This window comes from Ictalurus furcatus, chromosome 5 (genome assembly GCF_023375685.1).
Source record: "Ictalurus furcatus strain D&B chromosome 5, Billie_1.0, whole genome shotgun sequence".
NCBI lineage: Eukaryota > Metazoa > Chordata > Actinopteri > Siluriformes > Ictaluridae > Ictalurus > Ictalurus furcatus.
The window spans coordinates 28252414-28313361 of record NC_071259.1 but is presented as its reverse complement, the minus strand read 5'-3'; the positions used below and the strand labels follow the sequence as shown (position 1 = coordinate 28313361).

General features: G+C 37.8%; 1 protein-coding gene across 5 annotated transcripts; it reads left to right on the top strand.

The window, feature by feature from the left end:
• Positions 1–1356: 1356 nt before the first annotated feature.
• LOC128608125 (solute carrier family 2, facilitated glucose transporter member 6-like) lies at positions 1357–11905 on the top strand. 5 transcript variants are annotated; one of them, XM_053625588.1, is made up of 11 exons: positions 1537–1602; positions 2852–2926; positions 3275–3428; positions 3668–3874; positions 4700–4799; positions 5132–5343; positions 6080–6229; positions 6386–6494; positions 6637–6816; positions 11043–11188; positions 11398–11905. In XM_053625588.1, exons 2-11 carry the CDS (start codon positions 2910–2912, stop codon positions 11557–11559), a joined length of 1437 nt encoding a protein of 478 aa, XP_053481563.1. In that variant the 5' UTR covers positions 1537–1602; positions 2852–2909; the 3' UTR covers positions 11560–11905. The 5 variants fall into 5 exon arrangements, with proteins under 5 accessions (XP_053481564.1, XP_053481559.1, XP_053481562.1 ...); XM_053625584.1 differs by lacking the exon at positions 2852–2926 and having other exon boundaries at positions 1358–1602; XM_053625587.1 differs by having other exon boundaries at positions 1513–2926.
• Positions 11906–60948: the final 49043 nt, after the last annotated feature.

The following is a 60948-nucleotide window of genomic DNA, read 5'->3' as shown; positions in this document are numbered from 1 at the left end:
CCGTTAGGTAGATGGGCCAGTGCATCCACCATTTGTCCCAAGAACATCTGTATGAATTGTGTGACAAAGTAAGTATGTATTTCCACAGTAAATATCACGTACATTGATGAGAGAGGAAACGTCAAAATACTATCATATGCAAGGAGAATAAAACCGCAGACACATCTGATGACTGATAAAAAAGAAACAGAAGCTTATCTTATGGTCTGAATTGCTGTACACCTAGGTGATATTAACAACAACAACAACAAAGGCAGTGCATCTTATTGTATAATTATTCTCTTTCTGGCCAGTTTTCTCTATCATTAAAAAAATATATACATATTCCTTATATATATTTTCATATACAATATATATTTTACACATTTATCTGCAACACTTTTCTCCATCTGTTTTTCCACCCAAATGTTATAGTAATTATTTGCTATGCAATATTTTGTTTCTCTCTCTCTCTCTCTCTCTCTCTCTCTAGACTTTTATCTTCTACTCTTTTCCAACCTCTTTTTCCAGTGTTTTTGTTCTTTGTTTTTATTCTTCTGAACATTTATTGCCTTGAGTATTTAGCTTCCTGTGTATTTATCGTCCTGAGTATCTATCCTCAGTATTTTTTGTTCTACATTTTTATTTACATTACATTTACAGCATTTATCAGATGTTATTATTAGGAGTGACTTACAGAAGTGCTATGAAGTCTCTATCAAAAACACATCCTCATGCTAGTTCACTAACTACAAGCTAAAAAACCCTGTTGGAGGAGTTAAATACAACATGTTTTATATTAATAAAACAATTTACAATACAAAGGAGATTAATACAAAACGTATTTTGAGAGATAGTGGGTACAGTTGAGCTGTGCTAGACGCTCAAAAGGAGCATGGTGCAGAGCTGGTATGATCAGAGCATTAAGGTATGTGGGTGCTGGTCTGTTTTTGGCTTTGGTGGCAAGCATCAGTGTTTTAAATGTTTAAGTGTGTGAGCATGTTTACTGTCTTGTGTATTAATTGTCCTAAGTATTTATTCTCCTGAGCATTAATGGTCCTGTGTATGTTTTGTCATGAACATTTATTGTCCTGAGTATTTACTGTCCTGTGCGTATTATCCTGTGCATTTTTTGTCCTGTGTATATTTTATCCTGAGTATTTATTGTTAAGTGTTGCACTATGCTCCAGAAGAACCTAACTTGCTTGTCTTTTAACTAGATCTGTCCTCGTGAATTTTCAACTGCCCATGTGCTCTGTATCAACACGCAGTCGACTCTTAAACCATAAACAGTTGCTAATAAATAATCGTGTTTCCTGACGTTGCACCACATGGACTGCTGAACATAAAAAAAAAACCCACACACATTCCAGTGCAACTTTGTGCAACTGTATTTACTGTATAGCCCGTGCTTCCTCAATTCCTCTCCTACTTGTTCTGTTGATGTACATGATGTCACACACAGACACATAGTCTCAGTTTCACTTTAGGTTATTCTGTAGCATTAAGCTGCCATATAGACTGAAAGTCAGAGATTGAGGGCACACAAGAAGCAATGGCATCTGTAGAGAATGAAGCAACTCCATTATTACTGAATAATCAAAATACACAGGGACGAATAAGGTAAATTTTAAATGATGTTGTATTTTTATACTCTTTACTGTTATTCTCTTACTGGCCAGTTTGATCTATCATTAAAACTATATACATATATTTTAGATAACTTTTCATATACAATATATATTTTACACATTTATTTGCTACACTTTTCTCCATCTGTTTTTCCACCCAAATGTTATAGTAATTATTTGCTATGCTATATTTTGTTATTCTCTCTCTCTCTCTCTCTCTCTCTCTCTCTCTCTCTCCGTCTCTCTAGACTCCATCTGTTTTTCCACCCAAAGGTTATAGTAATTATTTGTTGTGCTATTTTTTGTTATTCTTCCTCCCTCTCTCTCTCTCTCACTCTTGCTCTCTAGACTTTTATCTTCGAATCTTTTCCCACCTCTTTTTCCAGTTGCATGATAGTGTGTTTATAGACAATTATAGATGTTTGCAGTGGTTTCTCCTGACAAGTTAGTGTGCATAGGAGCATTTAATATCCTGAGTGTTTTTGTTCTTTGTTTTTATTCTTCTGAACATTTATTGCCTTGAGTATTTAGCTTCCTGTGTAATTATTGTCCTGAGTATTTTTTCCTGAGCCTTTATTGTTCTGTGTATTTGCTGTCCTGAGTATTTATTCTGAGTATTTTATGTTCTACATATTTATTTACATTACATTTACAGCATTTAGCAGATGTTATTATTACGAGTAACTTACAGAAGTGCTATGTAGTCTCTATCAAAAACACATCCTCATGCTAGTTCACTAACTAAAAGCTAAAATCCTGTTGGAGGAGGTTAATACAACATGAAAGAAAACCCACAAGTCAAGGGATTAAAATTTTTTTTATAGCATTAAGATTAAAGTCAAACTAAGATGTCTGTATTTGATAACATGTATATCAAGTGGAACAGAAGCGAGAGGAATTGAGGAAGCAATGGGCCAAAAATACAGATCAAGTTGAACTGGTCTTGGTTTTTTACGTTAAGCATCTTTATCTGTGTGTGAAGACACAATTATTTATTCTTTAAAAGTTTACACATTCATAATCAATCAGCACCTCTTCAAGCTAAAACCCTGGTTCTATTAAAAAATGATCTATTAAAAACAGAAATGTTAATTCAAGTGCTTGGTGAAGAGGTATGTCTTTAGATTTCGTTTGAAGACCTCCAGTGACTGTTCCCTGGACAGCCATGGGAAGGCCATTTCACTACCTGGATGCCAAGACAGAGAAGAGTTTTGATGCGTGTTCTTCTTGTATTTTGAGAGATAGTGGGTACAGTTGAGCTGTGCTAGAGGCTCAAAAGGAGCATGGTGCAGAGCCGGTATGATCAGAGCATTAAGGTATGTGGGTGCTGGTCTGTTTTTGGCTTTGGTGGCAAGTATCAGTGTTTTAAATGTTTAAGTATGTGAGCATGTTTACTGTCTTGTGTATTAATTGTCCTAAGAATTTATTCTCCTGAGCATTAATGGTCCTGTATATGTTTAGTCATGAACATTTATTGTCCTGAGTATTTACTGTCCTGTGTGTATTATCATGTGCATTTTTTTGTCTTGAATATTTATTGTTCTGTTTATATTTTGTCCTCGGTGACTTTTCACATTGTCTGATTCACTGAATACCTCTCAATTTTATAGCTGGGATATGCTATTGAATATTTTAATTCGTATTGTAAATTGTTTTTCCAATAGAAATGGCTGGCTCTTTGTCGTGGCCTTTTCGGCTGTTTTGGGCAGTTTTATTTTTGGATACGCCATGGTATTTCCCTCTGCGGTGATTCCACAGCTTCAGGAGGATGACGATCCACGTCTGCTCATGGACATTGATCAGATTTCCTGGTTTGGAGTAAGAGCAGCTTGTTTGTTCCTCACTGAATATCACATTGACTTAAATTGCATTGAGAATAAATTTATAAGCAATATAACTAACTCAATGGATGTGACATGAATCTACCTGATATAGCTGTTTATCTTTTCTCATTGTGTTTTTCCTGATATAAGCACCAGCTCTACAGTAACCAAAACAAAACATGTGTATACTTATCCAATCAATTTGACTCTATTTGTTCTATTTGTTGAATATAGTCTATTTTTGCGATTGGAGTTATAGCCGGAGGGTTGAGTGCCATGCTGATGAATGACAAATTGGGAAGGAAACACAGCATCATGATCTCTGTAATTCCCTTCACGGTGGGGTTTCTCATGATGGCTGCAGCGAGGGAATGGTTAATGCTTCTCCTGGGCAGATTGCTCACAGGCATTGCTTCTGGGATTACAGCCAGCTCCATTCCTGTAGGTACACTTCTGGGCATGATGTTTCATGTATCACATTTCTGTCGTTTTCCTTTTATCACAAGGAAAAAAAGAAATTTCACTTTCAAACATTAGACATATTGTAAACGACAAAAAACGAATTCAATTTTGTTAGTCAATTTCAAAACCCTACAAAATGTAGAAAAGTTCAAGGGGTAAACTCTTATGCAAGGCACTGTAGCCAGTTGCATGGTAGAATAAAGCAAGAAACCATGTGATGGTGTGTGTTACACTGATTTTATCAAGGGTAAGGGCAGGTTTAGGCATGATGCTGAGCAGAGTGCCTTAAACCCCCTTGCACAAACTGGAGAATTTTAGTGTCACAGTATATTAAGTCAGAGAAACTTAAGAGACAGCGGTTTCTCAGTAAAAAATAGGGGAAAATAGTACTGCATCATGTTTTGTAAGTTTGTAGTTAATGATCATGAGGCTGACATGAAATTAGGTAGTGATGAACGTATGCGTTGGTTTTTGACTCTTTAAGCATCCAGTAAAATAGTTTTTTGGCTGAACAGTTTAACAAGCTGCAGTGCAATGCACATACTCAGTCCTTGCATTAGAGTTCTTAGTAGAGTTCTTACAGTTGTGAAAAAATTGGGCTACTGGGAAAAAAAAGGTTGGGAACTGCTGAAGTACAATTAGAGTGCTTATAACTTGATACCCTTACATCCTCTATAGGTGTAATTACCTCATAATTGCAAAAATGACATGACACATAAACTCTGATTAAACCATTTATTCTGGGAGTTTTTAATTTGTTTTTATTTTTTAAACATAAGCCATCATCATGCTTTATTCTTGCAGGTCTATGTGTCAGAGATTTCACATCCAGGTGTCAGAGGAGCCCTGGGAGCCAGTCCTCAAATCATGATGGTCATTGGAGGTCTGGCACTCTACGCTCTTGGTAAGTGACACACTTTCTGCCTTTTCTGTGTCATTTTATGTCAGTTATTTTTGTTGTCTGCTACCTATTTGAATGGTTGGTTCTAAAAATATTCTCACATTCATAAGAAATGCATGGCATGCAAACAAGCTACAGTGTGCAAATACACCGTCATAGAAGTTCTGTGTGAAAGGTGCAGCAATCTTAGGTATTTACATATGCATATAATGTTCTAGGTCATGCTTTGTCAGTTAATCAGTTATAGAAAGTGTTCAAAATTATACTCTAATCTGATTGATAAGGATAGTCTAATCTTTTTGTGAGACCTATGCCTTTCCTGTCTTGCTACACAGGTTTGGTTCTGCCGTGGCGGTGGCTGGCTATAGCTGGCGAAGTTCCAGGTCTGATTATGCTAATCCTTCTGTGCTTCATGCCGAACTCTCCACGTTACCTCATCACCAAAGGCAAATGGGACGAGGCTGCCAGAGCCCTCCAATGGCTCAGGGGCCCTGATTCAAACTATATCACTGAACTCAATCAAATTCAACAGAGTGTCAATTCCCAGGTAAAAACAAGCAGCAGGGTTACAGAGATGAATAATGTATGGAATGAGATCTTTTGTATTATTAAGCCCCAAATAAACACTACTCTGGCCTGACCCAATGCATCAAAAGGTAAACATTTTCTGCATGAATTTTAATTTATATTATAAACCTACTGCATGGGTAGCATGTCACCTCACAGCTCCAGAGCCACTGGTTTGATCCTGATCCAGGTTACTGTCTGTGCAGAGTTTCTCATGTTCTCTCATGTGCACATACATCGAAATATTTCAGTGGCTCTAACCAGGTATTCAAAAAATACTGTAGCAGAGACGATCAATGTAAGAAAAAACAACAACTGGACATAACAACATCAATAAACATTATTTAGCTGAAGAGTAAGCTTGCACAGATTTGCATAGTTTTTTTTTTTTTTTTTTAACCATCATTTTGTTTACCCTCTGATCTGAGTACCAAATATGGCTTGCTAAAAAAAGTCAACAGTGAAATCAGAAAGTAAACGTCAAAAGTGGTAACATAAACCACTGGTGTGAGAAAAAAACAAACATAACCACTTCATGCTGATGTCTTGTTTCTAGTAATAAACTAATCACTGATGCTTTAATCATTGAAAGCCAACTGTTGATGGCATTTAGTGATGTTAGTTGCTTATTAATTAGTTGCGTATTTTCACAAATTTTATTTGAATACCCCTGGTATAATGTAACTGAAAAAGCTCCAATTTAACCTTTCCAATAGGACAGAATGACGTGTTCAGATCTTAGAAGTCCATTCTACTACAAGCCAATCTTGATCTCTGTGTTTATGAGACTCCTGCAGCAGATGACAGGTATTACACCCATCTTGATTTATTTGGAGCCAATCTTTGAGAAAACAGCTGTTTCACTGGTGAGTCCCTTCAAAGAACTATCATCTATCAAAGTGTTCAGATTACATGACATAGAAGTGTGAAAAACTATTTTTATGTATATTGATATGAATTAGCCAGTTCAACTTGTCTAAGCCTATCATGTTATTTTTTCCCAATACTATGTCTTTATCTAGGAACCTAAGTACGATGCAGCCATAGTGGGACTTGTTAGACTGGTTACTATTATAATTGCAGCCTGTTTAATGGACAAAGCTGGCAGGAAATCTTTTCTCTACGCATCAGGTCTGTGCTGCGCAAAAGTTTTGTTCTGCTGAGATATGACTTGTGTGAACCAGATTAACCTTCACCATAGTCAAGATGTTTTTCCTTTCTTCAATATCATGAGTGCTATCCAAATAATAAAATATGCACTACACCATTTCAGCATTTATAATGTTTCTGGCCATGCTGACAATGACCGTGTACACCCACAAAACATCATGTGATTCTGGGAACATAACTGTTGCGTTGCAGTGTGCAACAGAGTCATTTGGAGTCATGACTGGTTTTGATTTCAAATCCGGCACAGTTATCCCCCTCATCAGCATCATCTTTATTGCACTTGGTGAGTACTTGGTTTTCACACCAGAAACGAAATTTCTCACTACACCTTGATAACCATAAAACCCACAATCAAGGTTTTGTATATAAAGCAATAAACACAATGTCCTGAAGTGTTTTACAGTACAGTAATTTATAGTACAGTTAACTGAAATTCAGCAGTGGAGATGCTTTAGATAATGTAATTGGACATAATTAAAAACTTAAAACTGTCAAAACACGTCTTATTTATAACATGGAAAGTTAAAGCACTGAAATTATTAGGCAGTTTTCTGCATTAAGAAACATTTACAAATGATTAGCTTTATTAATCCATAATAATAAAAGTAACAAAATAATTCAATGTCCTACTAACAGACATTTCTTTTTAATGTTATTAAAATACACTTGCCCTGACTAATATGCATTATTAGTAATAAAAAATAACTTGCTTTTCAGCCTCAATTCTCAATTCTTTTCAATCCTCAATTTCATTCCAACCAAGCAGAAGCCTCAGCACACAGACTAATGAAAGCCCAGATTAGCTGATTAAACAGGTGGAATCAGGTGTGGCTCCTACTCGATTGGAATGAAAACCTGCACCCACACCAGCCCTGAGCAGATAAGATTGGACATCCCTGGTATACAAGTGGTTTGGAAATCAATTAAGTGAGTGTGAAACCAAAGAAAAGAACAATCATGTCTGTTCCCTTTCAAAGGGAACTTCTACGTTGCGTTTAGCATAACACTATGGGGAGCGCCTCTCACGCGTGACCGGCATCTGAAGCTTGTGTAAAATCATGCCTATTTATAGGCCTGCCATGATCAGGTGACGATTAAGCGCGTCGCGTGATATAAATATGGCACCTGTGACCCGCACCATCAGCCTTTATTATCTTCAGTGAAAGACTGCATGTCAGTTGTTTGTGTAAAAAAACAAAAAGACGCTTCATTTCCTTGCTATCTTTTCTCAAAATCTCAGAACTTTTCTATCCTTTAAAAAAAAAAAAAAAAAGGAATGAGCAAGAGAGAAAAATATGAGTGAGAGAATTGTGTTACGGCTTGCTCCCGTTTCGTCACAGGGAATAGTGCACACTTTCTGGGTGAAGTGTCTAGGGATGTAGCATGTGATGGCAGCCTTGAGAGGTTGCGCATGGTAATGCCTACATTAAGCAGCACGGCTCGTGACTCGGGTTCTTCCCTGAAGCCGAAGCGCGTTGGATTTTGGAGCCTCGTGGATTTGGGCCGGCCGCTGCTGAGGCAGCTAGCCATCTCAGGTTCGGGGGATCTCTTACGGATCAGGAAAAGGAGCCGGAGACGAGCGCTGCTCTATCTCTTGCTCTGTCTTCCGGGTTCGGCTCTCTGCTGGATTTTGGAGTTCGCATCGTGACTCCTCCTTCCACTATGGAAAGCCAAAAAGGAAAAAAAAAGTGGAAAAAAACACACACACAAAAATAATAGTAATAATTCCTCTCTGACTCCTATGAGCCAGAAGGATGTACTAAAAACTGAGAGCAGCATTTAAAGAGCTGCTTGAAGTGATTACTAAGGCTGGATGAGCCTTTTTCTCCCTAGTGAAAGTAAATCCCTCACACTGCAGAAACTCCCCTTTCTTCCAGAAGTGCATGACAAAATAACAGGCTTCTGGGGGAAAACCATGCATAAGCCATATTTATAACGTCACGATGTTGGATTATTCGGCCATTATGGGGAATGAACGGCATGGCTATTTAGCTATGCTGAAGGTGGAGGAGGTGCTTGTGAGCTACGGCAGGTAATTAAGGGGGACGGCTTTGCCATCCAAACCACTGTGTAAGGCCACCGTGGCATTGGTGGGCAAAGCTTATGTGGTAGTAGTCTTGCTTGTGTGTCACTGCAGTCAATGACAATGTTGCAGGCCTACCAAACAGACCTGCTGAGTGAGCTTGACATATGGCGGCATTCAGCCAGTTCCTTCCCTGTTGTCTTGAGTTCACCCGGGTATCCACGAGTGGAGCCCGGGCCAGCACTAATGCGAGGGAGACCTAGAAAGTGAGTATGGCAGCCCGCCAACCTTTGCAGACAGCCAGGGGAACCGGGCGGCCACAGTCGCGGCCTGCTACTAGGCCTGACCTGAGAATGGTCATAAAGGCCAAGCAGGCAAAAAAGAGCAGTCCTGAGGTGCCATGGAGGGACGTATCAGGGGACATGAGGTTGTTAGGGCAGTTAGCCCCAGTGCTACTGTAGGGCCTCTCCTAGCCAAGGTGGTCCCAAGATTCTGGTCTCACAACTGAGATTGTAGAGACCATATGAAATACTAGAGCACCATCCACAAGGAAATTGTATGTACTCAAGTGGCAGCTTTTTGTCTTGTGGTGTGAGGAACATCAGCTAGACCCAGTGAACTGTGCAATAGCTACAGTCCTGGAGTTCTTACAAGAATGTTTCTCATCGGGGTGGGCTCCTTCTACAATCAGGGTTTACGTGGCCGCCATTTCGGCCAGCCATGCCCCTGTTGATGGAGCCTCTGTGGGGCAACATCCTCTAACTTCAAGGTTCATGCATGGTGTTAAGCGGCTGAGGCCCATCTGCAGGCCGCGGAAACCTTCCTGGGACCTTTCTGTGGTCCTGGAAGGTCTGTCAGGGACTCCATGTGAGCCCTTAGAGTCAGCCTCTGAGAAGCTTCTGACTCTAAAGGTAGCTCTTCTGCTGGCCCTGACATCTCTCAAGCGAGTAGGAGATCTACAAACTCTCTCTGTTGCCCCTTCCTGCCTTGACTTTGCCCCTGGATTAGCCAAGGCCTTCCTCTATCCTATGCCGGATTATATTCCTAAGGTGCCTACATCGGCTGCCCACCCTGTGGTGTTGCAGGCTTTCTGCCCTCCTCCATTCCCCACACCGGAACAAGAGAGAATGCACCTGCTGTGTCCAGTAAGGGATCTCTGTACTTACATCCACCGCTCTGGCCAGTGTCATAAGTTGGAGCAGCTGCTGGTCTGCTTTGGTGGCGACAGTAGAGGTGATGCTGTGTCAAAGCAGCGCATCTCTAATTGGATAGTGGAAGCAATCTCTATTGCTTATGAGGCGCGCGGTCTCGCTACGCCTCTGGGCATAAGGGCTCATTCCACTAGGGTGGTCGCCGCTGCAAAGGCTTTATCCAAAGGGGTATCCTTACAGGATGTGTGTGCTGCTGCAGGTTGGTCTACGCCACACACATTCATTCGTTAGTACAGCCTGGATATTCATTCCACCCCGAGCTCGAGTGTCTTGCAGTGACCCTCGGGCTTGGGTCTTTTTGAACAGGCCCTACCCTCGGTATGACAGAGTGGGTATTCTCATTCCCATAGTGTTATGCTAAACGCAACGTTCCCTTTGAAACTGAACGTCTGGGTTACGCATGTAACCCTGTTCCCTGAGAAAGGAATGAGACGTTGCGTAGCTTTGTCATATCAGGGCAGGCCTGTGAATTGCATCTTCGCTTCAGATAATAGAGGCTGATGGCGTGGTTCACAGGTGCCATATTTATATCACGCGACACACTTAATTGCCACGTCACCTGATCATGGCAGGCCTATAAATAGGTATGATTTTACACAAGCTTCAGATGCCGGTCACGCACGAGAGGCGCTCCCCATAGTGTTATGCTAAATGTAACGTCTCGTTCCCTTCTCAGGGAACAGGGTTACATACGTAACCCAGACGTTTCTGGATGGTTTAACGCAGCTCCTGTTTCTGAATTTCAAGTACTGTTTAGTACCTACACTGCTATGTATTCCACAAGGTGTTGGAAACATACCTTTGAGATGGTAGTCTTCTGGTCAGCTCGAACCGGTCTGGCCATTCTCCTTATACCTCTCTCAGCAACAAGCTGTTTCCACTTGCAGAACTGCTCTTCACTGGATGTTTTTTTATTTTTTGCACCATGCTGTATAAACTCTGCAGACATGTTACTGAGAAACCTCCATCCTTAAGACTTTCCAACAGCTTTACATGGGACACTAGCAACTCTTTCCATAAATGCTAAATATGTTTCATGATATCAACAATTACACACAATTACATTGTAAAAATCAGTTTATGTGGAGTGTCCACCGTACATGATTATGTAAGTTACTGATTGATAACCTAGGTGAGTGCATTAAAATAAACCTAAAACTACTGTCTAAGTTATGCAATATTATAGATAATTAATCACAATGTTTGCAATCAGATTCCAGAATTCCACTGTGGTGTGAGTGAAGTTATTACTTTTATTAAATTTCTTTTGAGCAGGTTATGTAATAGGCTGGGGTCCGATCACATGGCTGCTGATGTCAGAGCTCCTGCCGATGAAAGTGCGCGGCTTTGTTTCAGGCGTGTGTGTGGTGGTCAGCTATATCACTACTTTTTTGCTGACACAGTTCTTCATGCAGGCAGTGGTAAATTCAATGACATTATGATTAATTAAGCAAACAGGAAATGAAAACTAATGATTTAAAAATTATATATATTTTTAAAATGTTTAGAAAAGATGATCATTTGTGCTGTTAAATAACGTGTCACAGGCTGTGCTTTCTTGTAGTTTGCAAAGAATAGGATACAGTTCCCACTTTACCTTAAATTAAGTTTTTTTTTTTCTCCCTCACAGGAGGCATTTGGACTCTTTGCACTGTTTCTGTTCTTCTGTGTAATCTGTGTGGTGAACATCATATTCACAGCCAAGTGTGTCCCTGAAACAAAAGGGCGAACACTGGAGGAAATTGAGAACTATTTCAGAACTGGACGCACCTTCACCATTGTTGAGAGTTAATACTGCAATCAGGGAAACTCTGAAATGACTACATAACTACATTACTCTTTTCAACCTGTCTTAGTATATTTTGGTGATTCCATTTGTAAAGCTATTTTTTGCTGTTAATATTATATGTAACTAACTAAGTACTGTAAGGTGATGACATAAAGTACTGTAGAAATACACTATACTCTACGAATACACTGTAAAAAATACAATATGTTTGTGCCAAATTTTGCTCTGACATTTTTTACTTTAATGGGTGAAACTGGTGCCAGTCTAGTGACTTTGTGACATCTGAACAAAGATTAGTCTGTTGTGAGCATAGAGCATTGTGAGCACTTGCGGTTCGCATGAGAGGAAATGTAACCGTATCGTAAAGTATCTACTGGCTTTGACAAGCCTGTGAATTTAGGTTGATTAAGCTTCTCATTTAGTCTACAATATAATATTTTAGCTGTATAAATAATTATGTAAAATAATTTTAGTATTCATATTGTTACAACCCGCTATCTTTGGGATGGGAAGTTTTTTTTTGTGGTGCCATATTTTTGTGTGCAGGTCCGAACTCCCTCCCAGAGTTTCCAGCTTGCCCTACCCTGCCTTGCTCCCGCCTCCCCGGATGACATTGGGGGAAGAGGCTTTGGGGGAAGAGGCTTTGGGGGAAGAGGCTTTGGGGGAAGAGGCTTTGGGGGAAGAGGCTTTGGGGGAAGAGGCTTGCCTGAGTTGGTTGTCCCTGTTTGTCTATTCTAGACACCACTGTATATATTTTGCTCTCAGTTCACTGGCAGTCGGGGTGTGGCTGGCATCTCTTTTGGGAGAGGGGTCCTTTTGTCTCTGTTTTTGGCTTGGGTATTTAGGGAAGTACTTGTATTTTCTTTATTTTCCTTTTAGATAAGCTAGCTACCAAACCAAGAATCCTTTTGTTTATTAATTTGGCCTTGGCCCACCCTGAAGGTATGTCTGGTGTTTGGTTCTTTTGTGCAATTGTATGTGTATAACTGTTACAATATACCAACTTTTTAACACAAACCTGGTTGTGTTGTTCCTGGCTTCCCTTATTTAAAGGTCAAATTCCATTGAATTGTGAGCTGGTTACTGTGTGGCCTAACCTAGACTGGACTGTAACAATACTTGAATATGTTGATTCTAAAGCCAGCTAATTATACCCAGCCAGCACATAGTTTTCAATAAACTACAAAGACATCAAGAGATCCAGCTAATGTAGTTAGCTATAATTGTTGCTTGGCTAACAGGATTTCTGTTTTTAAGGACACTTTATTCTAAGCATCACATCCTCTTGATCATCTGATTACAGCAGGCCTGAGTTTGCACAACATAATTATATTCATCAACTGAACATGCAGTCTACAGCTGACTACAATTTTTCTACATCTGTTCGTTATAGATTTCTTATCTAGGCCAGTAAGAGTTCTGAGGTAGTTTTGGCTGAACAAGTTACTTAAAGTTTACACAAAAAATAAGACTAGCAGAATGTATTAGTAAAAACTTTTTTTTTTGTAAGAAGTACTACTTTAATCAGACACTTTAATTGTTTTTTTTGGAGTAGGTAATGTATATTTTAATGTGCATACATGATCTACATTATAAAGATTACACATGAGAACTTGTGGTTCTCAGAAGAAATCTACATTCTAGTGTTTAAATACTATCTATATAGTTCATTTTAGCTAAGAAAAGAGGGCATTCCTTGTGCATTGTCTTCTGACTGAAGCCTAACAGACCCAAAACACTTGGAAGTTTGCTTGGGGAGCCCTGTTTGCCTTGAATAAACCACAAATGCTACCACAAGACAGTTGAAGACAAGGTAATTTGTGACCATAGCCAGTAAGACTACATTATTGGCGTTAACTTCTCACTAAAACAGTATTCAGTAGTTTATGTAGAGTAATTATGAATCGCTCAGAACTTATATGGCTATCATATGGAGAAGGCAGAAAAAAGTACTGGCAGCTTGTGAGAACTGCCGTTACACAAGAAAGTCATGCTATGCCAAAGAGTAAAATGTAGAAGTGCCGGTACTGCGTACCGGTGAGTTCTGGCACTGGTGACAACTACCTATTTGCATTCAGCCAGTTTGTATGATCAGAGTTATCATGCTAGATAACATTTGAGTGATGAGGAATAAAGTTGTTAGTTAGACTTAGCTAATGTATTGACACATTCCTTGGTGAAAGAGGCTGGTAGAGCTTTCTTTCAGAGGGGAGGTTACTGGCCTTTCATTCTCTTCAAAAACTACACTCACTAACCTTTCACTTATTGCCCGTTTCTTCTCACAGTTTGTGGTGTGTGACCTCGACCCTCCTGTTACAGTAACTACAGCCTAAGAGTAACCATTTGGTGAAGAGCTCATCTCAAATAACAGTTCAGTGCCAAAATCGAGGACTTCTAAAGTGGCAGCTTCACCACACTATTTTCTAAATAACTGTAGAAAGAGGTTGGTAGCAATTTCCCCCTCTATTTCACAGACAGAGCACTGGGCAGGAGAATCAAGTGGCTTATTGTTTTGCATGTCAACATAACCACACACCACATAATATTAATGTCTCTAGATCCATCACAACTATGAACATGATAAAGCCCTTATTAACTTTATTTTGTGTCACTTCAAACTTATAAGGTGAAGGCAGCCTAACCACTAATTCAGATCTATTTTCAATTCAAATTGTTTTTTTTTTAATTGCAGTTTATTTCCATGTTTAACCCCCATTTGTGAGTTTAATATTTTTTCTCTGCAGTTAATTTTTTTTTTTTTAATCATATGTCTATCATGGTTACACCAAAATCTGCACCTGACAACGTTTCACCATCAGCCAATGCACCTCACTGGATCACTTCACATGACTGTTTGCACCTGTGTCACATTTGGTTAATGAGCAGAAGTATTAAAGTCAAGTCTTGTAACTCATTTAGTGCCAAGCTTTTGTCTTTCATTGTTTGTTGTCACATTGTGCTCTCTAGTCCATGTAGGTCTTTTTGCCTTGAAATCATAGTTCATGTTTTGGTGTCTAAGTTTATGCTGTCTGTATCGTTCGCGTTTTCATTAAAATAGAAATCTGCACATGCATCTGACTCTGCTACAAAATCCCTGACATTATCATTATGATATTAGATCTGATTCTTCTTGATACATCTGGAATGCTATGGCCTTTCTGTGCTGATGGCAATTACACTATGCATTATTTTAGAGTTATTTAGTTTATAGAAAAGACTTCTAGTCAAGATTGAATGGTTAATTTCAATTGTGCTACCATTTTAGAGTAATACCGAGTAATATAGTTTTGTTTAAATGTAGCAGCAGTAACCTCTAGATGGCTCTGTTTACTCACTGAATGTTACCAGGTTCAGCTATGAAATGGTTCTTGGAAAGATTTGATGAGTCACTCCATCTTTAATGCTGATGATCAGCTGCTTTTTCGATGTTAAAATGACTCGTAAATCTCAAGTAACTCCTGACATCGTATTTTCAATCCTGAAAGACACATAGGTACACACTAATAATGTAATAATTCAAAGCATTTTTTTTTTTTTGGAAAGAGCAAAAGACTCGAAAGGAATCATATCCCATCATCCAAAGGACTGTTGAAAAGAGCAGAGCATAATTGGAGTTTTTGCTAGGGATGATAAATAATGTAATCAGTGAAATGGCTTTTAGCAGCAATCACACAACATCTGTGGGGTCAGAATCTCAAAACCCATATTGCTTTAAGGCTGATCAGAGCTTCATTAAAGATGTGATAGGTCCCAGGGCTATAAAACTGGAGAAGTATCCCAAAATTACAACCCACACATACAACACATTTACACTTGCTCTGCTCAAAACAGAATCTTTTCTCAATACACACTCATACCTAAAAAATTTCCTGACACATCCATAGTGTTATCAACTGTTATCAAATACATTCATGCACCTTTGGAGGAAAAACTAGTAGATATACTTAGCACATATTTACTATTCAGAGGAAACATAGCATGAAGCCTGTAGGGCATTATGTATTTAAACACTTATAAAAACACTAATTGCACTGCCAATCTGTCTTTAAATGTGCGTGTAATAGTTTGCCCCACATCATTCTTAATATACCATCAATAAGAACTCACAACATATTAGATTTTCACCCTCCTAATACAACCGCTTCATTTTTTATGTATTCCTTAAACTGCGCAAGTGTGTCAACAATGTCTTGTCTAAATCACTGTTAGATTTGATTTCTAGCAAAGCAGCAGGTGAGCAGCCATAATTCCTCAGTTTTGTTCATATGTGTTCAATTCAAATGTGGCACTTTCATATGATTTACAACCTCAATTTACTGCAGCTCCGCAAAACATTTATGGCAACTGCTAATATATTCCTGCATGACGCTGCTGCAAAGTGACAATTAGGCTCTGATGATTCATCTTGTTGAATGTCCTTTCTGTGTCCTCTTCAATGGTATGTAATACAATGTGCCATTTTCTGTCGCAGCTTCGTCAATGCGTTGAATGGATGATGCAGATGCCTGATCTCTCAGGTTCAAAAATCTATTCAGAGCAAATCAGAACAAAAACTAAGTGGCCAAATAAGTTTTCACTTAAAAGGGCTAAAATAATAAAAATAATAATATCTATCAATAGCTCTTCAATTAAACTCTTAGTAGACATGCATGGCATTATATCACAAGGTCTCCATAGTTCCAGAGAAGGAAAACTGTAATGCTGAAACATACACAGACATCCTAGACAGTTGTGTGCTTCCAACTTTGTGGCAGAAGTTTGAGGAACCACATATGTGTGTGATGGTCAGGTGTCCAAAAACCTTTGGCCATATAGTGTATTTTATATGCACACCTGAACAGAATTAATACTTCATTATCTTGGATAACTGAAAACCAGTTTAATAAACAATAAAAAAAAACAACAACTGAACAAGGTACTACATATTAGCTAACTTTATATACTAGCTAGCTAGGTAGTTAGCCACCTTTTCCATTTCAATTATATGAACAAGCATTTTTCTGCCCTAGATAGATATGAATGCAAGTTACATAACGTAAATAGCTGACTGTGACTGTCAGATACATCAACCTTTTCAATAAATGATAAACGTGTGATTTATGCACATGTATTTTAAAAATCACTGGTGGTCTGGGTAGCCTGGACGACCACTTATACAGCTTATAGCAAGAAACAAGCTTGCCCCTACAGCCTGTAAGGTGAGTTTGAGAACAGTTGCAAAAAAAAAAACAAACCTGTCAAGTTTGTCTCCTTCCTTCCAACTGCCACATTCCTCTTTAATGAATCTACTCGTGTCCAAGATGGTGAAACTTCCGAGTATAAACAATGAAGTGTGCACTTATGAAACTTTATGAAACTGACAAGTGCTAAAATGAAGTCTGTCATCTAAAATGTCAAATAGCATAGAGGTTAAAAAAAGAAAAGAAATTCCAAGCACAGCTGTGGACCAGCTCAGCTGTTGAATGATCTGTTGTGGTGCAGATGTGGAAACTGCAGAGAGGTGAAAACCGACAGGAAGAGGAAGCACTGCAGACAAAACCACATTGAGCATCAGCCAATTAGAGTACTTCAGACAGTTCTGCCTGGATGATGGGTTTCTTCTTATATAGAGCACATGTACTTTTCTTCATCCAAGCAAGAGAATCAGGCGATAACAAGAGAAAGTGGTGTGCTGTCTAGCAATGGATTGGCTAACCTTAGTTCAATGTGGAGGATTTAGGACCGTTATCTTGATCCATTCGGCCAAAATACTTGACTACTGAATGTTTTATTAATTAAACATTTCCCTGATATTTTCACATGTATTAACCATGCTTTAATATTTCAATGTCAAGGTGGACCTCAAATATACAGATACAGGTGCATTGTGTAAAAGTAAATATACATATTAAAATGTGTATATATATATATATATATATATATATATATATATATATATATATATATATATATATATATATCTCGGAAGACAGTATTTTAAAGATAATTTTGTAAAATCCAAGTAAGCTTTATAGATCTTTATTGGAAATGGTTTAAACAATGTTTTTCATGCTTGTTCATTGAACCATAAATAATTATTACACATGCACCTGTGGAACTGTCCTTAAGACTCTAACAGTTTACAGTTTTATGTCTCAGATGTTGAATGTTAATATGTTAATACAAATATTTACACGTGTTAAGAAATAAAAGAAGCTGAATGTGAGATTATGCAACTGTCCCCATTTTCTTGGCTTGGGACCGTCTCTGGTGTTGCACTGGCTCGTTCAACCCTTCAGTGGCTGGGATTAGTTCCCTGACTGGGAATCAAACCTGGGCCACAGCAGTTAGAGCACTGCATGCTTGCGATTAGCAAAGTGTTTATAGTGTAAATGGAGCCTGATTAATAACTAATGTCTTCCAGATCTTTGATGCATAAAAACAAAATGCTCTTTTTAAGGTAAATATTCTAAAGCATGACTTTCTTGACATTCTGTAGGTCATCCTGGCAAACTTGTAATAATCATTGACAACCAGAGTCTGACTTGGTCATAATGGACAAATGATTGGAGAAACCAACATAAAGTGTCTTAGTAAGATGTTGGACCACTACAAGATGCCAGAACAGCTTCAATGCATTTTCTTGGCATAAATTGAGCTAGTCTCTGGAACTGTATTGCAGGTATGAATACTCTTCTTTCAAAAAATATTCCCTAAATTGTTGATTTGTAGATAGTAGTGGAAAGCGGTTGAGATCTGGTGAATGTGAAGGCCTTAACATATTATTTGCATTATTTTCATTCTCATCAAACTGTTCAGTGACCCTCATGCTCCATGGTTGGGGGCAGGGTCATCCTGGAAGAGCTCACTCCCATCAGCATAGAAACATTTCATCCTAGAGTAAGGGTTATCAGTCAGAAGAACTTTGGATTGATGTGCAATGATGCTTGCCTCTAAGGGGAAAAGTGGACCGAAACCAACAAAATGCCTTTGATACCACATAGAAATGAAGGTATGAGCGCACAGTACAGAGTCAACTCCATGAATTACCCTGCTAAAGATAGTTTGTTAGCTAAAAGAAAACACTTTACTCATTTGCTTAAAGACAAAAGGCAAGAGGGGTTGCTCCTTTACCGAGTACTCAGTAACTCAGTGACAGGCGAATGTGTGCAGATTTTTTAAAATACTGATTAGAAAATAAAGGTAAATATTTACATCATCGAAATCTTGAAAAAAACATACCACTAAATAATACTAAATAGTATCTCAGTACATTAATGAGTCTCATTACTATCTCCAGTATTTTACTGCTTTTTGGAATGCAGATAACATTTACAAGGTCTTCAAGTTTGAAGTTTGTCAGTTCCAGGAAGTTGTATTTGGATAGCTTTATCTGCAATAAATATAACTTCAAAACAGTACTAAACCCCCTATGAGTAAGACCAAGGTAACAATAACAAGGAAAATATTCTTCCTAACTGTAAGAAACCTTGAAAAAAAACCTGACTCTACATAGAGGAAGCCCACATGCCTTAGGCCAGACCAAGGGAATTGAAGAATGAAGGAGGATGAGGAGAATTTAGAGGAGAAAAGGGAGGAATAGCAGCAAAGGGTGCAGGTTGAGTATAAGAATACTGACCCAACACACAATGGTTCTTGGTCCAGGGATGTGTTTTCATGGATGTTAGTTGATGGTTCAATCTTGTCCAGTCCTGGTCCAGTACTGCACAAACAACAGCTACCAGTATTATTCAAGGACTTTATAATGATGTCAGACTTGATTAAAATTCTACAATTTAACAATTTTTATCCAGACTTCTTGTGATATAAGCTTACTGAGGCTGTTTGCCATGTGGTGCAGGGTAAGGGTAATCTATCAAGTTCTCCTGGGTTGCTCAAATGAAGAGGTGCTCTTTCAAGGCATCTCTTTGCCACTTCACAGCCTTCTTATATCTCTCGCTATGTATTTCTTTGAGCTGTATTCAGAGTTGGTGACTTTTATCCAAAGGTTACATCAGAATTTATATGGGGAAATTCAGGCTTCAGCTATGCGAAATGAGGACCGAAGGAGGAAATACTTAAAAAGAAAAAGACAATTTAAAATATGAAAAATAAAAATGACTAATATATTGATATATACAAAAAATGTATACATGGACATGTACAAACATTTAAAAGGAATCTCATATATTGGCAGTGTAGTGCTGCATGAAGAGTCATAGTTGTAATGACCACATTAATCACAGCAAATTTAGTTTAAATATGGCTTCCATTATTTGCTTGTAAAATACCACTTGATCCAGCACATCCAATTATTTACTATTTTATGTTTTCACAGCTACAAGGCTCCATAAGTTACACAAGATACTGGAAATATCTCAATTTTAAGTATTTATTTTTGTATAATCTCCACTGATTTGCATTTTTCCCATAGACATTGTGACCACAACAAGCCTTGTGCCAATGACATCTTCCTTGCAACGGAGAAAACCAAGGTTTTTTTTTTAGATGCTGTAGGACGGTCAGTGTCATTTTGGAGGATATTATGTCACATTCTTCCCTATTTGTGTCAGTTTGTCAAAGTGTGGCACTAGCACTTCTGCTAGTCACACTGTTTTCAATTTTCAGTTTCAATTACTGCTAGAGCAGAACTCTGATGACCTCCTGATTACATACCACAGACAAAAAAGAAAGTACGTAGCCTTCATTTCAGCTCTCCTTCCTCCAGTCTTAGTTCCCTTATTGCTTCTACAAATCAGTTTTGTTAGAGAGCAGGAATATATTTTATGAGGTCATGATTTATTAAGCGAATATACTTGTCGGGAATATGGTGATGGATGATTCATTTAACCTTTTTTTTTTTTTTTTTACATCACAGTACACCTGTGCCTATACCAGGGATATTCAATCAAAAGTCCAGTTACATACAATTCCTTGCTTACAATTTAATTCAATTCAGATTTATTTGTATAGTGCTTTTAACAGTGCACATTGTCATAAAGCAGATTCACAGAACTCCGGATATAAGATTTTATTTAAAATTTATCCATAATGAGCAAACAAGAGGCGAACCAGAGGCGATCTAGAGGCAAGCCAAAGGCTCGGATAATCAAAATGACTGAATGGTGACAAGAGTTACCATTTTCACTTTCATCTTTAACCATTAAGTATTAGTTTATAGCAATTAATAACACGATTTGAAGTGGTTGTGTTTTGTTTCATAGTAGTGCTTCATTTTACCACTCTTAACTACCACCAGAGGCTCTGAACACATCAGATCCATTGGTTTTTAATTTGACTAAATGTGTACCTCTTTATCTATTTGTATTTAAACATTAGATTTTTATTTGCCACTTTAAAAAAAAAAAAAAAAGATACTAGGTCACTAATCAGGTAAATATAATGAAAAATCGACGAAAATCCTAAAACTGTCTGTAAGAATCTACACCACACGTGTCTAAATCTTTTTAGGTAACAGGCCACATTAGATTTAGTCTGATATGGATTGGGCAAGACTGAAAAAAATCCAGTTTAGTGACCAATAACACATCAACACTTCCTCTTAAATGAGTTCATTTATCTGAACAGTACAAATAAAACTAAAAAAAAAATAGTTATGGTTGCGTACGTATTCACCACATCTCTGCGAAAGACTTAAATTAGTTGTTTTGAAACAAGATGTGGTTACAGTTACACGTTTAGATTGCTAATGAAGAATTCCATATCACTAACACGTCAGTAGGTTAGTTCATGACTCTGAGTTTATTGCATTTTTTTTTTTTTTTTGGAATAATAGAGACTTTTTTCTACATCTTTCAATTTAATGACTGTCCACAAGGTTTTTATTTAGAATCTATCACAAAATCTTGATGTCTGGTAATTTGACACCCCTAATCTACACTCAGAATGTTTCTCTGCTCCTTTATTCAAGTTTTTTTTATTGACACGTTTTTTTTTTTTTTTGTTATGTCACATTTGAGTTTACTCTGTATGCATCTACTGTAATCAGCAACATTCTGGCAATAGACTGAACGTGTGAAACTGTCAGCAAATCCTGAACTGTTCTAGGTTTGATATCTGAACAGGGCTCAAAGCATTAAACTTCCCCAAAAGGTGGCTTTGTCCCACCGACAGATGTGATTATATAACGCAATATGAGCTACACAGCAAGTAAGCCGAACAAAACCTGTACAATACGTCTCTGTAGTTCTGTATGACTGTACTGTGCGTATTATCACATCACAGGCTGCTCACTTTCCTTGACTCAACATCGAATACCAGGCCGCTCTTTTTCATTCTCACCAAATGGCTCATCTTCTGGCAGCCACTCTTGAGAGAAATATTGCTTTTTTCCCAAAGGCAACCAGGCCTGAGAATGAGTCTGGGGCAAGGGAAGTATGAAGAATAGAGTATTTATGGAGACAGGAGATGAGTGGCTGTCATTTACCTTTAGGTCCGACAGAAAGGTCCTCCAGAGGGGCGAGCAGTAATAACATCTTGTGATATTTAGCTCATTTATTTGAAATGGTGTGCAAAAACCAGCACTGCTGCTGTAATCATGCTTTGAGGGGAATGAATCACATGTTGACACTACAGTATCTGTGTCAGAATAAGAATAAGATATGTGTAAGAAAAAAATCTTGTTTCACAGCTTGCAGTTATTAAAATTCTTCATAAAAGGTTGTGTTGACTGTGAATCTCAATCAAATCCAGCAATCAAAACGAGTGCTTTCCTTTCAGACACTTGTAACCCACACATCTCACCTGTCTCTTAACTGGAATTAAGCTTTAAAGTTGTGAAAACTTTGCCTGCAGAGTTTAAGGGTTCACTCTCTCTTTTCACTATTTCATGCCTCATTGTTCTTTTATTAATAACATGCTAGGCTCCTTAAGTAGTCAGGCTCTTTAGAAGGCCTTCAGAGTCTCTACTCTCATCAAGGAAACTTTTTTTAGCTTTTTAAATAAAAGCTGTAGCTTTTCTAAAAAAATAAAATAAAAAATAAATCAATAGAGAAGTGTATTTCGTGTATTTATATGTGTGTGTTACTGCAGAACATTCAACCTCTTGCCAAATAACACTTAGTTTGTGCTTTTGTTTTTCTTTTTCTTTAAATTTTTATTTATTTATTTATTTATTTATTTATTTTTAGCATTTTTAATATAGGGATTTAATCTCTGCTTTAAAGCATGTGGACAATCAGTTGCTTTTTTGTTTTCACAATTTTCGAAAAAATTGGCCTTTTAATCCAACTGATCGATTGATCGAGGAAATAATCAACAGATTAATTGATCATCAAAATAATTTTTAGTTGTAGCCCTAGTAATAAATGCTTCTTGGTTTGGAAGTGTGACAGACATGCAAGCAGAACAGATTTCCACAGCAAAGAAGGTATTAATCACCTGCTCATTTGGCACCTGTCCACACTCATAGGCTGGATTTCTCCCTTCTGAATAACAGCCATTTGTATTTGTCTGATGAACTCTTATGCGCAGCATGTAATTTTGCACAACCACATGAGGCATGGTGCCACTGCCAAATTACTTTTAAAAAAATTTATTATTTTCTTCCCATACAACCAATAAGTGTAAAAACATGGCATCTAATCTCAATGCATTTTGTGTCCGTGTGTTCAACAAAACACCAAAAATACACCATATGGCCAAAAGTATGGGCACCTGACCATATGTGCCCTTTCCAAAACCTTGGACATTAACATTAAGTTTCTTTTATAATATTCATGCTCCCAACACTCCCGATAACACATCAATCATGGTCACTTATTGCAGTGAACCTCATTACTGACCTTCCAGTGTCCCAAGGCCATTACCTTCATCATATTAGATGAGGTTTTCTAAAGCCTCCTGCTTTCCTACAGCCCAAACACCTCAATGCCATGAGCTATTTTTCAACTAATTCCATATTAATATCACAATTAAGTAGATCCCCGCAAAGAGATTATTTATTTTAAACTGCCTGCCCTGCAGCTACACCTCTGCCGGGATACTGTAGACTGTGATTATCCTAGGACGCTTATTCACAATCTGCATATACTGAACAGCCCGTCATCATACTTAGTACTCTTCCACATCTGTATACTGTAAGGATTTATAATTCCTCTATCTGGTGTAAAACAGAAGAAGATGGGGTCCCTTTTGAGTCTAGTTCATCTTAAGATTTCTTCCTCAAGTAGTCTTAGGGACTTTTCCCTTGCCACTGTCACCTCTGGTGTTCATTTTGGAATCTACCTTCAGATTTCTGTAAAGCTGCTTTTGTGACAATGTCTATTGTTAAAAGCTCCATACAAATACAATTGAACTGAATACTCCAAGCTAACTGGATTCTGCTGGAAAGAGACTCGCTCTCTTTCAACAATAACTGCACAGTCATGAAGGACTCAGCAACATCTGTACCTTTTTCTAGGAGTTAATTTGTATGAACTTGAAAAAAAAAAAGTAATAAAGCATCTCATTGCTATTGCCCATTAAAACTCCTGAGGGAACATAACAATTTTACCCCAATTTATTTTTGTTTATTAAAACCCAATTTATTTAGTGTTTAACCTGAAGTGGATCAATTTTTTGGAACAACATTTAACCCTGTTATATCTTAATGCTATTTTCTTGTGTTAGAGAATTTGTTTTACTACAAAATCTGACATCCTTTTGCTGTGGTTGCTATAACCAGAAACTGGCCTATTGAGTTATCTACCAAATATGATTAATTTTGAAGGTGACAAAGGGTTATTAGTGTAACCATTGTCAAATATCCACCATGAATCAGTGGTGACACTTTTAATTTCCAAGCATGAGAGTCTAATTGAATAGCATGCTTCAGTTGTTCGGTGGGATCTGAAAAGCAGTCAGTCAGCGCTTCTTGTGAGAGGGCAAATGGGAAAGTGTGTGGGAAGTTGACCTTGCTCAAAACAAATGATTTGAACAGCAGCAATTTTCCTCCAAATTAAAAAAGCAACAGAAGTGTGAGATTATACAGTTTTATATTCGCATGGATTGAACATGCATATTCATTTTCAAATGAGACTGCAGAGATTTGTGTGATAGCTGTTTGCAAAACATGAGCTTCACTTCACAAAAGCAAAAATTACTAAATACATTATGTATTTATTCACGTAATGCATCATTATTTTAGAAGTCATTTAGATGGCCACTGACAATGCTAGTTTGTCCAAATGCTAATCCTTCCCCTAACATTAATCTTAACCCTTGTTACCTTTGATATAAATTTTGCATATGCACAGTATATAAATATTCTTTTAAACTAACCCCATTTTTGTTCCCCACGCATAATATTTCTTTATCAGTCGAATGCTTTTGACTTGTAAATATGACCCAGTTAACTTAACTATAAAACTAAAAGTAAGAAGTTTCTTCTCCAGAAGAAGTATATAGGCTAGGGTTTAAGTCTAACAGCAGGAAAGTTATTGATTTGAAGCGTTCATCCACCAAGAATGGATAATCACATCTGCACAAAGTCCAAATCCCTCCTGGATGCTTCTCATTCGCTCCACTTTGGTTGAAGAATAAATAGACTTCCTGGGTTTCTTTCCAAGAAGAACACACTTCACAGGCAGCCTACCTACCAATGCTGAATTTCAAAAAGTTAACGTAAACTCTAAATAAACATTGACATCTCTGGCCCATTAACCATGATAAAAATCACTTTTTTTATTTTATTTTATTTTATTTATTTATTTATTTATTTATTTATTTATTTATTTATTATTATTATTATTATTATTATTATTATTTTTTTTTTTACACTTTAGCATTAAAGAGCATTTATGTTGGTTTTAATGAATATTAAAAGCTTTTATTAATCCTGCTGATTTGGCATACCAAATTAGATGTCAGTGTTAGAAATGTAGAAAAAGCTCCACTGGGAACAAAAAAAGCTCCATCAAGAATTAAATTAGTAAGAACTTGAATATTTTATTCATAATCCATAAAAGTACTTAAAAATACAAATTTGCAAAAAAAATAAAAAATGATCAATGAGATTTACTACTGTAAGCATTTTACTATAATACCTTCATTTATTTCTCTCAATTTGGGCAACATCATGATGCACAAGTGGAAGCATGTCAGGATTGCTGTGAAACGAAGCGCAGACTGAAGGAATTTTATGGTTGATGGTTTTAAGCACTATGCTATATGATATAGAATTTCAAGACTTACATAGAAACAAGAGATGCATTCTTTGGACTTTGGATTATCAACTACTCAAGAATGAATTTAAGTAGCCAAGCATTAAAAAAAGTGACTTCACCAAGTCTTGTTGAAATTGATAAGTAACTTATCTCAGCCTAGGCTTCATCTTCTACCAGATAAAAGTAACTGCACATACAAGATGATGAAAGGAATCTACCCTAAGAATGAAGCACAAGTCTACATTTTAACAGCCTGAATATGATAAGCTTGTATGGATCCTGAAAAGTAAGGGAAATTGGGACATTGTAGGAGGTAGGAATGGAGACACATTGGAAACAGGCTTTGGAGAGAGTGATGATAATTTGATTTGTTTTGAAATTGCATGCTTTTCAGCACTTCCCTTGAAAAACATAAATGTATGGTGGCCTTCCAAATCTCTAATTGATCCCTACTTGATTTCTCACCCACAAATTCTTTAGTCTGTGACCCAGAAATCAATCAATCTGCAGGTAAGTCCACCTTCTTTACAGAAGTAAAAGTTCTTGAAATGTGTCCAAAGGAATCAAGGAACAAGGAGAGTGGAGTCTTTTATATCAAAGATACAGAGGTGCTGCCTGTGCAGAAGTCTTCTTTGTTTCTTTCACACCTAGGGGCAATTTAGCATCACTGATCTACCTACTGTCATGTCTTAGGGGGTGGGAAGAAACCGGAGAACCTGGATAAAACCCACACGGACACAGGAATTACTGTACATCAAAAAATCTACACAGACGGTACCCCAAGCTCAGGATCCCCCAGTTTCCCGATGTGTCACCCCCCCCATCTTTTCTACATCCTAAAAAGATGTATTTAAAACTATGTGAAATGTAAACCTCCCATATGTTTTGCACAGACACATTTTTCACATCTTATAAACATCTTCTGCTCACTGAGCCGCGTCTTCCCGTCTTCTACAAATCATCTTACTAGCACGAACCAGGGTAAAATCTCTTTATAATTCATTTATCAGATTTTTCTTTTATCTGTCTCTTTTTACAGCTTCTGGCTTTGGAGGATGTACACACCACAGGGGGAAGAAAAGCAGACTGACGTGAAACGAGATACAAACCAACGGATGGCTGCTGAAGGAATAGAGCATAGTTAATCAGTGTCCATTCAAATATGTTTGGGTAATAAAGTCCGGACGTCAAAGCATTGCAACTCACATTTGTGCTATTATGGTTAGGTAATTCTTAATTTAATTCATTCTTATAATGTTATTTAACAATTATTATTGCTGATTTTCTACTTTTTTGAGGCTGTTTGGTTACTGCAGGAGAAAATGGAGCTTTATTTCATATCTGTATCGCTCTCAAATACAAGTTTACATTGACTTGAGGCTTCTTTCACAGTTTTCAGCTTGGCTCCTCCAGTATTGATCAATACAGCCAAATTTCATAGATCTGCTAAAGTATATTGATGGGCATGACAAGACTAGAGGCAAAAAATCTAGAAAAATGACAAATAGCTTCAAAATCAGTCAGGTCCGGCTCAACATCCTACCATATTGAGGTCAAATGTTGACATCTCAGAGAAATATCATTCCAAGTATTGATTTTTTTTTCTCTTTCACACATGAAGTGCTGGAAACACATTGTCTTGATGGATCGCTTATTTTGTTCTATTTGAGTTTAGAAAAAAATGATATTCAGCTTTCAGTTTAAACAGGCTTTCCCCAATTTGATTAACTTATTAACTTGAGGATAAACCGGATGTGTTAATTATCAGATTAATCTCGTTAAACATCCCTTTTCCCATCAGCTCCAATTTGTTAAGTCTGGCCAAGACTGTACCACAACAGTTTTTTTTTTTTTTAGTTTTAACACACAAAATATATTTCCAGTTGTGTGGTATTTTCAGTTGTATGGTCCTTTGACCTTGAGAATACTTGCTGTAGAACACGATGTGACAAATATGAAAAGATTTCAGCGCATATATTCTTCTGGTTTTCATTTTTTGTGTGTATTGATTGGAATATTTGGAAAGAGTTGCAGTCATGTGTCAAAGTAATGTGATGAAAATGTGTCACCTCAGAGTACGTGAGAGTGTTTATAAGCCATTCTCCCTAAATCAGTCACTGAAGATGATTCATGCAGATGAAGAAAAAAGAATGATAACGTACGATGCATCTGATGGCAATCCCTTTTAAACTCTATTTTTCTCCATAATCAACAATAAAAAAAATCCTGAGTAGTGCAAACAGATCTAATGAGAAATTCTCCAATTTTGCTATATGGGAGCTGGTTGAATCACCAGATCAAATTCATCACTTATTTGTTGATTTCTTTAAGAATGGATCACTCTCTGAAAGAAATTTGAATTCCTTTTTCTCTTTTTTCTTCTTTGAACATCCCATTCCAGATTTATTCCCCTTTTGCTGTTATAATAACCTCCACTCTTCTCAGAAGGTATTCCACTAGATTTTGGAGCATGACTTTGGGGATTTGTGCTAAATCAGTCACAAGAGCATTAGTGAGGTCAGACACTGATGTCTGGTGAGGAGGACTGTGGGGCAGCCTGCATTCAAGTTCATCCTGAAAGTGTTCAGTGGGGTTGAGGTCAGTCCTCAGTGCAGGACACTCAAGTTCTTCCACTCCAACCTTGACCTCTCTTTGTATACAAGGGCATTGTCATGCTTTGGCCTCTTAGTTCCAGTGAAGGGACATTGTAATGATATGTAATGCTATAGCATACAACGAGATTTTATACAATTGTGTGCTTCCAACTTTGTGGCAACAGTGTGGGGAAGAACCACATATGGGTTTGATGGTCAGGTGTACACATTCTTTTGGCCATATCATTCATAAATACCTAATAAAAAGAATAATGTTGTTGTTCTTTCAGCTGCTCCCATTAGGGGTCACCACAGTGGCACAGGTTTTATGCCAGATGCCCTTCCTTACACAATCCTTCAATGCCGGGGAATTGAACCCAGGCTGCGGTGGTGAGAACACTGGATGCTTAGATGCTAGATCACCAGGGAAAATAATAATAATAATAATAATAATAATAATAATAATAATAATAATAATAATCATCATCATCATCATCATTATCATCATCATCACAATTTGTTCCCTATTAACTATAATCCATTCATTTCAAAACAAAAAAGCAATCAACTTTCCCAAATAAGCTGCTATTGATAGAAGTGCCTTGCCTTATAAATCCTTATTATGGGTCTGTGATTGCATACAGAGATGGCAAAACAATACTACTCTCATTGTGATAGAGTATAAGCAATAGGCCCATATATTGCATTAATGTTCTTCATACACTTTACACATTTTGTATAAACCAACATTCCAGTGACCAAAGCAAATATTAAAATGTCAGTCTTACATATTCATCGGATTTTGACTGACTGAACAAAGGATCATAGCAGACAATTCTGTAGCAGTGTAAATGAATATGGAAATTATTATCTACAGATTTGAATCAAAACCAAATATTGACTGCCTAAAGCACAGAAAAGTAACAATACACTCAGCAACAAATGTGCAAAAAAAAAAAAAAAAAAAAAAAGTGCATTCAGTCGTGTAAAACATTTATAACTGTCACTCTGGTAAATAATTTAGGCTTTTTTTTTCATCCACTGGGTGACATTTCTCCAGGATGATACTCTTGTTTCTTTATAACCATTGCAAATGTTTAGTGCATGTGAGAGATGAGAGATAAGTCTTTGTGGAAGACAATACCCACTGTTTCCATCATCCTTACCATTATCAGGTTCTACAATGATATCAACATCATATCATGCCATTTTAGAATAGGTTTTTTATTTATTACACCTGGATAAAGTCCAGCAAGAATCAGTTGATTGACTGATTGATTGATCTTTATTGTCATTGTCAAAAAACAACGAAAAATAGTTCAGCAAACAATGTCCATTAAATTAACAATAATAAATACAATAATAAATATCTTCTCCGAGAGGGGAGAGGACAGAACAAGCAATATCCAGGGTGAGTTGGGTCTTTTGTGATACAACTGGCTTTCTGTTTAAGTCGGCCAGTGTATATGTCTGTCAGGGATATGAGTGGGGTCCCAATAATTCGCCATGCTGCTTTCAACACACGTAAATCTTTCCTGTTTTCTGCAGTGCAGCTGCTATACCACACAGCGCAATAGTAGGTCAATAGGCTCTCAATGGTGGAACGGTAGAAACTAATGAGCAGCTGTTATAAGAGGTAGGACTGCTTTAATTTCCTAAGGAAGTAGAGTCTTTGCTGGGCTCTCTTCACCTGGTGAGAGGTGTTAACTGACCATATACGGTCTGCTGGGATGTAAACTCCCAGGAACTTGAAACTCTCCACTCTCCACCTCCTCTCCTAATACCCTGAGAGCAAGATGTTATGACTATGTTGTCCATTGATCTATTGGTCGATATGCGAACTGATGTTGGTCCAGATCAATAGGGACGACAGCCTTAATATGAATGAAAATCAGCCTCTCAAAACATTTCATAATGATGATGGTTAGGGCAACTGGACGATAATCACTCAGACTGTTCACTGCTGCTTTTTGTTTAGGAATTGGGACAATTATGGCTGACTTAAGACAGGTGGGAACCACAGCTTGCTCTAGTGAGAGATTAAAATGTCTGTGAATACCTCTCCTAGCTGGTCTGCACCGGCCTTCAGCACCTGTCCAGAGACCCCATGTGGTCCAGCCGCTTTACGAGTGTCAATTACACGCAGGGTGGATCTAACCTGGTGTTGATGTACCTTTATGGATACTACCATGTCTGGATGTACAGGATGGATTTCTCACTATTTTGGCAGTCGAAGCGAGCAAAAAACTGGTTTAGTGTGTCTGGGAATGTGCTTTCGTTGTAATTTAAAACTGGATAGCTTTCCTTATAGCTGGTAATTGTCTTTATTCCCTTCCACATACACCGAGAGTTGTTGCTGTTAAAGTACTCTCCTATGTGCTGCTTATACCGCTGCTTAGCTTCTCTGATGCCCCTCCTCAATCTGCCTTGTGGTTCTTCGTAGACCTGTGAGTCTCCAGATTTAAATGGTGAGTCCTGTTCCCTGAGAAGCCCACATACCTGATTATTTAGCCATGGTTTCTGGTTGGGATACACTTTAACTGTCTTTGTTGTTGTCACACTTGCAGCACAGAAGTTTATATAGGAGAGGACTGCTGATGGATACTCCTCTAGATACACACCCTCCATGCAAATATATTCCAGTCATTGGTGTCAAAGCAGTCTTGCAGTCCTGAGGTGGCTTCCTCTGTTCATACTTGAATTATTTTTAATGTTGGTTTCTGCCTGCAGACCACTGGTTTGTATGCAGGTATGAGAAGCAAGGACAGACGATCAGAAAGTCCAAGGTGCGGCAATGGGGCAGCTTTGTAAGCGTCTGAGATATTGGTGTACACTTGAAGAGTGTATTCTTCTCGTGTGTGGGGATGTTTACATTATAAAAAAAAATATTACGCATGACTGAGCATAAATTAGCATGATTAAAATCCCCTGCCGGATGTGCTGACAGATGACATCTGATTGTGTCCTGCAGCCCCTCTAATGCTGTCCTAGCGTTAACTTGCGGTGGAACATAAACAGCAACAATCTACAATCCAGCATCAAATACTCAACGTTCGGTGAGTAATGCATGCCAATGAACCTGGTTTTGGTACACCAACTATTGTTAATGTAAATACAAACTCCTCCACCCCTGCTCCTACCAGAGTCGGCAGTCCGATCTGCTCTATAGATAGTGAGGCCTGGTAGCTCGATCGCGGCGTCCGGGGAGTTCACGTCCAACCACGTCTCTGTTATTACCATCGTATAGCAGTCCAAGCCTCGCGAAGTAATATGCAGTCTTATCTGATCCATCTTGTTGTTTAGTTACCGGGCGTTAGAGAGAAAAAGGCTTGGGATAGCAGGTTTGAAGAGGTTAGCTTTTAGCTGTGCTCGCAGCCCCGCTCTCTTACCCCTCTTACATCTTTTATGCCTTTGTGGTATGTACTGTATCCCTCACAAGATTGCAAAGCCTCTAGATTTAGATGAGTGTTATATCTCCAGTGGAATATAGTCATGGACAGTACGGTCAGTCTAGCCTGCGAATCTGAGCAGTTCTGATCCGCTGCGTGTGATCGCACCGCTATCTGAACTGTCACATGACCTACAGCTTAAAAAGCACAACTTAAAAAATTGTACAACATGTTTCCTCTTCTGTGCCAAATCATAATTATTCACATATACAGCAGTGCATGATGGGATCCTGGGGCATTATTTCTTTGACTGGAGAGTGGCCAAGTGAAAAAGACGCTTAAGCACTGAATAAAATACTTTAAATAAATTTTTGCTTTCAGAACGTTGCTGTGAACGTGTTGTAGGTGGCTATAATTTGACAGATGAATAACCATGCAAGACGGGAAGGATTTTTGCACATCCGTAGCTGGAAATAGCAAATTCTTATTCATTTCTGTAAGTGCAATTTATTATTTCTTACCTTTATGCTCAAAGCAATACTTTGAGCTACTAAATAAATTCAATATATTATAAAAGAAAGAGAAATTATCCTGTCATTTAGTTGCTGTGAAAAATGTGCTTGGTTGTTAATGCCAGATCAGCTTATTCAGCTATTGTCTAGAAAAGAAGGCACACAGACAGAGTGGTGGATGTAATGTTTCAGTTTTGTTAAGCACAAGTGCCAGCGGTGAACACAGGCTGCTGCTCTGAGCTCTCAGTAATGATGGTGTTGTCTAGATCAGTGTGTAGCAGATTTTCATACAATCTGGCGTATTAAACACAAGATCTCTTCACAATCTGGCCTACACATTGTCTGACAAATATTACGTGCCTCATCTATACTATGTCTCTAAGGAAAAAAAGTCTGACAGAAGTTGAAAGCATGTGTATGGACTGAGATAGATCTTAGTCTTCTAGCATCAGAAAGAGGAGCTGGATAATGATCCAGTAACGATCAGCCTCCACTAAGGTACTCACTAACTGAACCCTTTATTGGATGCCTTTGAAACTCATGCAAACTGAAAAAAATAAGGCTGTAAATGAAGAACAAATCCCTGCCTTACGTGTGTCATTGAGCTTAGTACTGAAAAGGCATCTGAAAAATCAGCGGTACACGCATCAATTACTTTAGGAAGGATGGGGCTTTTTGTACATCAGTAACAATTTCATTGGGGCAGAAAGAAAAAAAGAATTTTCGCAAATAGGTATATATATATATATATATATATATATATATATATATATATATATATATATATACATATATTGCTTTGGATAACTGCTTTTTCTTAGTGTGTTCAATACATACATTCAATACTTTTTTCCCATGTCATTCCAATTTATTACACATAACTTTATTTATGGACTTTAATGTTGTGAATTCTTTATATTTGTGGATTTCTTGAGTTAATACTGATGTCTGGTGAAAATTTCATGTGAATAAACCCATTGGAAATATACTTACTGAAAAAAATGCTGACGCGTCCAATACTTATTTCCCCCACCGTATTAATGCATATTATTAATAAATACTATGCATGAATACTATACTATAAATGTAGTAATTTAGCAGTATGAAAGCAGTAGCTACTTATTTATGGACCTTATACTGTATTTAGTGTTACCTAATTTACCAGCAGGAAGTCAATCAGAGTGCGATTTTACTGTAGATAGACGTTTTGTAATTTTTCTTTCACACTTTTAGTAAATTGAACAGTTTATACTTCTCTACGTGAGTGAAGAATTCGAAGCTGTATTTTCATGTTCACCACAGTATTTATTTAGATGAGTAGTTACTTTTATTTATTTACTTATTTGAGTAAAGAATTTTTTTTTCTCACCACTTCACCTGAGTGATAGTAAACAAACCTTGACCACACTGTACACACAGGATTGCTGATTCTATTGCTGAACAGAAACTAAATAGATGTGCATTTTAAGGAGAATATAAAATCTACTGCACTACTCTGGAATTTTTACTTACATCATTTTCACTCCAAGCTAGTGACCAGCTTTGACCTACTATTTTAAATGTTAAAATAGTAGTTGTCTAATAACATTATAACAGTCGTTATCTGTGCCATGCATAGTTACGTAACTAAGCATTGCACATGATTTAAAATGAAATGACCTGTTTGATAAGGAGTCTTTATTGATCGCATATACATATGCCCAGTGAAATTCTTTTCTTTGTATACACCAGCATGTTAGGGTCAGAGCACAGGATCCCATGATACAGCACCCCTGGAGCAGAGAGGGTCAAGGGCCCAACATTGGCAGTTTGGTAGTGCTGGGGCTTGAACCCCCAACCTTCTTATCAGTAACCCAGAGCCTTAACCACTGCCCCATTTGCCTATTCTTGTGCTGCTTAAAGGTATTGGCCTTTTATGCATCCCTCATCAGTTAGGTTCACATTAGCAATTGCTAAATCACAGCGATTCATGCAGTTAAATTGTATGCTGATGGGATTCGGTTGATAAGAAACTTTGATCAGGTAATTAGTAGTGAAGTGAACGTTACTAATGGGAGTGATTCTGCACTGTATTTCTCTTCAGGCTTTGTCCTTCCTGTGTGTGATCATTCCTCTGCTGGAATATTCGTCTTAATCGGAATCCTTCTTAGAAGTAGCACTAAAGCTTCTCTGTGTACAGCAAGCTCTCAAACCTTGATTATTTTTCGAGCAGTAAGAAAAGACTGTCAGTGTGCTGCTGCTCACGGAGACCGCTGCTTTCTTTCTAAAGTACTCAAACATGAATTTCATCATCGCCTGTCAGGGAAGTCAGTTTCAGTTTTAATGCGGCAGATTTAGTGCCAAGAGGCAAGGATTTGCCAGTAAATCAACCATGTATGAGCTGTAACGGGAAGACTAATCCATAGACACTTTGGGATGCCTCTCAAATAAATTAAAGATAAAAGTTTGCTCAAAATTTGTAAGAGTTAAACGTTAATGTATGATTTCCTACTACCTCAAGCTTGACTCTCATTTCTTTCATAACCAAATGGGCAAAGGGAAGCATTTGACCTCTTGGTAGAAAAAATCTACTGCAATGCCCCCCAAATCGTAATTCTCATTCAAGACATTTTACTCCAACTCCGGCTTTTAAAAACAAGCAAAAGGGGGGAAAAACCCAGATGTTAGCACTCTAGCTAAAACCCAGAGCAAGGGACAAAAAATGAAAAGACACACATCAGCCAATATTACTGAGTTTGAAACCAACAAATTATTTCAGTCACTAGCCGAGTTCTTAAACTAAACAGCTACTCAACTGGTTTACAGTACCTTATACAAAAACAATAAATCTAGCATTTATCAGTCACTAGCTTGTTCAGTATGGAAAAAAAACAAAATGTCACCACATCTGAATACTTTTTTCTTATACTATAATATTAAACTCTTTGACATTCTCACTCCTGTTTCATTAGCCTCTCATACTCTGTCATTCTCTCTTTCCCCTGTTTGGCTGCCAAGCTCTTGTCTGTCACTACTTGGTCAGACTTCTTTTGTGCCCAAAGATAGGATATGTGATAACTTAAGTACAAATTTCCTGCTAATTATGACCCAGCACTCCTGAAACAGTGATGACTCCTGATAGATCAATCATAATGTATTTTTTGTCCCCTGACTCAATAAATATATTTTGGGTTATTTTTAAATTTTAGTTTGCATATATGATGCATATTTTATATTTAATGTTATTAACTCCTACTGCTACTAACTCCTAATAACTACTTCACAAGCTGATCCCCCAAATGTTATTTGCACTCTAATCGAGGAGCAAAACATTTAACACCCAGGTGTTCCAGTTTTATAGGACTTTTTTTCACATGTCTCATAAATCCCACCCCTTTTATTTTCACATGTCTCATAAATCCCACCCCTTTTATTAATTATTGCACAATTTAGAGCATGACAAGTACTACTTTCATATGCTTTTTGTTTACATTGCCATGTTCTTATGTTTTGGTCCGCTCTCCGCCCCATCCCAGTATTGGTTTGTTACCTGGAATTTCCGAATGTGTGCACCTGTTCTGTGTTCAGCCCTTAGTTTGTCTGTTTGCACCCTGCTTTTGTTTTGGTTTATTCCTCTATTTCTGGTTTTAGCTCCTGGTTTTAACATTAGCTTAGTGGCTTAGTGGTTAGCACGTTTGCCCAGCACTTGGGACTGGGGGTTTGAATCCTGCCTCTGCCCTGTATGCATGACGTTTGCATGTTCTCCCTATACTTCATAGAACTCAAATTTTCTCCTCTAGTCCAAAGTCATGAGTTGTAGGTTTATTAGCATTTCCCAAAAGTCCATATTGTATGAATATGTGTGCAAATTGTGCCCTGCGATGGGTTGGCACTCTGTCCAGGGTGTTCCCTGCCTTGGTCTCATGCCACGAGATCTCTGGGATAGCCTCCAGGCTCCCTGCGAACCTGTGTAGGATATGTGGTATGGAAAATGGATGAACTTCTCTAGTTTATTGTTGTCTTCCTGTTCTCTGACCTATTACTATAGACTTTGATGATGATTCTTGGAGATTTTACACTTGCTTCCTGCCTCTCACAACAGCATGTTACAACATTATTTCCACACAATAGTGTAGAACCTGGTCTGTATTGGTGTGGAGGAAGACTGGCAAGGCAGATTTCAGCAGATGTGAGCCCCTGGCTCACTTTTATTTCAGTGCACTTGCAAAATGTCAACAATCAAGCCAAACGGAAATGCAACCTAATATGTGTCGTCACTGGTTTGTGGCTTTTCGCCTCGTTCAAGTTCAAGATCATGCTCCGTGCGTGTGTCTGAGTGAGTGGGTGTGTTGCAAGTTCTGCCGGCTATGCCACTCTTTCGCTCTCTGGATCATGGCAGGCAATAAAAGCACAAGTAAGTAGGTGGGTGGTAAATAAGACACAGGTGAGAATCTTCACGTATTACTTGCCGGTTCAGCTGATGCTTCAGGACACCACATTGCCAGAAATAGGAATCCCAATGCTGGGAAATTTTTTATTATACAATTTGTGTATGATTTATTCACATGCCATAATATCACCTGCCTAACAAGGCTTTTCAGCAGGATGTACGTGAAAAGGCAAGCACTCACTACACAAGGTAAAAAAAAAACCCAGTCTTTATCCTTCTATTAGACTGGAGTTTGGTTGGCTTGAATGGTACATTATATCCCCGCTGTGTAGTTTCTTCCATGCTGGATCTCTCTGTATTAGGTTTTACTTGCCATGTTTGCGCCAGAGGCAAGAGCTGATCTAATACTACTGACAACAAAGAAAGCAATAGTCACAGTAATGACGAAGGGCCATTTCAAAAGTGGAGTAGCTTTTCCAGCATTTCTCTAAGCACTGAAAAACTCATCATACCATATTTATTGTTTAGACTCTTTATTCCATCAACATGATATTAACATAATTATAATTTTATATGGAAGATGGTTGAGAAATAAAACAGTACATCTTCACGAATCTGTAACACAGAATGACTCAATAAACTATTTTATTTCATAAATGGATACTGATTTCATTGTAAACACTGTTCCAATAATGCAATAGCAAAGTCATACAACACATAAAAACAAACAAACAGACAAACAAACCCTGTAGCCTGTGCGGTGTATATGATGGTTCTGGGGTGTGTGGTCTGGTTTGGTTGTATCATGATCAGAGTGAGTACAGAAGTACCCTCAGGGAGAAGATACAGCAGGCATCCAGCACTGTGCCTTCATTAATAGTTACAGCAGGCTTTTTTTCTTGAATCCTGACTACTGTGATCTCACACACGTCCACTGGTGATGCATATTCCACTGGGAATTTTGTTTTTTGGATAGGGATTTCAAACCAGCATGTTTTCCCTGAAATATTAAAATCTCTGGTGTGCAATGATGTCTCTAAGGACTAAGGACTAAAGCGAGGACCAAGAAGAGTTCTATACTACTATATGTGCATGCACTTCTGTCTGATCTGATGCTGGTGCCAAATACTGATACGCTTCTACATGTGTCACTCCTCTTACCATCTGGACCTGCCTGATTAATCATAAGACTTTTCTGCATTGAACATCTGCAATTGTGACACATCTTCTGCTGTTATAGATGGTTACACAAAAGTACTCATAGATTTGCACTTTCAAAAAACAGTTTATGACCAAAATGCCAGCTTTTGTTCACTGGATAATCTCACCTAGATACTGTAGATTTGTACCTAAGAACTGCTGCTGTAATAATAAAAACTGCCCTGTGCTCATCCCAGGACTCTGTAATGATTTATAATCCCACTCTCCAGTGTGACTCAGAAATGTGAGGGGCCTGAGCCTGGTTTTCGAGCGAGTTTAAAGCTACTTCTTTATGTTTTCTCAGGAAAACAGAAAAAACAGTTTTTCCTTGCCACTGTCATCGCTCACTTGCTCATTAGGGATCTAAATCTGCATCCAGATGTCAGATGTCTATTGTAAGATGCACTATACAAATAAAATAGACTTAGCTTAAATTGATAATCATACAACATAACTCGAAATCCTGCTTCCATATCTTCTCCAAACTATAATGGAATTCAGGATTAGTTTGCTGTTATAATCTTTGACAAATAGTAGGTGTATCGGTTAATGTGGCTGACTTGTCAATATCACTGTGTCAAGCTGAATTACTGTTTGATTAATAAATATTTCTCAATGTTGATTTATTACAACATAAACCTGCCAGTGAATTGTTCTTCATGGTATAAACTCTGAATATTAAGCAAGTCCTGTTAATATGACTGTGTATGGTAAATCAATATGAGTGACTCCCCAGAAGAGATGAGCCAAGTTGTTCAGCACATGATCATGAATTATTCATAAGTGATCTTCTTGACAGGCAAACAAATTCCAATTGCAGTTGATTGGGTATTTTAGTATCTTTTTTTTTTTTCTCCTCCGCCTCCAAGTTTGCCACGCAAAATGACACAGAATTTCCTGCATATTTTCCAAATGCTGATCATATGGGTTTTTATGTTTAAACTTGACAAATTGGACTGTATGTCTTGAACTATATACATGCTGTTTGAAACAGAAATGAACTTCGGAGTACTTTTTCAAGCTCAGTGTCCCCGTGCATGAAGACATGGTTTGTCAAGGTTGGTGTGGAAGAGCTGGCATGCACCTCTGAACTCAACACCACTGAACACCTTTTGGATGAAATAGTTCACCAACTACACTCCAGGTCTTCTTGCCCACCATCAGTGCCTGACTTCACAAATGCTCTTGTGGCTGAATGAGCAAATCCCCACAGCCATGCTCCAAAATCTAGTGGAAAGAACTTAATAGCAATTCTATAATAGCAAAAGGGGAATAAATCTGGAACTGGATGTTCAGCAAGCACAGATAAGTGTGATGGTCTGGTGTCCACATACATTTGGTCATGCAGTGTACATTAAGTTCACGAGCAACACATATAGACATTACATTTTGTAATACGAAATTGTAGCTAAAAGATAAAACAAGCCATTTTATTGCTTGATTGCTTAGTTTTAAAAGGGGTCGCTGCAGACTGGGACTGTCCACTGTGAGAATGAATTTAATACAATTCTAGGCTGGCTGTAACTGTGTGTTTCCTCTAAACTTGATTGCCTGCTTTGTCCCCTATCTCGTCTCTCCTCATCTTTTTCTCCTGGCCGCTCTGGTGCGAGCAGATTATTTTGAGACACACTCCACAGAGAGAAGCTCTACAAGGGACACTCACCATCCCAGGCACAGCTGCATTGTTCCAGGGCTTTCTGGCATCTGCGAGACGTTTCAGAGAGGTCCACCTCCTCACCGCATGAGCGCCTGACTGCATTTCCCACTGGCACAAATAGATGAACAGATTTGTGCCTCATAAACAAGGGTTTGGTTCCAGTCAGCTTGTCTATGAATTACATTTAATCAACTCCTGATTTCAAATATCTCCTAACAGAGCCAAGCCTACGCCCTGTTCTTATTCTTGTATGATAATTGTGTTGATGATGGCAGTATTAACAGTGGAGGGCATCATTAGGTTTATTAGTGTTATTATTATAGATGACGCCTAACAACCTGTGACTGACTAAAAATATTAATTCATATCCCAACACAAAGATTTGGCTGAGTGGCGATGTGATTTGTTGTGGAATTTTCCAATCATGAGATATAAATCTGCACATCAGTCTGCTTTAGTGATTATAGGAAAGCAAGCTCTGAATTAAAAGCAGAAGAAACTCCTGGGGGAAATTATTTCAGTTAATATAAGAGGTCAAGGCTGGATTTAATTAAGAACAACATGCTTATTAGACATTCATGACGGAAGGAATACAACACAGCAAGGGTTGTGAATTAGATTGTTTTCCAATTACAGCATGTCCCAAAGTGTTTTATTCCCGTTATACTTTTTATCCATTTATAGTTCAATTCAATATTGTAGAACATCTCACTTATTAACAGACATTTCTTCCCTGGTGTCTTTTTTGCCTCTGTAAATGAAGACAACCATGCAACTTGCCAAGCCCTCCATCCTAAACACTTTCCTGTGTCAGAAAACCTAAACTTACAGATTTACCTCTGACTGTTACAAAGCATTGATAAAGCAAAGACTCCTTCCAAAATAAACGTCTCCTCACAAAACACCTCAGCAATTACAAATGGTTTTGGAGCTGCGCTCTCATTTTAAGAGGCTATATACTGTATGCAATAATAATGTGGAGTTATCACCATGATGGTCCTTTCACATCTATATTCTCCTTCTTCTTTCTCTCTCAATCTGTTTTTCTCTTTCACACCATCAGGTGTCATAAAAATCTTTACTGTTGCTGTATGGATGAAATGGAACCTCCATCTGGGAGACCATCTGCCCTAGTACTCCGTTACCTATCCCACGCAAGTTTGTTGATGGTGGAGTTGTGGTACACTTTATGTCGCATAGTGCCCTCATGCCTGTATGACCTTCTGGCTTTCCCTTTTAGTTATGCTTTCATAGCTAGACCAATCAGAGTGCCCGCTTACACTCTGAATACATGATGTACCCCTTCTTAAACCCCTGTAGGATAAGGGCAGATCGAGCTGTATGGGTACTCCTGCTGCCTGATGTAATGCTAGTGCTGCATCTTAGCACATCCTATAGCTGTGGTTCCTCTCACTTTCCTTACCTGCCTGATACCCATGCTCTACTCCTGCTCTGTTCCTTCTGCTTTTGAATGTGGAGCATTCTGCACATGTGATATATTGGAAATGGTTCTTATCATATATAAATAAATAAAAATACAACATATTCAGATTGCATGTATATAGCATCCTAGAGCCTCCACAGGTGTAGAATGTTATATCACCCGCAGAAGTATTTTCAGTTCAAATCGGTGACCTGTTATTTATTTTTTTAAACTTAGTCTCTTGATCTCTACCTTAGTCTTCTTTGTGTTAACAAAGAGACAAGAATCCATCCATCCAGCCATACTGCTTATCCTACACAGAGTTGTGTGGAGCCTGGAACCTATCCAAGGTGACTTGGGGCACAAGGTGGGGGACACCCTGGACGAGGTGCCAACCCATCACAGGGCACAATCACACACACATTCACATGCCATTGACAATTTGGAAATGCCTATCAGCCTACATCACAGGTTTTTTGACTCTGAGAGGAAACAAGAGTACTTGGAGGGAACCCCCAAAGCAAGGGGAGAACATGCAAACTCTGTGCACACAAGGCGGAGGTGGAAATTGAACCCCGACCCCAGAGGTGTGAGGCAAATCAATATCATAACTTTTCCTATGACACAGTACAGAAATCAAGGTTCTCCCATGTTCTGTCTCAGGGAGTTTTTCCTTACCACTGTCATCTTTGGATTTCTAAATAGGGGTCATGGACATGAATTACTATAAGTCTGTTCTCCTCGTGCTTTGGGGGTTTCCTCCAGGTACTCTGGTTTCCTTCCCCAGTTCAAACACATGTGTTGTAGGCTGACTGACATTTCCAAATTGCCTATAATGGGTGTGTGAGTGCGTATGCGATTGTGCCCTGTGATGGGCTGAGACCACGGCCAGACTCCCTGCGACCTTGTGTAGGATAAGCGATACAGAAAATGAATGGATGGATTAAAATCGGAGAGTGATCACTGCTATGATGACTAAAAGCCACCAATATGAGGCCGGCACAGAATGTCACGAAACTCATGGGACAGCTACGAATACGCTAATACCAATATTCTAGTTGTGAAATGCAGATTCACACATGCATTGCTGTTCTATAGGTTTTCTGTGTTTGCTTTTAATGCTGTGAATAAAAGTGCTTCCCCTAAGCTCTGAGGTGTATATATTTCTGGACTTTTGCCCCAAAAAGAATGTTTATTATGTTTGGATGCTGTAGACATCAACTCTCAGAACACCCGGTGGCAAAATCCATTGGATAATCTCTTTGGCAGTGTGTGAACACAGTGTGAAGCTGCTGCTGGTGTACAGTGGGGGATTTGACACTCTACCTGGAAAACCTCCTGATGGTAAATCAGCGGAGCTAAACCCTGTTGACAAACAGCACAGAGGCAGACAGGCAGGAATACACACACACACACACACACACACACAATCTGCGTACACAAATTCTGTGTTTCTGAAATCACGTTCTTCTACAGTAATGAGTGCTGCAGGGTTTTAATTCCCTCAGATGGTCCTGCTGATATTAATGAATTCAGCCTGGGCTTAAAACCTCCGTCATTTAAAATCTTCAAAACCTTGATATAAAAGACTCAGGCAGTGTGACACACACTCACACTTAATATACATTATGTAGCATGTACAGATCATGAATACACTGTATTACAATAAAAATAAGATACAGGTGACGCTCTTGTGAGAAAAAACTTAATAAGGCATGATACATACATTTATTAATGCCTTTAAACAAAGTTAATACAGCTCGGATAAACCATAAACTAGTATAAAACCATTACAAAATCCAAGTCTGATGAGGCCGTGTCAGCCCTGTCACTGATGCATGGAACCTCTCAACTCCCACTGCTCACCTCATGAACTCCTCCACACCTCCTTCTCGTCTCTCCTTATGAGATTGGCAACATGCTGCCAAAAAACCCCAAAACAAAACAAAACAAAACAAAAAAACCCCGAAGACACATACAGCACTTCAGCACTACCTCACCAGCCTACTGATTATATTATAACATGAAGGGTTATTTGTGTTACGGGGTTATAGCAGCGGGTAAGAATAGGTCTATTTTCAGTAAATCATCTGTGACTGCTGGTTTATGATCTCTTGCTAAGATAGTCAGTAAACAGTGCAATCACAGCAGAGTGTCTGTTTGAGGTGAACTGAATACAGCTTCACTAGTCCAGTCCTCCAGTCATTTCACTCTTAGACAACACACAGATAATGCAATGATTAATGATTGGATGTCATTTATGATTAATTGGTCATTACAGTGTAATTACAGTATTCACCCACCGTTAACTTTTTGTAGTTTTACAGCCTGGAACGGAAATTGACTTAATTGAGATTATATGTCATGAATCTAAAAAAACAAACAACCAAATAAAACATAATATTGAAGTGGCGGGGGAAAAAAAATATTGTTTGTAAAATTATTTCCAAATTTAAAAAAAAAATAAATTATTATTCTGCCTAGAGGAGACTGTCCACCAAATGTGGCTTTAAAAATAATAATAATAATAATAATAATCCAGTTACAGTGATCTTAATTGGAACATCTGTAAACCAACTTCCTATTATATCTTATGTCATACCAGGATGTCTCTTTTTCTCTCTTGAAGCTAATGCAAAAAAAAAAAAATTAGTTTGTCATTACAGCCTGTTGATGTTAACTTACAGAACGCTGTTCTCTAGTTAAAACATTAAAATCTTTTTAAAACGTATTTTTCAGCATTATTTCTGGATTTTGCCAGTTAACAACCGGAAACATGTTCATTAAGGTGTGGTTTCATTTCCACTGTGGGCTTCATTTACTGATTGATGGAATAAACAATGGTTAATGCAGGTGTTGATTATTATTTATTGTCTCATCGAGGGACTTAGGAACATTTGCTTACATTAGCATAAAATAGAGCTTGGATTATTCTGCAGATTACTTACTGTTTTGTGCAGTTTCTCTTATAATGTTCCAGTAAGGCCCCAAATGTTGAATTAAATCAAATTTGGCTCTGTTGGAACCAGGAAACTTGCTTTTACAGTGGCTGAGGATGAGATATAATACAGTATAAAGGACTAGCTCAACCTGTTATGATAAAGTCTATCTTACCATTCACTAAACATCACGAAACCCATTGAGCTTCTCCAAGATCACTTTTTACATTACCTGTGACTACCCACAGTGGGCTCCTGTGGCGACCGCTCACGTAGTGTGAATGGTTTAGCAATGCAATCTTTCTACATGAACAGTGATGAGATTCCCTCCACTTTTTTCCTCTTAAAGTGAATAAGTTTCTATTCAAAATGTGACAAACTCACATGATAAATAGTGTTCATGTTTATTTTCATGATAAAGCAGGTGTTGGTGATTGGATGAAAGCTCCTCTGTGAGCACTTGTGTAGTGTGCACACCCCTTTGTCCACCAAACAACTGATCGCGACTGATTAATGTCATGTACTATGAAAAAGTCAGTGATTTGGAGACCTTGAAAGTCATCAGGATTATTAATGCTGCTAATTAATGCCTACATCTAAACCTAACACAAACCTTAACCAAAAAGGAAGACAACTGCCATTTGTAGTTTTTGTAAAACAAACAAGCAAACAAAACAAAACAAAACAAAACAAAAAAAACAAACCCGTTTTCTTTGTTGGAACCAGACAAATGATTGCACAAATCAGATATTCGTATCCTTATAGAGACATCTGGATCTGGACCCCAGCAAGATATAAGAACATAGCCACACACACATACACAGTAAGATGTCCCATTTTGTCTTGGTCCTAAATGGCTGAAACACAGACAGCAGTATTAAACTCGCTAGCACTCTTTGTGGTTACTTACTGATCTCTTCTGCTTTTCTTTGACAGACTTTTATTCCAAATCATGATTTTATTTATAGTCCTCCCTGGTGCAGTACAGTGAATATTCATGTCTTTATTTGTCTTCTCTAATTGATAATTTGCACTTTTACTTATGCACAAGAGATGATTTAAAGTCTGGAGGCTTTCACTTATTAAAGTGGGTCATTTTTCTAATCTAAATAGCTTGTTAATAATCCTTTAGTTGATTGAGAACTGCTCCTGCAGAGTGCGTGACAGGTCTATTATCTTAATTGTTTTAGTACTATTTATGCATATGTCATCTTACTGCACCTCTTCTTTCCCTTTCTGTCTCCACGTCGGCCTGTTTCTTCCTTCCTCTTTTTATTTGCCTTGATCTATCACCTCTTGTCTTTCTTTCTGCCATTCGTGTTGCGTAGACCTGACAGTAGATGCAGTAAGGTGTATATTTCACAGGCTTGCAGGATCACTTGCTGTCACATCCTTTAGGGTGACGGCGAGCTGTCAGGCTGTAAAATGACAACTGTGCTGTTCACTGCTGTGCAAAATTAACACATTTTCTGGCACTTTATAAATATTTTGGCTCCAAGTAATTTGACCAAATCAAATAATCTGGTAGCACTGTATAATAATAATTGCTTATTTTAAATTCAGTATAATTGAAATGACACATGACTTTTTTTGTCCAATGAGCAATTGTCCAATATACAATACGTTTAATTACAATATTCTTATGAGCTTATATTCTAATATTCTGTATGCTGTCTTTATAAGGTCTTTTTCCTGGTTTATAAAGTGTTACGCATCTAACTATAAGTATGTGTAGTTGACTTATGTCAATATGCCATTTGTTATAGTCAGATTACATAAATCACATGCTGACAAAACCAAAGGGCAGAGCAATATTCAATAGAAAAGGTCTAATGATCAGCAATCAGACTGGACTGGGCTAAGACAAATTCAAACAAAATCAAAACCGGGAAATCAAGGCACAATACAAACAAGGCTTAGTAACAGCACACTTGAAAGGCTAGAGCAAGACCTCACAATGATCTGTTGAAAGTCTTGGTTATTTAAAGGAGCATGTGCGATTGTGAATAGGTATGTCCAATCATAAGCCTGGAGATTGTCTATTACCGGGATTGCCTGTTATAGAATTTATTCTTTCATTGTCTTACCAATATGGAGTCCAAAATTGAAAACAATAACCCCTAAAAGGATTAGTAGAATAGACAGCTGGCAGTTTACACCCTATGTAAAAAAATTGTATCTGCGTATTTTTTTTGGCTCTATGTGACTATATATATTATTAAAGCTTCAAACTAGTACTAGTAGTGATAGATATTGGTGAGTAATGGTTAACGAGCATTTGTTTACAATGCTTGGGTCACCAAAAAATTTTATCAGTTGAATAACCACTATAACCTTGGGACTTTAAACATAAATGAATGAAACATAATGAGCTCCATGTCATCACCTGAGGTGTCATTTTAGCCAGGAATACAGCTCAAAAGTGGGCTAAACTTCTGTGTCCTCTATCTCAGGCATTGTAGAGCTCAGAGCTCTTTCTAATTGTTATAATGCTATCGGGCACTACACAATTGCAGATGCAGATTTGGTAATGAGACAGGCTCACAAAAGTATATGGAAGAGGATCATGGTTAATTAGTTCAAGTCAGTTTAATTTGTATTGCACTTTTACCAATAGACATTTTCACAAAATCAGGATGCAGATTTATAATTAGATCCCTATTAGCAAGACAAAATGGGAAAGAATCCAGACTCAAAACCATATTCTTCTAGGTGATACCCAATAGTATTTTCCCCACCCTGATTTCTTCTGTTTTTGTGTATATCTCATACTATTTTTTTTTTTCAGAAATTGAAACGAAATCTAAGATAAAACAAAGGCAGCTTGAGTAAACACAAAATACGTTTTTTTTTTAAATGATAATGTTATTAATTTATTGAAACAAAAAAGTTCTCCAATACCATCTGGGCCTGTGTGAAAATGTATTTGCCCCCGTAGTTAATAATTCCCCAAATCTATGTAACTGCATTCATAATGGGGTTTAGCTGGACTAGATGCAACCAGGCCTGATTACTGCAAACCCTGTTCAATCAAATCAACACTTAAATAAAACTTTTTCAACAGCATGATGTTGGTTAAAAGTTCTTACCCAGTAACACACTATGCCAAAGCTGAAAGAAATTCCAGAAATGATGATGAAATACATAAATCTGGAAAGGGTTACAAAGCTATTTGAAAGGCCCTGGGACTCCAAAGAACCAAAGTGAGAGCCATAATCTCCAAATGGAAAAAAAAGTTGGCATAGTAGTGAACACAAAAACAGAAGAAATCGGGATGTAATTTTTTATTCTTCCACAATAGTTCACTATAAAGGCAAACATGTGTTGAAACAACGTTCAGTATGAGCACACTGTGACTAGGATGAGCACCGAACAGCCTTTATGATTACAGCTACAGTTCTTAGCTACAAATCTACAGTATCCAGATCAGATTAGCAAGGTGCAAAGGTGAGAGTTGGGTATAAACTGTTTTTGGGAAGTGCAAATCCTTAGGGTATCCATGTGCGACTATTTTGGAGTTCTAACATACCACTTCCAGGCTACTTCCTGCACTGTAAAACAGGATAAGTTCATTTAACTCAAAAAAATTTGAGGAAACTAATTAGCTCAAAATTTTTGAGTTGATAAATCAATTTTTTTTAAGCTAAATACACTTAAGTATAGCAAAAATTTATTTTAAAATACAAAGTTTGAGTTACATTTTTTGTTATATTTAAGTGTATTTGGCTTAAAGAAATTGATTTATAAACATAAAAATTTTGAAGTAATTAGTTTCCTCAGATTTTTTGAGTTAAATGAACTTATCCAGATTTACAGTGTGGTTTTAGAGAATATAAGTCCTAGTCATTGCAACACACCTTTGCAATGTCTTGCAAACCCTAGCATTTGTGCAAATTCTGATCTGTGTTTACTCTAATTGCCATTTCTGTGTTATGACCCTTTACTTGTCTACTGTTTGTTCTTTTTGATTAGTTCTTTCTGCGGTTGACTCTTGCTACCTTTGAGATTCTGCTGTGGGATTGTGTTTTGGCTCTGTAAATAAACCCTCCTGCATATGGATGCTCAGCCAACTGTGCTGTTTGTAACAGTGGGAGTTGGAGTTCACAGTTTCAGAGATGATATTCTGTTAGTGAGGTGATGATCTATATGAAAAATATATTGTGCCTCATGTTCAAGACATTACACCAAACATATTTGACAGTCATATTACATTCACTGTTGCTTGTTGTGTATCCCTTGAGTACAAAGGCTCAAACAGTTCCTTGTCTCCAACAGTAATATCTTCAGACATTATTTATTTAAAAAATGTTTTTTAAGCTTGACTTGTCTGGTTACCTGATTCATAAAGTGCTGAAGAAACATTAACGTCTCAGATGATATACAGTAATAATAATCATACTGCTGTAGACTCAGCTTTACATTTGTTTTGTGAGTAATCGTGCCTCATGGTTATTGCTTTTCAAACAGTGCGTGTGGAGTTAGAGGATGGACAATGACGGCTAATCAGCAATTATGCTGTCTGGAGTGTTTCTCAGCCATTAAGCAATGACACAAAAGACTGCATAACATCAGCCTGACTTAAATCCGTCTGATGTGTGTGTGTGTGTGTGTGTGTGTGTGTGTGTGTGTGTGTGTGTGTGTGAGAGAGAGAGAGAGAGAGAGAGAGAGATAAAAGAGGTATAATGCTTATCAGTGGATTTATTTTCTTTATTAACTCTGAAAACAGTTTTGGTTGCTTCTCAGTCTACAGCCTACAGTGAAATGTATCTTAATATAGGTCTTTATTATTATTATTATTATTATTATTATTATTATTATTATTACAACTTTAATATAGTGAAAGCTGTTTTCTAGTGCTCAAAGTTGCCCAACAACAGCACAAATGCCAGCTGGACTGCTGAGCTGCCAGTGATGCTTGTCTTATTACTTTTCTTCAAGCTGCTCTTCTTCGGCAACTTTACTTTTTTGTGTTATTCTCTTTTCTCCAGGAGACACTCCAAATTGCAGAAAGCTTCCTTTTAACAAAGTGTCTCATGCTGTGGCTGATCATTTTGGCTCGGCTGCCTCTCAGCGTGTGGTGCTTCACAAATGAATAGAAGTGAACTGAGCAGGTCAGCTTCAGCTCGAGCAGTCACTAAGAGAAGAGAGTGCGGCATGGCGTTTAATTGCTCAGTGTTTACAGTATGTTATGTGCAGGAAGATGAAATTATTTTACTCAGGAATGGTAGAACTTCATGCTGCTGTTTTCTGTGAACAAAGGCTAAATCCCAGCGGTGAATTGACTCTCATCGTGTTTATTGTGTTATTTCACAAGTGGGGTCAGTATCTTTGTGCTGCCAAAGGCTCTGTAAACAGGAGAAAACAAATGGAGTCGACCACCAACACCCAACCACTCAAGACAGGATGGTTCTTTACTTGCCAGCTTGTTTGGAGCTAGTGCCAACATCTGCCAAAATCAGTCAATACTCACAATAAATTCATACAGTCATTCACTCATTCATTCATATTTATTAACTGCTTTATCTTGGTCTGGACACAAGGGGATACATCCTGTATGGATCGCCAGTCCATTGCAGGGTATTACACACACACACACACACACACACACACACACACACACACACACACACACAGATTCACACCTAGGGGCAATTTGGAGTAGTACACAATCAAGAGAGACTAGAGGACTCTTAACAGAGCTGTGAGATAGCACTTAAAGTATTATGTTCTAAAACTAAAATACTTTCCAATACTTTTTAACAAATCCAAATGACAATCCAAGTACTGTGGAAAAAAAAGAGGATGTAAATCCAATCTAAATCCAAAACACAATAACACACAATAACAAATGCTTGAGTATTGTCATTACAAGGATTCACCCTTTTAAGTCACGTTCCCCGTGGTGATGAATGCCATGTGCTTATGTTTGCATTTCTGTTCTGGTCCTGTCTCTGCCCCCTGTTCTGTCATTTACCAATTACCTTGCTTGATTCGTTTTCCTATTTACAGCCCATTGTGTCTAAATTTTTTTGCAATGTGTTGTTCATTATTCTTGTGTATACCTAAGCCATGATTCCCTTGCCCATTTTCCCCCCAAGTCCTGTTTGCTTTGTCTTTGGACCTGGTTTTGACTCTTGCTGGCTTGCACACCCCTGTTTACACCCCGCTGTTAAAATGACACGTTTTTGTGATGAAAAAAATGAAACTAAGATAAAATCATGTCAGAACTTTTCCCACCCTCAATGTGAAATTACAATGTATAAAAATTATGTGAAAAACAATCAGAAACATTTTAGGGAAAAAATAGGAAAAATAAAAAATGCTACAATACCTAGGTGCTTAAGTGTGCACACTCTTTTATAAACGGGGATGTGGCTGTGTTCAGAATGAACCAATCGCATTCAATCTCATGTTCCAAAGTAATTATCATAAAGCTGTCAGCAATGAAATTATAAATGATGAACTCCAAATGAAGACCAGCTGTTTCTGTAAGATTTTCTTCACATCTTCTTGGTTCCATCTGATTGCTGAAGCCATGGTCTGTGAAGAGCTTGTACAGAGGATGTACAGGTCCTCACTGTTGAAAAGAATTGAGCAGGAGAGGGGTACAGAAAATTTCCAAAACGTTAAATGTACAATGGAACATCATGAAGGCCATCAAGTGGAGAAAATGGAGCACCACAATGACATCAACAAGAACAGGACTTCCATCCAAAATCTACAAAAGGACAAGGCATAAACTTACCAGGGAGGCTGCCAAGACACCTACGGCAACATTAAAGGAGCTGCAGGAATATCTGAGGAGTACTGATTACTCTCTGCATGTGACAACAATCTCTCATATTCTTCACATGTCTGTGTGATGGCTATACTGAAGTCCTGTCTCACAAATTACATCCAAGCCCAAATAAATCACCCCAAACATGTGGCAAACTGTGTTATGGTCTCATGAGGTCAAGTCCTAAAGGTATAATAATTCTATAAATCCAAAAGATATGTTTGGTGCAAAGCACACTTCAACAAAAGGTGCTCCAACAAAGGGATACGCACTTATGCAACTAGGTTATTGTATTTTTTTGGGGGTTTTTTTTCCCTAAAAAGTTTCTGATTCTTTTTCATTTTATTGGAATACTTTGCACATTATGTTCTGACATGATTTATCTTAGTGTCATTCTTTTACTTCACGAAAAACCTGCCATTTTCACAGGGGTGTGTAGACTTTTTATATCCATTGTATGAAAACATAAATTAGACCTCAACCAAAGAACATAATCCATTTGAAGAAATCTGGGTTGTTACTGACAATCACTTTCTCACATTTTCTTTGATTTTTGCAAAACAACAGATTGCATTAAGACTCACTTCAAATATTTGTGTCAGAATTTGACTCCAAGGAATGGTTGTCAAGCATGCCAGTGCCAATTAGACTTTTTTTTCTTCACAATGTGAACACCCACTGTGCAGTAATGGCAAGCTGTGTGTGTGGTTGATCATTGGTTGAGGATGTGTTCAGAGACACAATAGACATTGCACTCAGCTAACGAAACTGAACTCTGTTTCAGCAGTGCTCCTTGTTTGTCCTTAATGGCAGTTTAATAACAGCTATGATCTACATGTTGTCTGCTGTTTCACTGTCACTTGTATCCTATAGAAAAATTTTTCATTACCCGGAGTAAGGGATGGGATCATATCCATCCCTCTGGAGTTAGGGATCAGATCAAGACTGTAACGTCTGTTTTCTCACATTATAAAGCTTATCTGACTTTGGTTTGTTCTCCGTGACAGCGTCATGTGATTGTGTACTTACAGTTGGATGCCATTTATAATTTTGACAATGCGTGTCATTTTAACTCGCGCCTTCTTCATATTTACACACTTTTTCAAATATGCTACCCACAGACAACAGCTCATCCCACACCCAGTTCCTGTTGTACACAGCATATGTTATTTCAGGAGTTGCTAATTGATCTGCATAAATTCATCTGGTGTTTATTAATAAAAACCTCAGGAGAGAAAGACACCCTCATGGGTTGAATAAAAATATCCTAACAACTCTTAGTGTTATGATTGTCCAGTTGAGTGTGATGAGATGAAGCATCTAAGCATTTGCCCCATCCTGATTTCTTCTGTTTTTGTGTATATCTCACACTAAATTCTTTCAGAAATTAAAAAACAAAATCAAAGATCAAACAAAGGCAACCTGAGTAAACACAAAATACAGTTATTAAATGATAATGTTATTTATTGAAACAAAAATGTTATCCTGTGTGAAAATGTATTTGCCCATGTAGTTACTAATCCCCCAAATCTATGAAAGTGCATTCATAATGGGGTTCAGCTGGACTAGATGCAACCAGGCCTGATTACTGCAAACCCTGTTCAATCAAATCTACACTTAAATAGAATTTTTTCAACAGCATGAAGTTGGTTAAAAGGTTTTACCCAGCAAGACACTATGCCAAAGTTGAAAGAATTTCCAGAAATGATGATGAAGAAGATGATTGCAAAGCTATTCTGGGAAGGGTTACAAAGGCTCTGGGACTCCAAAGAACCACAGTGAGAGCCAATATATCCAAATGGAAAAACTTGGCACAGTAATGAACCTTCCCAGAAGTGGCTGACCTTTCAAAATTCCTCAAAGAGCACAGCAACTACTCATCCAGCAAGTCACAAAAGAGCCAAGGACAGCATCAAAGGACTTACAGGCCGCTCTTGCATCAGTAAAGGTCACTGTTCATGACTCCACTATCAGAAAGACACTGGTCAAAATGGCATCCATGGAAGAGTGGCAAGGTGAAAACCACTGATAACCCAGAAGAACATTGAGACTCGTCTGAATTTTGCTAAAAGACACCTTGATGATCCTCAAACCATTTGGGAGAATGTTCTGTGGACTGATGAGTTTAAAGTGGAACTGTTTGGAAGACAGGGGTCCCGTTACATCTGGCATAAACCAAACACAGATTTCCACAAAAAGAACATCATACCTACAGTCAAGCATGGTGATGGAGGTGTGATGGTGTGGGGATGCTTTGCTGCTTCAGGGTCTGGGCAACTTGCAATAATTGAGGGAAACGTGAATTCTGTAGTCCGTAAGTTGAAACTCAAGCACGACCGGATTATCCAGCAAGACAATGATCCAAATCATAGGAGTAAGTCCTAGTCCTAGAAGTAAGTGAAAGACTGATCTCCAGTTATCAGAAGCGTTTGGTTGCAGTTATTGCTGCTAATGGTGGCACAACCAGATTTTAAATTTAAGGGGACAATTTGTTTTTCACACTGGTGATAGGTGTTGGATAATGTTTTTTTTTTTTGCTTCAAAATAATAATAAAAAAATATATAAACTGTGTTGTGTGTTTACTCAGGTTGCCTTTGTTTGATGCTGTATTTCATTTAAGATCTAAAACTATTTAGTGTGAGATATACACAAAAACAGAATAAATCAGACATTCTTTTTCACAACATTGTACCTACTGACCACTTTAGGACTGTGCCAGTAAGAAAGCAATAATAAGAATCATCAATTGAGTCATCAGTGCCATCAGTTGAGTCACAGGCATGTAAGCTTTTCATTAAAAGCAGATGTCATAACTAGTAATTGGTTTATCTGACAGTTTTCCAACAGGGAACATACCACCTGTAAAATCCACTGCTTTCTGGTGTCTATCGACTGTTTTTTAACAAACATGTCAAATGATCCATCTATCCATTTTCTATACCGCTTATCCTACAGGGCTGTGGGAAACATGGAGCTTATCCCAGGGAGTATTGGGCACAAGGCCAGGTACACCCTGGACGAGGTGCCAATCCATTGCAGGAATAATCACATACACATTCACACACCCATTCATACACTATGGATATGCCACTCAGCCTACCATGCATGTCTTTGGACTGGGGGAGAAAACCAGAGTGCCTGGAGTACCCACAGCATGGGGAGAACATGCAAACTCCGCACACCCAGGGCAGCAGTGGGACTCGAACCCCTATCCTATGGATAGAGTGAAGAGGAACAGAATCCAAGTTGCTTGAAGTCCAGTGTGAAGTTTCCACAGGCAATGATGATTTGAGGTGCCATATCATCTGCTGGTGTTGGTCCACTGTGTTTTCTCAAGTCGAGAGTCGATGCAGCGTCTACCAGGAGATTTTAGAGCACTTCATGCTTCTATCTGCTGACGAGCTTTATGGAGATGCTGATTTCCTTTTCCAGCAGGACTTGGCACCTACCCACAGTGCCAAAACTACTAGTGACTGGTTTGCTGACCATGGTATTACTGTGCTTGATTGGCCAGCTGACTCGCCTGACCTGAACCCCATTTAGAATCTATGAGAGACGCCAGACCCAACAGTACAGACGAGCTGAAGGCCGCTATCAATGCAACTTTGGCTTCCAGAACACCTCAGCAGTGCCTCAGGCTGATTGCCTCCATGCCACGCCGCATTGATGCAGTAATTCGTGCAAAAGGATTAAAGCCCCAACCAAGTATTGAGTGCATAAATTAACATACTTTTCAGAAGGTCGACATTTCTGTATTATAAATTCTTTATTCTAATATTTTGTGATACTGATTTTTTTTATTTCCATGAGCTTCAAGCCGTAATAATCACAATTAAAACAAACAAACAAAAAAGGCTTGAAATATTACACTTTGTGTAATAAACCTGGAATATATGAACGTTTTTTTGAATTACGGAAAAAAATAACTTTTTCACAATATACTAATTTTTTGAGATGCACCTGTACTGTTTAAAATGAGTTGATGTGCTGCTTGATAATAGTAAGTAAACTGTTTATATACTGTAGACTAATAAGTGGACTATCCAAATAGTCACAAACACAGCTAGATAGATGCTATCTAGCTAGGTAGTTAGTCACTAATTTTTTCCAATTCAGTTACATCAACAAGCCGAAGCAGGAAAGAGGGTACAATGCAATTTTTTTAGCATTCATTTCTTAAATGTGTGTGTGTGTGTGTGTGTGTGTGTGTGTGTGTGTGTTTTTTTTTTTTTACTCTTCTGCTTTTTACTGTTTTGCATTTTTCCACCCCATATAGATATGAACCTTTCATTTGCCACCATGATCCCCATCAGGAAAAGTGGAAGGTAAAAAAAAAATTAATAAAAAAATAAAGGAATTCCCTCAATACTAATTAGCAAAATTACCAGAATCAAGTGCAAAATATATACAAATAAACACAAGGATGGGTGTATAGTTTGATGTGAAAGTTTATAATCGTATAATAATACAACATTATCGTCCCATAATATTTATTAATTCATCCATTCTTTCATTCATCTTCAGTAAGCACTTTATCCTGATCAGGATCATATTGGATCCAGAGCCTATCCTGGGAAGACTGAGTATGAGGTGGGAATACAGTCAGGATGGCATGCTAATCCATCAGAAAGAAAGAAATTTATTACAAGAAGATATTTTATGTTCTAGTTTTTATGGATTAGTAAGGAGTTTTTCATTAGCAAATATAAGAAAAAGGTCAAATATTGTTTGATATGATATTAATAATGAAAAATTATAATCATATCAGATGAAAAGGTTGCATTTCCCTGTTCTCTTTTGGCTCGTATACCCACTGTTATCCTTCATAACTGCCCTCAAGCTCTGATCAGTAATTCCCCAGTAAGTCATCTATTCCAATGCTGCCAGTTTTGTCTTTTCTTCATAGAACCACAGTTCATTTTGCATTTTTTTCATACATACATACATACACTGATCAGCCATAACATTAGAGACCACAGCCATTAGGGAGTGGTAGGTGGTATGTGTTAACGTAACATCCATATAGCTGTCCACATGATGTAAAAGGAAACGTGATTCATCAGACCAGGCCACCTTCTTCCATTGCTCCATGGTCTAATTCTGATGTTCACGTGATCACCCCACAAGACCTGCTGCTTTGGAGATGCTCTGACCCAGTCGTCTAGCCATCAAAATTTGACCCTGGTCAAAGTTTCTCAGATCCTTACACTTGCCCATTTTTCCTGCTTGCAACACATCAGCTTCAAGAACTAACTGTTCATCTGCTGCCTAATATATCCCACCCCTGTGCAAACATTTTAGGCACATGCAAAGAAATGTTGTAGTGCAAAGATGCCTTCAAAATACTGAAATTAAATGGTTCTACATTTTTAAAATATACCATGAAGAGCAGTAAACAGTTGTAAATGAACAGTTGCAAACTCAATATTTGGTGTGACAAAAAAATAAAAAAATAAAAATAGTCTCCGGTACAGTTTGTGCAGTTTTATAAGGGAATGAGCTGTAAGTTTTATTTGCTTCTCGCAGAACCAGCCACGGTTCTTCTGGAGACTTTGACTGTCGCAATTTCTTCTTATTTTTGCAGCAAAATCCAGCAGCCTTCATTGTGTTTTTTGTCTGAAAAGTGGTCTCTGCAACATTTACTTTTGTTGTGCTAGACAACTAATGTTTGGGAATGTAATATGTTTTTGTACTGACTTGATAATGTAGAAGTCATAAAATAAAAAATCTAACAAAGTTTGTACTAAAAAAATAGTAGGGTGCCTAAAACTTTTAAACAGTACAGTACTATATATATATATATATATATATATATATATATATATATATATATATATATATATAATATAAAGGATAGATCCTTTATGAGCTTATGGTTGCCCACTATATCACTATATGTTAAGAGATTGCTATTAGATTTTTATACAAATCTCAGTTTTTAGCTAATCTTTAAACAATGTCTGTGTGTATAATTAGGTTTTCTGGTCTTAGTTTCAGCTGACTGATGTGAATAAGTGTGAAGTCTCCAGGTGAATTAGAGTTTTTGCTCCTCTGTCGCGGTGTCTTTAAAAATCTGATGGCACATGAGGATGATTGCAGGACTTTTTGCATGACATTTTATTAATTTACTTGTATATGTCTTAATTTGTTACTCTGTTAAAGTTTGTGATTGACAAATACTTATGATAGGGAATGTGATTTAGTTCATTAACCTCTGACTCATTCTCTGATGTGTCACATTCTATGTTTCTGCCTCAGCTTATTTTCAACAAGCAGGTCGAATCACTTTTAATTAAATGGCACACTTATATATCGCTTTTATCCAGAGCGCTTTACACTGTGTCTCATTCACCCATTCACACACACACACACCAATGGTAGCAGAGCTGCCATGCAAGGTGCTAACTTGCCATCAGTAGCAACTTGGGGTTCAGTGTCTTGCCCAAGGACACTTCAGCATGTGGAGTCATGTGGGCCGGGAATCGAACCACCAACCCCACGATTATTGGACAACTCGCTCTACCACCTGAGCCACAGTAGTCAAGTCAATGAAATAAGTAAAAAAAGAAAGCATGCTAATGTTGACATTTCTGAAAGAGGGCCATTTAAATGTGCCTTGTAATCTGGTCTACATTTAACATGTCATTATATTCATTCAACTAGAATAAAAAAGAGGTCTGTATATAAGACATACAAGAATGGGGCATGCTGATATCGGAAATCTGTTACAATCAATGATGGGGTTGTTTGAATCAATCTGATGTGAAGTGGAGTAAATGTTACCATCCTGAAGTTTATTTTCCTATAACAGCACGTCCTGAAGGTTTTTATTTCTTTTATACCACAGCGATGTGCTAATGAAATAACCACGAACATGCAGACATTTGATCAATTTATAGGTAAGTTTAATGATGTGGAAAGTTTCATGCCCTTGTTCTCTGTAGTTCCCTCATTAGTCACTCATTAGTCTCTTGAACTAAAAAAAGAAAAAAAGAAAAAAAACCCCACAAAAACATAACGTGTCATATTTCTGAGAAAAAGGAAAGTCATCTGTTTCAAAAACTTTCCCTTGATGGAAAACTTCCTGATTGTTAAGAGTTGCTAACACTGTATACTACTTCCCTAAATGTTAGATAAAATAAATAATATTTATTTATTAAAAACAACCACATTTATTTATTTAATAATGTTTAAAAAATAAAATAAACAAACATTACATTAGGTTTCACCATATCAGTTGCTTTGATTAATGATAATGAGTCTTTATTGGTCACATAAAGAATTTCACAGTGAAATTATTTTCTTCGCATACCCCATCATGTCAGGAAGTTGGGGTCAGAGTGCAGGGTCAGCCATGATACAGTGCCCCTGGAGCAGAGAGGGTTAAGGGCCTTGCTCAAGGGCCAAACAGTGGTAGCTTGGCAGGGCTGGGGCTTGAACCCCCAACCTTCCAATCAGTAACCCAGAGCCTTAACCTTCAAATCACCACTGCCCTTAGATTTGCTTGCTAATTTTTAAATAACATGTTTTACAGTATGTTATAAAATAACAGTACATTACAGGGGAGCAGAATCACAGCTGGAACTTGCTCAAAAAGGTTCAGTGCACTCTACTAATATTGACACCCTTGGTAAATATGAGAAAGAAGGCTGTCAAAAAAATTGTCTTCATTGTTGAACCTTTTGATCGGTTGTTCAATTTTTATTTTTTTTTTTACAAAAATACCCTACTCTCATGAGCATCAAACAATTGCAAACACAACAGTTTTATATATATAAAAAAATTTGTTAAATATAGATGTGCAATAATTATTGTCCCCCATAGGAATTCATATGAGAAAAATATATTTTAAGTATATTCGCATTGATATTTTACATTTTTTAGTACACCTGGGTGACTAAGAACAAGGAATGTGTTGACTTCCTGTTTCAGGGGGTAGAAATATGAGGTAACACATAGGCCAAATTCCCTTAGTCATTCATAACAATGGGTAAGACCAAGGAATACAGCTGTGATGTGTGGCAAAAGGTTGTTGAGCTTCACAAAATGGGAAGTGTCTATAAGAAAATAGCGCAAGTACTGAAAATGCCAATTTCCACCATCAGGGCAATTGTTAAGAGGTTCCAGTCAACTGGAAATGTTATGAATCGACCTGGAATTGGACATGTGTCTATATTGTCTCGACGCACTGTGAAGAGGACGGTTCGAGTGGCCAAAAGATCTCCAAGGATCACAGATAGAGAATTGCAGAAGTTAGTTGTGTCTTGGGGTCAGAAAGTCTCCAAAACTACAATCTGAAGTCACCTACATCAGCACAGGTTGTTTGGAAGGGTCTCAAGAAAAAAGCCTCTACTCTCATCCAAAAACAAACTCAAGCGTCTTCAGTTTGCCAGAAACTACCGGAACTTCAAATGGGATCGGGTTCTATGGTCAGATGAAACCAAAATAGAGCTTTTTGGCAATAAACACCAGAGGTGGTTTTGGAGCACACAGAGAGATAGCCATATGGGAAAGTGCCCACTTTTCTGCCAGATGTTTTTCTGCCAGAGGACCTGGGCATTTTGTTAGGATACATGGCATCATGGACTCTATCAAATATCAACAGATATTAAATTCAAACCTGACCGCCTCTCCCAGAAAGCTTAAAATGGGCCATGGTTGGATCTTCCAGCAGGTCAATAATCCAAAACATACATCAAAATAAACACAAAAATGGTTTACTGACCACAAAATCAAGGTCCTGCCATGGCCATCCCAGTCCCCTGACTCGAAACCCATAGAAAACCTGTGGGGTGAACTGAAGGGGAGAGTCCACCAGCGTGGACCTCGAAATTTGAAGGATCTGGAGAGATTCTGTATGGAGGAATGGTCTCAGATCCCTTTCCATGTATTCTCCATCCTCATCAGGCATTATAGGAGAAACCTCAGAGCTTTGCAAATGGAGGTAGCACAAAGTATTGACTGAAAGGGTGCTGATAATTGTTGCACACCTATATTTACACCTATATTATATCCGTGAGAGTTTTTTTTGAACAAAAGACCAAAAGTTTAAACAATAAAGACAATTTTTCACAGCCTTCTTTGCTCATATTTACCAAGGGTGCCAATATTAGTAGAGGGCACTGTATATACAGCAGATATTAATGATTTGTTCACCTTCTGTAATGTGCTTCACTCTTTGAAGGTTTTGATCAGTAGGGCAATTATCCTGCTACACACGACTATCCCTGTCATATATCAAGGAAACGCTGGACTTCAGTTCCCATCGGCCACTGCACTGCACTACATGTCACACCTGCATGTCACCTGCACCTGATTCACGTTTGTTAATGAGCACACTTGTGTATATATAGCCATTGTCTGCACTGTTTCTCTGTCTTTTGTTTGTCTTAGACTTCTGTGTTCCATGTTACCATGTTTCTTGATCTTGTTAGTTTATGTTTAGTTTTGCCACAGTATTATGCCAAGTTGTCTTAGTGTCTTTGTTTTGTTGTTTGTTTAATAAACTATTTTGAAAATCTGCGATTACTTCCGAACTCCAACCTTGAAACGTGACAAACCCCTTATAGACTGCAATGGGTTGTTAAAATGTACTAGAACTTGTCAAATGAAAGGTTAAATCCTAAGTTGCTATTTCATCAGGTTATGGGCCTATTGTTTTTTTTTTTTTTTTTTTTAGCACATCACAAAAGACAGCAATATACAGAATATTAGAAACATCTTTATAATGAAACTACTGAATACAGAATTTTGTAGCTATTTACCAGGTACTTAATATGCTATTTGATGAAGCATGACTTTTACAGCAAACGCCCTATTTGCATAATTACCATTTCATCCCACTGTCAGGCCCAGCAGGCAAAACGCAGTGAAAAGTTAAAGGGTAATAATATCCAGACATTGTTCCTGTAGTCATTAAACCAGGGCCAGCGGCTTAATAGAATCTATTATTGAACTCATCCATATAAGACTCTGAGGCACAATTGTAAACAAGTGTGGGAGAAAATTACACCACTTAAAAAGCACATCGGCGATGCAGTCACAGCAGGATGAAAGGTAGTTGCTACTTTCATATATTTATACCTCCACTAGTCTAGGGAGACCCCAATGATTCCTGTCTGTGTTCGCATCATAAACAAAATGCTTTGTGTGTCATGAAGGAGCCATGCTAGCTATTAAATGATGAAAAAAAAAACCCCGACCATAAATATGTAGAGAATGTTTTATAATTGTACTATGTAAATATTAAACCATAATTGGATGTCACATCATCACATCAACATACCATTGAATGTCTCAAAATAGCATGTTGTAAATCTTCTCATATTCACTCACTAACAAGATCATTTTTTTTCTCTGCCACTCTGCCCTCCTTGTTTGTTTATT

What these genes read in the sequence shown, in the direction of transcription:
- LOC128608125 (XM_053625584.1), top strand. Translation starts at nt 1,535, where the DNA reads ATGGCATCTGTAGAGAATGAAGCAACTCCATTATTACTGAATAATCAA. An exon ending in AATACACAGGGACGAATAAG is followed by an intron (nt 1,603 to 3,274) that starts GTAAATTTTAAA and finishes TTTTTCCAATAG; the next exon opens with AAATGGCTGGCTCTTTGTCG. An exon ending in AGTTCTTCATGCAGGCAGTG is followed by an intron (nt 11,189 to 11,397) that starts GTAAATTCAATG and finishes TCTCCCTCACAG; the next exon opens with GAGGCATTTGGACTCTTTGC.